Source organism: Molossus molossus, unplaced genomic scaffold (genome assembly GCF_014108415.1).
Source record: "Molossus molossus isolate mMolMol1 unplaced genomic scaffold, mMolMol1.p scaffold_m16_p_6, whole genome shotgun sequence".
Lineage (NCBI taxonomy): Eukaryota > Metazoa > Chordata > Mammalia > Chiroptera > Molossidae > Molossus > Molossus molossus.
In genome coordinates this window covers 73070806-73142894 of record NW_023425399.1, presented here as the reverse complement: position 1 = coordinate 73142894, position 72089 = coordinate 73070806, and the positions used below count along the sequence as shown (strand labels likewise).

At 40.5% G+C, this 72089-nt stretch overlaps 1 protein-coding gene across 6 annotated transcripts; it reads left to right on the top strand.

Annotated features, from left to right (window-relative positions):
- Positions 1 to 20799: 20799 nt before the first annotated feature.
- On the top strand, positions 20800 to 68971 carry CLUL1 (clusterin like 1). Of its 6 annotated transcripts, XR_004957112.1 has the most exons (10): positions 20824 to 20892; positions 22121 to 22239; positions 23393 to 23541; positions 35084 to 35251; positions 37639 to 38071; positions 43506 to 43643; positions 46557 to 46771; positions 49957 to 50141; positions 55718 to 55830; positions 57254 to 57451. XR_004957112.1 is itself a non-coding variant. In XM_036245488.1 (9 exons), exons 2-9 carry the CDS (start codon positions 22134 to 22136, stop codon positions 68824 to 68826), a joined length of 1434 nt encoding a protein of 477 aa, XP_036101381.1. In that variant the 5' UTR covers positions 20824 to 20892; positions 22121 to 22133; the 3' UTR covers positions 68827 to 68970. The 6 variants fall into 6 exon arrangements, 5 of the variants coding, with proteins under 5 accessions (XP_036101384.1, XP_036101381.1, XP_036101383.1 ...); XM_036245488.1 differs by lacking the exons at positions 55718 to 55830; positions 57254 to 57451 and adding an exon at positions 68787 to 68970; XM_036245490.1 differs by lacking the exon at positions 55718 to 55830.
- Positions 68972 to 72089: the final 3118 nt, after the last annotated feature.

The following is a 72089-nucleotide window of genomic DNA, read 5'->3' as shown; positions in this document are numbered from 1 at the left end:
AGCCACTCGATGTGTCCCTTCACGTCGATGTTTCTCTCTCTCCCTCTCCCTTCCTCTCTCTCCCTCCCACTCTATCTGTACAAAAAATGGAAAAATATCCTCAGGTGAGGATAAAAAAAAAAAAAGGAGAACTAAACTAGAATAAAAATAAACGTGCTCCCAGGGTACATCATAAAAGTACAATTCATTGAATGAGAAAGGAGATTTGTTTATATGACCTGGGGAACTGTGCTCACTTCTGGATATTACGTCTTAAAAGGAATTGGAGAAATTGAAGCCTGTTGAGGGCAATGAGATAAATAAGGTGAGGGAATACAAACCCACATCCTAAGACAAATGGTTTAAAATAACTAAGGCTATTTCTCCTGCAAAGAAAATACTCTGGAGTCATATAACCTACAAAATAATAGGACTCGTCCCATAGGGCTCCAAGGGGTTTCAATAAGAGGGAATAATAAGGGAAAGAGATTTCAGTTCTGTATCAGGAAGACTTTTCAACAAACAAACCTGCCAAAAGATGAACTGCACAGCCTAAGGATTATGTTCCTGTCATAAATGTGCAGAGGTATGGATTGGATGAATATTTTTCCAAGATGCCACAGGTATTTCAGGCTTTGGATGTTGGAATGCCATATTTTCATATGGACTTCTTGGATATATAATAAAATGGAATGTATTTAGATGGAGAACCTTTAGACTTACAGATTTCATTTTGATATTAACAACCAAACAAAATTACTTTTCTTACATAAGAACATTTTATAACTACAGTTGATGATGACTACTTATAGAGAACATGCCTGCCTTATTATTGATCATGCCTAATATGTTTATAAATCAGGGTGATGATAAAAAATCATATGTGTACTTTTAATATATAGCCAACATTGCCCCAGCTGGCGTGGCTCAGTGGATTGAGCGTCAACCCATGGACTGAGAAGTCCCAGTTTGATTCCCAGTCAGGGCACATGCCAGGGTTGCGGGCTTGATCCCCCTATTCTATCTCTCTCTCCATTCCTCTCTCTCTCTAAAAAAATCAATAAAAAATAGTTAAAAATATATAATATAGCCAACATTTAAATATCACTTACTCCATACCACCCACTGTTCTAGGAGCTTCTATATATTTGATTTTTTTTTTTAATTCTCACCCAAGGCCATTTTTCCATTTATCTTCAGATAGAATGGAAAGGAGGGAAAAGGAGAGAAAGGAGGAAAAAGAGAGAGGACTTCCGGTCAAGAAGGCGGCGTAGGTAACTGTGGTATTGCGTCCTCCCACAACCACATCCAGTTGCAACTAAGCTACAGAACAACCATCATTCAAGACCACCTGAAATCAAGCTGAATGGAAGTCCTACAACTATGGAATTAAAGAAGCAGCCACATTGAGACTGGTAGGAGGGGTGGAAGCAGATGGGCTGGTCCCATACCCACATGTGGCGAATAAAAATCAGGAAGATACCTCGACTGGAAAGGTCCTCCCGGAGGACTGAGGGGTCCCGGCTCAGGGTTCCAGTGCCAGGAAAAGAAGTCCCCATAACTTCTGGCTGGAAGAGCCAGTGGGAACTGAGGCTCAGGGAGGCTGAGGTGGCTGGAGCCCTGGGAAGCTCCTCTTAAAAAGCCCACACACGGACTTATCAGACTCACTCCCTCTAAGCTTGGAGTGGAGGCAGCCTGAGGGGCGCCAGAGACATAGAGGGAAGAACTGAGCTGTTTGGCATTGGAGCAAGGGCTGGAAAGGCGGCTTTCTCCTGGATAGACGTGCTGTCAGAGGCCTTTGTTCCTTTGGTGAGCCCTTCCCTGGGGCGGCAGACAGCTGCCATATCTGGGACTCTAGCAACCTGGCTCACACTGGTTGCCCCAACCTGGTGATTCCCTGAGGCCCTACCCCACTTTCAGGCCCACCCAAGCTGTTGCCAATTGCTTAACCATAGGATTGACCTGTCTTGGATCCTGCTTCAGGTTTTCCTAAATTCTTTCAAAGCAGCATCCGGTCTCAGATAGCCCCATACCTCTCGTTAAGTAATACATAGAAACAAACACTGGGAGGCAGCGAAAATGAGGAGACAAAGAAACAGGTCTCAAATGAAAGAACAGAACAAAACTCCAGGAAAAGAACTAAGCGAAATGGAGATAAGCAACCTAACAGATGCTGAGTTCAAAATACTGCTTATAAGGATGCTCAATGAACTTAGTGAGAACCTCAGCGAACTTAGTGAGGGCCTCAAGAGCATAAAAAAGGACCAGTCAGAAATGAAGGAGGCACAGTCAGAAATGAAGGAGGCACTAACTGAAATAAAGAATAATTTACACAGATTCAATAGTAGAATAGGTAAAGTCAAGAAGCAAACCATCGATTTGGAATATAAGAAAGCAAAAAACACCCAATCAAAACAGCAAAAAGAAAGAAGAATCCAAAAAAATGAGGATAGTGTAAGGAGCCTCTGGGACCACTTCAAGCGTGCCAACATTTGCATCTTGGGGGTTCCAGAAGGAGGAGAGAGAGAACAAGAAATCGAAAACGTATTTGAAACAATAAAGGCAGAAAACTTCCCTAACTTGGTGAAGAAAACAGACATACAAGTCCAGGAAGCACAGAGAGTCCCAAACAAGATGAACCCCAAGATGCCCACACCAAGACACATCATCATCAAAATGCAAAAGTTTTGACAAAGAGAGAATCTTAAAAGCAGCAAGAGAAAAGCAGTTAGTTACCTACAAGGGACTTCCCATTAGACTGTCAGCTGATTTCTCAAAAGAAACTTGGCAGGCCAGAAGGGAGTGGCAAGAAATATTCAGAGTGATGAAAAGCAAGAACTTACAACCAAAATTACTCTATCCTGCAAAGCTGTCATTTAGAATCGATGACCATATAAAGAGTTTCCCAGACAAGAAAATGTTAAAGGAGTTCATCACCACAAAACTGTTATTATGTTGAAGGGTCTTCTTGAAGAGAAAGATAAAATATATGAACAAACAAAATGGCAATGAATACACATCTGTCGACAATGAAATCTACAAACAAAATGAACAGGCAGAACAGAAACATTCTCATAGATACAGAGAACATTTTATTGGTTGCCAGATGGGAGTAGAACTTGTGGGAATGGGTGAAAAAGGTGAAGGGATTAAGAAGAACAAATTGGTTGCTAGACTGACAAACCTCAAAGAGAAGGGGGTTGGGGGGTGGGAAGAAATGAACCAAAGAACTTATATGCATAACCAATGGACACAGACAACAGTGTGGGAAAAGGCAGGAGGGGAGCAGAAGTGGGGAGGAGGGGGTCAATGGGGGAAAAATGAGGAACATCTGTAATACATTCAACAATAAAGATAAAAAAGAAAAGAGAAAGAGAGAAACATCAATGTGAAGGATACATCAACTGGCTGCCTCCCGCATGACCCGGACCAGGACAAACTGCAACCGTGGCATGTGCCCTTAGCCGGAATTGAACCCATGACTCATTGGTCTGTGGACCGATGCTTTACTGCTGATTCAAACCAGCCCGGGCTACATATTTTATTTTTATCTCCATTTCTTTTTTTCTTTTTTTATCCTCACCCGAGGACACATTTCCATTTTTTTGTTCAGGTAGAGTTGGGGGGAGAGAGAGGAACAGAGAGAGAGAGAAACATCGATGTGAAAGGGACACATCGAGTGGCTGCCACCCGCATGACCCAACCAGGGCCGGGGGCAAACTACATCCGAGGTACATGCCCTTAGCGGGAACCGAACCCGGGTCTCTCAGGTCCGCAGGCCAATGCTCTGACCGCTGAGCCAAACCGGCCAGGGCTTATCTCCATTTTATAAAAGAGAAAACGGAGACATGGAGAGATTACATAATTTATACATGGCTACATAGCTAGTAAGTGGTAAAGGGAAAATTGGAACCCAATCTCTGGCTCTTGAGTCCAGACTCAAAATTTAAATACTCTATCACCCTAACTTTTTATTTAGTTTAATCAACTTGTCAAGGCCTGTCCAGTACAATGCATGTGTCCCCTTCAAAAGTCACACACTTAACTAATAGTGCTTCTGAACTCAGAATATTTTTGGAACTCATTTTTTGTAGAGCATTCTAAAAAACTCCAGCATAACAACAACAACAAAACTCCTTCAGCATATTATTCTGGAGGCAAATCTAACTTCATTGAGACTGGGCTTAATTTTTGAAAATAGCTTCAAGTTATTTGTACTCAAAGCTTATGAATAGAATGGCTGGAAAAGCTGGATATTATCATTTGAGGTTTCAGAAAGTAAATGACACTGAAATAATGAGCCTAATTTCTTTGAATGTCTTATAAATTGGCTATGAAGTCACCTCCAGAAGAGAAGCACTGGAAAGGTAGTAACTGACGACCTTTTAGTCAGCATTGTTGGAAGAAGTCTCTAATCACCAAGGCAACCCAATGTTATGAAGGAACAACACTCACTGGGATGTGTACATCTGGTGATGTTATTTTCAAAGTTATAACTGCACAGATGCATCCTTTGCTTTGTAGAAGAACTGTTCTTGCATTTACTAAGGAATAAGGGGGAAGAATAAGGCACCAAATAAAATATTTTCATTTATTAGAAAGAAAAGACAAAGCTTTGCCATCTCAGGTAGAAGTAACAGAATCATCATATCATCTTAGGGCAGCAACGGCTTCCTAGTGAGACAGACGTAGGTTTGAAGCCCAGCATAGAGCCATTTCCTAGCTGGTTTTGGGCGAAATTACTTCTCTGCACCTCAGAATTTTTATCTGCAAATAAGAGTTATATTACCTTGTCAGTATGTTGGCAGAATTAGAAAATTATTTTTAGTCCTCACCTGAGGATATATTTTTCATTGATTTTAGAGAGAGAAAGAAAAAAACATCAATCAGTTGCCTCCTGCACGTGCCCCAATGAGGGACTGAACCCATAACCTATGTATGTGCTGACTGAGAATCGAACTTGAAACCTTTTGGTGTATAAGACAATGTTCCAACCAACTGAGCCACCCGGCCAGGACAGAATTTGAAATAATTTATATAGTGATTTGATGCATAGACCAGTAAAGGTAAGCTTTTTAAAAAGTACATGAAGGGCCCTGGCCAGTTTGGCTCAGTGGTTAGAGTGTCGGCCTGCGGTCCAGAGAGACCCGGGTTCGGTTCCCGCTAAGGGCATGTACTTCGGTTGCAGTTTGTCCCCGGCCCTGGTCGGTTGTGCGGGTGGCAGCCACTCGATGTGTTCCTTCACGTCGATGTTTTTCTCTCTCTCTCTCTCCCTTCCTCTCTCTCCCTCCCACTCTATCTGTACAAAAAAATGGAAAAATATCCTCGGGTGAGGATAAAAAATAAATAAATAAAAAGTACATGAAGCATACCAAAATAGATAAAGTAGAAAAATAAGTAAATCCTTCTCACATATAAAATACAATAACCTCAGAAAAGTGCTGCCAAAAACTTGCCTACTGCTCCAATGTTCACCATCCAGGACTACTGAGAGGAGGTTTGGGGAGTGAGGGTGGGAATATTTTTAAATGTTATGGTCCCTTAGCAAGGGTAGACTTGCAATTTGTGTTGGCTTTTCTGCTCTCTAGCTACCTCTTCCATCATCCAAAGTTTGTGAATCTGAGGCCCAGGGGCAGAATCTGGCTTGTAGACTGGCGGCTACATGACTCACTTGGCAGCTACAGGAGAGCTGCCTGCCGCTGTGCAGGGTGTCCCTCCAGGAAGCGCCCAGCTAGCGAGCAAGTAGAGGCTGAAATCCAGCCAGGACTCATTAAGCCCAGCATCCGGCACATGCAGCAACTGCTCAGAGGTGCATTTTACTCCGCGCATAGGCACTGGCTGCCCGACCTGCACACCCCCCCCCCGCCCCGTCCCCCCCCCCCCCGCTTTATCTGCTCAGAGGTGTGCTTTTTCCTAATTTGCACAAGGAATTGTCCGCCACCACAATGTTTTCTGTTTCTTTTTCTTTAACTGCGCTAGGTTGCCAAGTTTGAAAAGTCAGGAATTTCACACAAGAGTCAATATTTCTAGCTTCCTTTATAAAACTGTATGTTTTTCCACAGGAGGCCCTCATTCCTTCCTGAGAATAATCAACTTTTACCTGGAGCCGAATGACCGCTGCTCCCTTCAGACCTGGACATGCTAGCTCGCCACAGGCCCCTGAAAGCCTGCTAGGTTTCCCTCCTCAGGTGGGGGCTGACGCCGGCGCTCACGGGTCTGACTTCCAGTCAGTGGAATAGGTGCCTCCAGAGGGCAGCACTCGAGCCCATATGAGTAGCAGGTGAGGGATGACACCCTTCAGGTGGGAGAATCTCTGTCCTCAGAGACAGCCGCTCTGGGGTCAGGCAGGGTGAACTCCGCGGGTGTGTAGCCTCTCTAGCATAGACAGAAGGAAGCCTCCCCACAACACCCGGTTTTTACAGGGTAACACAGAAACACTGATGCTACTTCAGAGGCTGCCGGCAAAACTCAGGGGACCTCCACATCTATTCCAAACTATTTCTTCTCTTTATCAAAACAGCCCGGAGGAAGAGGTAGGCGCAGGGAGACAACCCACCCCTACGAAACCATCGGCAAAACAAACCAAACCAAACCAAAACAAAACACAGTCGAAAAAGGAATCACTCTGACCCAGGTATCAATGCGGGGTAGCTCTTCACGTTCTCAGCAGAACTTGCTAAATTCAGCAGTGGAAGAAACCATGGAGGAGCCTGTAATTTCAATCCCATCCTGATGGGCCCTAGTTAATTGACAATGGTGAGACGAATAGCGGCATCCACTATTTATGGCTAGATTAAGCTGATTACCCTAGCTTAACCTACTTTCAGTGCGCAGGTCCACAATGCTCTGTTATCTGCTTTTCTCCCCCCGGTACTGGTGTCTGGACATTGAAAACAGAAATCCTAATAAGACTGTTGTTTTCACCTGTCTCGTTGGAAAGAACAGGATTTTCAAACTCCTCCCTCAACACTGATGAAACCCTTCAGTGCCTGACAGTGATTGGTGGAAGTTTCCAAAAATATGCAGCAGCACAATTACTGAGAAGAGATGACATGTTGTTACCTAGTAAAAATGCCATAACTATAGAATGATGAACTACCAGGGGAAATGAATTGATAGAGTAGGACACTTTGGAATGTGGGATAGTAAAAGTCACTTAAACTTGGTGTGACCTTGAAGAAAGTCATGGCGATATGTTTTGCCAGGTCCCTCAGCTGGCAGCACCAGACTGAGATAGGGCTATTTCCCAAGTCTTACTGTCCAGTGAGCTGAATGTAGACCTTTTCTGAACCTTCTTCCTTGGGCAGCCTGGAGTCTCTTGTGAGTCCAAAGAGTTGCCGGAGTTCCTCTCTACACTCAACATCCTTTAGGCAGGATCAACTAATGAGACAATTAATTCCATGGAAGCATCTTGTTTGTAGCAATGGAGACAGGAGTGCCTCTCTTTGATAATTTAGAACAGTGGTGAACAGAGGGTCAGATCTCCCTGGGGTGATGTCGCAAACTGAAAAAGTGGCTGTGGCACTGCGTTCCTCTACGGTTTTCTACAGCTGTTCCAGATTTTCCATGGGCTCACCTTTAAATTAAAAGAATTTCTGCACTTTCAAGAATTTGAAAACAAAGCCATGTGTGAGGATATGAGATCCACTCATATGCCCTTACAAGAAATAGGTTGCATTCCTTTTTCTGCGCTTAAAAAAAGCACCTCCCCCCTTTTTTTAGGATACCATATATGTAAATGACCCCAAATTAATCTTTAGCATGTGCCCATGTTGTTTTGATTTACTAAACTTTAAAAATATGCCCATTGTTCCCTTTTAACAGCTTTTGGCAACTTTTTCAGAAAATGAAATATATGACCCAATTAGCAAATGAGTAACATTAGCAAGTGCCATTCAACAAGCACCACCAGTACAGATACCTCTACAATACACAAAAAGCATCATTATAGATCTCATAACACTATATAAGATTTCTTAATAACTTTGCTCTTAATTAGAAAAATAAAACAAATTTATATAGAGAGAAGCAAAATAATACAGTTACCAGAATACTATTTTTACATGTCTTTAAGTAGTTTTGTTATTTTTTTAAGGTGATTATGTGATATAATGGAAAGAACAAAGAGATCTGGGTTAGATCGAATTCTAGTTCTCTTTGATAAAGAGAAGAAATGTTTTGTGACATTGGGAAATCATTTAACTTCTCTGATCTTCATTTTATTTATCTTTAAAATGGAGTTGGTAATACTCATATTACAGGGTTGAAAGGATTAAATGAGATTCTATGTAAAACGTCTAATGGGGTGCCTGACACAATAAAAAATGCTCAATAACAGTATCTCTCATTATTTGTAGTTTTCTCAGGTGATGGTAACTTAAGATGCTTAGGTAAATTTTCCAAAACTTTTAAAATAATTGGTTTTTCACATTATTTAAATAATTTTTTTAAACACCAGAAATGTCAGACTGTTATAATCATAGAAATTAATGATTTCTCATAGATATAGAGAACAAAATTGATGGTTGCCAGATGGGAGGGGGGTTGAGAGAAAGGGTGAAAAAGGGGAAGGGATTAAGATGACAAATAGCCAGTTATAAAAACAGTCACAGAGATGTAAAGTATAGCACAGGGAATATAGTCAGTAATATTGTAATAACTATGTATGGTGTCAGATAGGTACTAGACTTATGGGAGTGATCACTTCATAAGTTATATAAATGTCTAATCACACCCGGCCAGTGTGGCTCAGTGGTTCAGTGTTGACCCACGCACTGAGAGGTCACTGGTTCGATTCCCGGTCAGGCCACATGCCCAGGTGTGGGCCCAGTCCCCAGTGGGGGACATGTGGGAGGCAGTCAATCATTCTCTCTCATCAATGTTTCTATCTCTCTCTCCATTTCTTTCTCTCTAAAATCAATAAAGAGCCCTGGCCGGTTTTGCTCAGCAGTTAGAGCATGGGCCCATGGACCAGAGAGTCCCAGGTTCGGTTCCCACTAAGGGCATGTACCTCCGTTGCAGTTTGTCCCTGGCCCCGATTGGGGTCATGTGGGTGGCAATCACTCAATGCGTCTCTCTCACGTTGATGTTTCTCTCTCTCTTCCTCCCTCTCTTCCTTCCGCTCTATCTGAAGATAAATGCAAAAATGTCCTAGGGTGAGGATTAAAAAAAAAAAAAAAAATTAATAAAAAAAAATATATTTAAAAAATAAATGTCTAATCATTATTATATATCAATGGTAACTGAAACAATTTTAAATTAAAGAAATTAATAATTATTTTAGTCATAAGTATTAACTAAACTATTTCCATTAATATCATATCACATAGGCAAATCTTAATGTTGGTGATTGGTGTATCTATTCCTCTTATATGCAAACTGTTGTTTGGCCTATTATCACTTGCATATTGTTACTATACTCAGCAGTTAGATTTTTTAAAATTTGCTTCAGTAGCATTAGCCTTTCCTACAAGATTCAAAGCGATCCATTTGCCAGTTTTTTCTAAAATCTCTTATAAATTATAAATGCTATATACTGGCTAAATATTTCCTGTGCTTGCATAAAGGACACATAAATCAGTATCTATATGATGGTTCTCACTAATAAAAAGAGTTCATCTGGTTCAAGAACCAGGCAGTTTTATTGCATATCGAGTTTCTGTAGTTCAGCCAAAAGTTTGAGGCTAAAGACTTGCTGCAAAAGGTCTTAAATCGTTCGCAACCATTTTCTCACTTAACATATACAGTAGTCCTCCCTTATCCAGGGGGAGCACATTCCAAGACCCCCAGTGGACACCTGAACCCTATATATACTATGGTTTTTTTCTATACATATCTACCTATGATAAAGTTTAATATATAAATTAAGCACAATAAGAGATTAACAATAACTGATAAAATAGAACAATTATAACAACATACTGTAATAAAAGTTATATGAATGTGGTCTCTCTCTCAAAATTTATTATTGTTCTGTACTCACCCTTTTTCTTGTAATGCATTCCATTAAAAAGATGCCTGTCACCCTTGCTTCCTGGTTATGTTGCCAGAACCTGGGCAGATAATTTTTGTTTTTATTTTGAGAGTTCCTGTGTTCTCTCCTCTGTACACTATACCTGGCTTTATCATATGCCCTACAGCATTGCCACATGGAACCAGAGTTCACCTGTCCTTCCTTGTTCAAGGCCATGGTGCCTCTGTTGCACTTTTATGAATTTAAGTTCTATTGGGCATTTTGAGCCTGGTTTCATCACAATTGAAGACCTGCTTTGGGTGATATCTTTTCTCCTTAGTCCATTTCTTCAACTCTGGTGGAAACATGGAAGACACAGCCTCTCTGGTAATTTTCATATTTTTTGGTCCAATCCTATTCCTGAATCTGAGCAACCATCCCTTACTAGCAGTAAATGGCTTGGTGTCACTCTTTTCAGGGGATCTCTTGACAAAGTCTTCCTATAGGCTCAATGCTTTCTCGCAACTCAGTGCCATCAATCAAAACACATGTTCGTATCTTCCACCACAAATTTAATGCCTTTTCCATCTTAACTAAGCACTTATTGTGCACTGTGACCATAACTTTTGCAGTTTGAGATGTGACAGCAAAACTAGCATGAGTTTCTTTTTCCTTATTCACAATTTCATGGATAGAAAATTCTTTTTTACCGTACATGTTAGCAACCTTAGCATATGATTTTTTTTCTTTCCTTATTAAGTTGAGAACTTTCACCTTTTCACTTAAATAAAGCACTTTACAGCTCTCTTTGGCATATCTGATTTGCCAGCATCATTACTCTTGCACTTTGGGGCCATTATTAAGTAAAATAAAGGTTACTTGATACCGTGACAGTAGATCTGATAACCAAGATGGCAGCTACTAAGTGACTAACAGTCGGGAGTGTGCACAGCGAGGAGGCTGGACAAAGGGATGATTCACATCCTGGGCAGGACGGAGTAGGACATCACCAGATTTCATCACGCTGCTCAGAGTGGCATTCGATTTAAAACTTATACATTATTTATTTCTGGAATTTTCCATTTCATATTTGTGGACTGTGGCAGACTGCAGGTAACTGAAAACTTGGAAAGCAAAACTGTGGATAAGAGGAAAGGGACTATTATATAGGTTAGACGTGGCCACTGGTACAATAGTTGTGTGCACATACTTCTTTTGTAGAAAATTAGAACAAGGCACTTGCAGGTTTCAGAGGAGAAGGCTGGCAAAGCATGTGGAAATATATCTAGAAATCTGAAGAAATCAGTAGAAAGAAAAGGTTATTTCTATAAATATAGAATACATTTTGATTTTACACCTGAGGAAATAATTAGGTCCAGTTGTTTTATAAGGATTGGGGTTAAGAGAATACTGGCAGTGAAGGGTTTTTCTTAGGATTCCTTTTTTTTTTCTTTATTGAATTTAGAGAGAGGAAGGGAGAGGGAGAGAGAAATAGAAACATAAACGATAGAGAATGTCGATTGGCTGCCTCCCGCATGCCCCCCACTGGGGATTGAGCCCACAACCTGGACATGTGCCCTGATGGAGAATTGAACTGGTGACTTCTTGGTGCAAGGGTCGATGCTCAACCACTGAGCCACACTGGCCAGGTCTTCTTAGTATTTCTTAACTGTTTAATCAGTGAAGTCACCAGATCCCAATTAGATAATATTCTAAATTTTACAAAATTCAGGGTAACTGTTAGAAAACTATAATAGCTTAATCATCTTTGAATAATACCTCTTAATGAAGCTATATAATCAGGAATGTGTAGGGTAAACAACTGTTTCTCAGGCTTAGGGACTTCCAGTGCTAAAACCAGGACAGTCCCAGGCAAACTAGGACAATTGATCACCCTACCCAATGACCTCATCTGTATCATTAAGTAGAGTACCCGGATAACTTATACCTCAAAAAGCTACCTACCAGCTTGCCTGATTCTAGATATTCAACAAGCTTTTATGCATTGCCTCCTGGGTGCTAGGATCTGGAGATGATATTGTACAATTGGATAAGCATCAATAATGGAAATATTTTGTGGTTCTCTTGCTTTGTGTTTTATGCTGATAGCCTCACAATTACACTTCTATTTTCAGGTTCATGTGGCCTTTGAAGCTATGAGACAGAACTCAGCAAAGCAAGATGACCAAAATAACCTTTACAGGGGATTCTGCCTAGTTGTGCTGTTGTCATCTAACTTGTATATGATATCGAGAAATGTATTTAAAAAATTGTGTGAAAGTGAATAAAAATGGGCCAAAGATAATAAAAAGTTTGTTTGCCTCCCTGCCTATCTTTCTACGAATATTAAGTTAAATGTAGTATATGCCCTAACAGTGTAGTTCACATCCACTAAAAAAAAAAAATTATTGAATGATTGCTCTGGGCCAAGTCCTGTACTAGGTTCTGGGGCTGCAAGGATGAATGAGAAATAATTCCCCCAAAAAGGCTGAGGTCTGCTGTTGGCATCACCAGGCCTCTTGCCCACTGGATCCCTGTGGTTCCCCTTCAGGACCACCACTCTCCCTGGGCAGCCGTTCTGTTACCCCAGTTCTCAGGGGGCTCCAGAACCACTGCCTCCTCCCCTTACTCCTTCAGCTTTAGCAGTGGTAAAGGATTTCTGCTGTAGCTGTAAGTACCTGTCCTTAGAGTCTCTTCATCAGAATCATATGAGATTAATTCTATATGATTCCAGAACCCTGACAGACACATAGGCCAAAACAGGTGGTGCAAAAATCTATTAGGTATTATCTGATGTTGGTGATCAGGGAGATTGGTTGATTGTTTCTTTTTTAAAATCCTCACCCGAATATTTTTCCCTTTATCTGAGTGGGATGGAGGGAGAGAGGAAGGGAGAGAGAGGAAGAGAGAGAGAGACAGACAGACAGTGAAAGAGAGACACATTGACCGGTTGCCTCCCACACAACCTGACCAGGGCCAGGGATGAACAGCAACCGAGGTTACTTGCCCTTGACCATAATCAAACCTGCAGCTCATTGGTCTGTGGGCTGACTCTCTAACCACTGAGCAAAACCAGCCAGGGCTAGGCATGTTGTCTCTTATTCCAAAATTGTATAGTCAGTACGCAAGAGAATTTTTTTTTCCATATAGAAAAAATCTGGCCCTGGCAGGTTTGGCTCAGCGGTTAGAGTGTCGGCCCATGGACCACTGGGTTGTGGGTTCGATTCCAATCAAGGGCATGTTCCTTGGTTGCAATTTGTCCCCAGCCCTGGTTGGGTCGTGCAGGAGGCAACTGATGTGTCTCTCTCACATTGATGTTTCTCTCTCTTGCTGTCTCTCCCCCCCTCCCACTCTATCTGATGATAAGTGGAAAAATATCCTCAGGTGAGGATTAAAAAAAGAAAAAGTCTGATTTGCTGGGATAAATTCAACATCGCAAGTGATATATTCCGATATTATTTACTCCTGTTTGTATTTTATTATTTAATTTGGAATTGCAACTACTTAGCCAATACAGATCAGAAAGTGGGACTAAAATGTTGCTGTAAACTTATAGAATGATTTATTCCTCTATAGGTTATTGGGGTAGGCTACAGTTATCATCAAATATTTATGGTATTTTTCCATTCTGTTGTCATGGAGATCGAGAGCCAAATTAAGACATTGCCAGGGTCATGATAATGTAGCCATAATTTAAAGAAAAACTTGATTTTTAATTATGTATCACTTCAGTTATTTGCTATGATGGTCTATTGATTTCTACATACTTTAGCTTACTCAATAACAAAGCTCAGCACTTCTAAAGCCATTAATTCTCATGGGCCTTTACAGTTCATGCACTCAGATACAATACATCGTCTGGCAGTCTGTGTTCGCCACTGGATTGAAAGAGCGAAGTCTGGGATGATTCCCAAATGCCTGAACCTGGTGACAGGGAGACTATGGCAGGGTGAGCTTGAGGAGAAAAAGCTGGATTAGGAACTGTTGAATGAAATCCCTGTGGGCCATATGGTCAGAGAGACAGCCAGTAGAAGGGTGGCTATGTGTCACATCACTCAAAGAGGGTGCCTTGGCATTGTCCCCAACAACAAAACCCTGGGGAATATAAACATGTAAGGAAGAAGGGTCAGGACAAGGATTGGGCAGCTGTCTACTGTCTGGTAAGTGCCTGGCACATAGCAAGCCCTCAGCAAATACTATTAAAGAAGTGTGCCCTGGCCCTGGCCGGTTTGGCTCAGTGGTTAGAGCGTCGGCCTGTGGTCCAGAGAGACCCAGGTTCGGTTCCCACTAAGGGCACATACCTCGGCTGCAGTTTGTCTCCGGCCCTGGTTGGTCGTAAGGGTGGAAGCCACTCGATGTGTCCCTTTCATGTCGATGTTTCTCTCTCTCTCTTCCTCCCACTCTACCTGAACAAAAAATGGAAAATGTCCTCGGGTGAGGCTAAAAAAAAGAAGTGTGCCCTGGCCAGTTTGGTTCAGCAGTTGGAGCATCAGCCCGCAGACCAGAGAGACCTGGGTTCGGTTCCTGCTAAGGGCATGTACCTGGGTTGCAGTTTGTCCCCGGCCCCAGTTGGGAGTCATGTGGGTGTGGCCAGTCAATGTGTCTCTCACATCATTGTTTCTCTCTCTCTCTCTCTTCCTTCCCCCCTCTCTCTTGCTCTTTTTGAAGATGAATGCAAAAATGTCCTCGGGTGAGGATAAAAAAAAAGTGGGCAGAGGACCTAAAGAGACCCCTCTCCAAACAGGACATACAAATGGCCAAGAGACATATAAAAAAATGCTTAGCCTCACTAATCATCAGAGAGATGTAAATTAAAACAACAATGAGGTATCACCTCACACCTGCTGGAATGGCTGTCATCAACAAATCATCAAACAACAAGTGTTGGCGAGGGTGTAGAGAAAAGGGGACTCTAGTACACTGCTGGTGGGAATGCAGACTGGTGCAGCCACTATGGAAAACACTATGGTGTTACCGCAAAAAATTAAAAATTGGATTGCCATTTGACCCAGTGATCCCTTTTCTAGGAATATACCCTAAGAAGGCTTAAACACCAATCAGAAAGAATATATGTACCCCTATGTTTGTAGCAGCACTATTGTTAAGATCTAGAAACAACCCAAGTGTCCATCAATAGATGACTGGTTTAAAAAGCTGTGGTACATATACACAATGGAATACTATGCAGCTGTAAAAAAGAAAGATCTCTTGTCTTTTGAGACAACATGAAGGGACCTGGAGAGTATTATCCTAAGTGAAACAAGCCAGGCAGAGAAAGACAAATATCACATGATCTCACTTATTTGTGGAATATAATGAACAAAATGAACTGATGAACAAAATAGACCCAGAGACATAGAAGTAGGATACAGACTGATAATCCTCAGAAGAGGGGTTGGGGGGAGGGAAGAGATAAACCACAGAACTTATACGCATGTATGCATAACCAATGGACATAGACAACAAAGCTGGGGACGGGGCGGCGGGGATCAGGAGGAGGGTTTCAATGGGGGGAAAAGGAGAAACATCTGTAACAAAAATAAATTAATAAAAATAATAATACAAAAAGAATGTGCCTGGAACCCAGAGGCTTTTTGCCTCCTCTTCTCAGACCACCTTTCGGTCAGTGCTGAGTCCAACTCACATGACTTGTCCTCTTCCTCCCTGATCTTCCTCATACTTTCCTCTTCTTTATTTCTCCAGGGTCCTGGCTCAATTCAGCTCAGCAGTCTATTCCCACCTACCTGCATTGTCACCCTCTTCAGCGTGGAGCACCTACAAGGTAAACCCCTTGCCACCAGTGTAGGTTGACTCTTAGGGCATAATTGTAGTTCATTATTTCCTAAAAGACCCTTGTCCTGCAGAGGGTTTGGGATGGATAAGACAAAGCAGATTTAGAGGATGGAGAACCCCAGTGAGAATGGGTGGAACTGAAATGATGAAAGGAAGGCAACCTGTCCTGCTACAAATAAAAGAAGCAGTCTGAGAGGTAGGAGGAGAACCCTGAGAGAATGGCCTCATCGGTACCAAAAGACTAGCTGCTTTTAGCAACAGTGGCTGGTTAACTATGCCAAATGTCACATGGAGGACAAGTAAGAGGGGATTAAATGTAAGCAGTGGATTTAGTCATCAGTAGCTCCTTGATGCCTTTAGCAATAAAAGTTCCCACTGGCCGTGAGAGTGAAGTCCAGGCTGCATTGGGTGGGGAGACTGTGGGAGGTGAGTAAGGGCAAAATGCCCCAGCCTTTCTCATCTTGGAGAACAGCATCACCATCCACCTGTAGCTTGGGCAAACACTCATCAGTCATACTTAACTCTGCTCTTTACTTCACAGTTCAGTCTTACCTCCAAAAGAAACCTCAAATCTGACTACTTCTCACTCTGCCCAAAGAGCCACCATTGTCTCCTTCTGGCAATAAAAGCAGGTCCTTCCTACCTTACTGTCCTATAATCCGTTGTTCACACAGTAGCCACCTTGTCTTTCAAAGCCATTCAGATCAGATCATTGCCCTTTGGAAGATCCTTCACAATGATCTCATCTCACTTTTTAAAAAATTGTTTATTCCTTACCCTGCTACGCTGCTCGACCTGTCCTGCCTCGTCACCTAATATACTTCTCCTTCCTCTCACTACACTCTACCACATTGGCCTCTTTTCTGTTCCTTAAATAGGTCAAGTTTGTTCCTGCTCTTGCACTTGGCTCTTCTGTCTCTCACCAAGGGCTGGCTTCATGCATGTGTGACCTGTGCCCATGCTCCCGCCAGCGATTGGTTTAGTGCTCTGCTATTGTTGTCTTGAAATTCTTAATAATTTTTTAACAAGGGGCTTTGCCTTTTCGTTTTGTACTGGGCCCTACAAATTAAAAAAGCCAGACCTACTTTCCGGAATGGTATTAACTAGAGGTCCCCCCTCCTCAGAGAGGCCTTCCCTGGCTGCCCAACCTTCCAAAGTAGTACCTCTCGTTCCAAATTACTCCCCTCCCACTGGAGTGCAACAAGAGCTCCGAGAGAGCAAAGAGCCTGTTTTGCTCCTGCCATATCCTCAGTGTGTGGAACACAATAGGTGCCCAACATACATTTGGTGAATATGCTATTGGAAGCAAGAGAAGTAGTGTGTTAGGTGGAATGGGAATTCTAGAACTTATTTGGTATTTATATGCATTCTGATCAATAATTAAATTTATGTGGTACATGTCTGTACAGATAAATTCCAATTTTATAATGAGGTTAAGTGGGATATAACTTCCTCATATTGTATTCAAGCTTGATCTCTTTCATGAAAGATTTTGAAGTCTGGATTTGATGCCTATTTTTGCTGTTATATGAGCCTAAAATAATTTAGTTTAGTCTGAATTTTTTAAAGAGGTGTTGATCTACCTTCCGATTACATTGTGCTCTATGGCTTAGTAAAACATTTTGATTTGCATTAACTAAATTGATCTGTTCAGCAACTCTGTAAAAGAAGTAAGGTAGCTGTAATGTTTTATTTTACAAATTGATTCAACTCATTTATTACACTCAATCTATGATGAAGCTTGGTGAGAATAAGCAAGTGACAACCACAGAACTTTAGAGCTGGGAGTAACAGTTGAGATTATTTCTTCCAATCATTTTTCATTTTTAGATGAGGACATAGAGTACCAAATGCACAGCATGGCAGGGATTCTGATGGAACCTGACCTTTTAAATCAGTGATCTTTATATTTCATCATTGGTCCTCTTTCTATCAGTAAATTAGCCAAATTTACTGCATGCAAAGGGAACAATTTTTAAAAGAGAATTGACACTCCACTTCTAAAATTTTGTTTTTTAATGTGAATCATGTCCTTTAAGTGGATGGCTGAATGAGAAAAGGAAGGAAGGACGACAGATCCAATGAAATCAATTACTATTAAAATCTACATAAATAATTTATTTGGATTTTTAAGCTTTTGTCTTTGCTTCTTCTTTTTTTATTGATTTTAGAGAGAGGAAGTGAAACAGAGAGAGATAGAAACATCCATGAAAGAGAACATCTATTGGCCACCTCCTGCAGGCCCCACACTGGGGATTTGGCCCACAACCTGGGCATGTGTCCTGACCAGGAATTGAACCAGCGACTTCTTGGTGCAGGGGTCAACGCTCAACCACTGAGCCACACCAGCTGGAGTAAGCTTTTGCCTTTTATTTTACTTCTCTTATGTGTTCCCTCCTTGATTTTTGTTTCTTAATGGCGGGGTGTGGGGTGCTGCCTCCTGTTTGTGGAGGGACTTCTACCAGGTGGCATTCCTTTTTCTCACCCTCCCATGAAGTAGTAAATTATTTGACTCATGGGAGAAATCACTAGTCCATGGATCTCATTTGTTGTGGAGAATTTATTTGAGATTCACTCTTTTTCCTCCCCTTTCCAACCTTACTGGTGCAAGACAGAAAACACCAGCTTGTCCATAGGACACATGCAGGGCTTCCAGGCTGCACGACTTCTGGGACATGGACGTTGTGTGCTGGAGTTAGGCTCGTAGGAAAAGACACAGATGGTACAAGCTTCCTGGTCTGCTCTCTGCCAAGGAAGTGTTCTAGTGGGAAGACCAGAGGTTGTCTGGCTAGGCCTGTGGCAAAAGGAGAGGGGTAAATCTAATCAGGGGTGACTTATTAGCAAGTCCATTATGCCACTCTGGTCAAGCCTGAACTTAGCAACTTAGCCTGACATTTTCAAATCCATCTGTCTGACTCTTCTATTTCTCAGTTGATACCACATGCCTCTCCCTGCTGCCTTTTTTAACTACGATGACCTTGCTTCTAGGTCTCCTTAGTTACCAACTAGATACTTATAATATTTTATAATCCACTTAAATCTTGAACGTGATGATGTCATAATTATGAAAGTAACTGGATTTGTATAAAGTATTGCTTAATCTTAAGAACAAAATGGCAGCTGTGAAAACAGATGAAATAATTAGAGGAAGAAATTATTTCTTTTTGGAAGCTTCAAGATATTTTAAAAAGTAATTAGTACCGGTTAGCAATAAAGTTCTGTTCTCAGAAATTACACTTAATGAGGGAACATGGATTACACAAAATGTCTGCCTACCACTAGAGGATGGGCCACTGAACTGCCTGCATAACTGGTTCCATTTTCAACAAAATTTGGGTTTGTTGAAAAAGAGTATGCAGATGCCAGCCGTGAATGACCTCAAACAAGCTCAGACTCGGGCAACAGCAAACTACTGAGCAAGAGTTCTCAGGGTCAGAGAAGCGCTGGATAATGTCTTGACTTTTTCAGAACAATGTTCTCTCTTCCTGAGAAAAATACCTACAGTGCTGTTTCCTCCATTGGCCATCAGTCACCTCTCAGGATAGGACACATCTGTTTACAGGTGAGAATTGAAGTTGCTCAAAACTGATAGTAAGCTACTTAAAATAATAGTTCAAGTTTTGCTCTGGGCTGATATGTTTTCTAACAGCATTAAGAAGCTTCCAGCTAAATCAGCCCTGGCCGGTTTGGCTCAGCGGTTAGAGCGTCGGCCTGCGGTCCAGAGAGACCTGGGTTCGGTTCCCGCTAAGGGCATGTACCTCGGTTGCAGTTTGTCCCCGGCCCTGGTCAGTCATGTGGGTGGCAGCCACTCGATGTGTTCCTTTCACATCGATGTTTCTCTCTCTCTCTCTGTTCCTCTCTCTCCCTCCCACTCTACCTGAACAAAAAATGGAAAAATGTCCTCGGGTGAGGATTAAAAAAAAAAAAAGAAGAAGCTTCCAGCTAAATTAGAGAATTAGTGGGTGATCAAAACACCTGAAATGGGGTGTGAGCTGGACTTGGAATGTGTCCTGTAATTGCCCATCCCAGCGCCCAAGTGCAGTGGACATAAACTCCAGACTACAAGTTGCTCAAACACAAGGACCAACTTCCAAGGTCCCTGGAAAAGCAGGTGGACCAGTTCAAAACTGTCCACCTAACCCGCTTAGAAAGTACTGAGCACATAATAAGTATGGATTGGTTAATCCCTCAAAACCTTCAAAGGGGGCCCAAGACAATCTTTAGATTTCAAAAGCCAGAGAGACCTATCACTGTAGGTTCTAGACCTGGCTATGGTGACTAACTAAGTTGTTTTTAATTTTTTTTTTATTTTATTTTTTTATTTTTCATCCTCACCCGAGGATATTTTTCCATTTTTTGTACAGATAGAGCGGGAGGGAGAGAGAGGAAGGGAGAGAGAGAGAGAAACATCGACGTGAAGGGACACATCGAGTGGCTGCCACCCGCACGACCAACCAGGGCCGGGGACAAACTGCAACCGAGGTACATGCCCTTAGCGGGAACCGAACCCGGGTCTCTCCGGACCGCAGGCCGACGCTCTAACCGCTGAGCCAAACTAGCCAGGGCAACTAAGTTGTTTTTAAATGAATTACTAAGGGGCCACACTATCAGTTCAGCTAATCAATTACAAAATTGTAGTGAGCCTGAAATACTCATCTATTGCATTTTTATGTGCCAAATTTCATCACTTTATGTAGTTAAAATGTATTTGCATATAGTCAAAAAATACCAAACAACTATGTAAATAATCTTCAAAGTGTCTTATCTAACAGTAAATTCTCTTTCATATTGTTGCTTATACTTCCGATAAAATTAATTTGTTTGTATATATTGGAATATACATATCATAAATTTTAAGTAAAAAAAATATGTTTAAGGCTTTAATGAATCCTATCAAAACATTTGTGTGAAATAAAATAACTCGAGGTCATTTTACCTGATCATGTGCATAGCCCGCCCTCTAGCGTTTCTTTCTAAATCCTACCAAATTTTAAACCTTTAAATACTCTTAATCTCAAACTGTCTGGTTAATAGGATTAAGGTATGTGTCATCAAATTATTAGAACAAGGCTAAATCCCTGACACCGATGAAAATTTAATCAGAGAAAAGTGAAGGTCCTTCCAGGAGCTGGTGGTAACCTCACTGGAAAAATACTGCAAAGTTAGTAGTAAGTATATTTAAAAGTTCCATTTACTAAATAGGGTCATAATAGAAAGAGAAGAGTTAAAGTAATAAATGTATATGCATGTAAAATGTGATAACTTTGTAACTATTAGTACTAATGTTATTTTATTATTATATTGAAAAAACAGGCCTGGCCAGTTTAGCTCAGTGGTTAGAGTGTGGGCCCAGGGACTGAAGGGTCACCAATTTGATTCCCAGTCAAAGGCACATACCGGGGTTGCAGGTTCAATCCCTGGCCAGCTTGGGGTCGTGTGGGAGGCAACATATCGATGTGTCTCTCTCACATTGATCTCTCTCTCTCTCTCTCTCTCTCTCTCTCTCTCTCTCCCTCCTTCCCTTACACTCTATCTAAAAATCAGTGAAAAGATATCCTTGGATGAGGATTAACAACAACAAAAAGACATGCCAAAATGTTGATTAAAATTCCAAATGTTGTTTAAATAATGGAAGGTATTGTTTTTTGTTTCTTTTTCCAAAATAGCAAATATACACAAAGTAGATAAATATTCCCTTTGGGAAGAGCTAAGATAATCTAACATTTTATGGATTTAACTTTGTTAAAGCATACAGTTGTTTTAATTTATTTAACTTTCCTTTGTGAAGTTCTAAACATTTGCATTTTAAATGTTTATAATTAATGTATATGAAATTAAACCTAAAAGGAAATTTATTATGTGAGAAGAAAACCATTTAATTGTGAACTATTTATATATATTGATGGTTTTTATAAGTATAAAAAAATGTGTGAGGCTGCTTTGCTTCCATAAAAAAAGAAATGTCGGGAAGAAAAAGTATTTAACCATCTAGGTGAAACTCACTTGAGGATTCAAAATTGTAGGGGGGAAATCCCTCTGATATATTAACCAAGTCTGTGTTTGGGAATGTTTACTGTTGACAAGGAAATAAAATGAAATTTGGATTCTATGGGGTTGTGAGCCATACTATCTGTTACCTTAAATTTTAAGTACTTTGGATGATGATCTTATTTAACTGTCATAAAAAATGTAAACAAACTAGAGACTTGGGTTGCCTTTTTTTTTTTTTTTTTTTTTTGTATTCTAGCTTTCCTATGTCTCAGGCTAATGAATTGTCTAAAGTCATAAAGAAAAATTGACCGAAAAATGCTTTGAGTCACCATGTGTTTTCAATTGATGCCAACAGAAACTAACCTAATGGCAGGCATTTGATGCAGGTTTATTTTTCCTTTGCAGTAACAGCGGGAACATGAAGCTGCCACTCTTGGTGTTTATTGTGTATCTGCTCTGGTTGAAAGACTGTCACTGTGCACCTACTTGGAAGGACAAAACTGCAATCCATGAAAACCTGAAGGGTGTGTTTAGTTTCTTTATCTGTGCCTTGTCCTGTGTGCATGTTTGCATGTCCTGCTGGCACTTACAGTGATTTACGGTGGAGAGATAACTGTGTTCCTTACGGCCCTCTGGTTTCTCAGTGAGACATTCTCTGGGCACTTAGACCAAGTAGATGTGACGCCAAACATCTGGATAAAAATAGAAAATTCCAATTGAGTATCTGAGAACATTCCTATATCCAGATGTTTGCTATCACAGAGATAAAACTTGCCAACTTTTTTACTGCATTTCTTGGTATCATCCAGATGTTTGGTGTCCTCTAAGCACAGTTTTAATGAACAGTGAAATTCTTTTCTAGCATTTGAAAAATTTAAACAATTAAAGTAATCTGTGCAGTTATTCTTGAGATAGAGAGAGAATGGATTATAATGACATTGAATCTGGTTGGTCTGTGCCCATTAACTTCTGACTTTTGCTTGATAATAAATGTTTTGGGTACTTAACACTTAGAAAAATAAGTTAGTTAAATGCTTTTTTGGGAGATATCTATAGTTAAATTTGAAGGCAAGAATAGCTCTATAGGAAGCCACATTAGCTATTGTGGAGAGAATGACAAGGAATTTATACTCACTAAAGGGTTATTAAAGGTGTGCAAGAGATGTTCAGTAGGTTATTAAAGAATCTGGCACTATATGTGATACTTTCTAGGTTTGATGCCTCCTGGGAAGATAATTGAAGCTGAGAGAAAGGGAAGTGGTTTACTGGGTTTGAAGTTCCCAGTTGGGTATTTAATATAAATTGTGAAGAAACTTTCAAATTTTCTATAATACAAACACACTTGAGCTTTAAGTGAAAGAAAAAAAAAATGGATAAATGAAAACAGGCCGCAAGGAAAATGGCAAGAATGAGGTTAAATTAACTCTGACTTGTCTAGGAGCTCAGCAGTGAGGAACAGAAGGTATTATCCATGTGGCAGCTGGGTCCATGTGGCAGCTGACAGCTAATTTATTATGATCTGCTTTCAGAGTTTGATGCTATAAAAGAACAATTAAGCCTCTATTTAGGAGACACACACACACACACAAATGGTGAATTCATTGCATTTCGATGCAGATTCAGATACATTATAATCTGATCAGATCTCAAAACAAAAAACTGCAACATATCTTTTAGGATTTTCTGAGGCTGGGGAGATAGATGTTGATGAAGAAGTGAAGAAGGCTCTGATTGGTATGAAACAGATGAAAATCATGATGAAAAGGAGAGAGGAGGAACATACTCATATAATGAAAACCCTCAAGAAATGCAGAGAAGAAAAACAGGTACAGTAATTGAAAATAATATCTGTTCTTAAACATATCTAGACTATAAATATTGCACTTATAAGGGTAATTAATGAGCCCTGGAGGGTTTGGCTCAGCAGTTAGAGTGTCGGCCCATGAACCGAAGAGTCTTGAGTTTGATTCTAGTCAAGGGCATGTACCTCGGTTGCAATTCAAACCCCAGCACTGGTTGGGTTTGATGTTTCTCTCTCTCTCCCTCTCTCCCACTCTATCTGAAAATCAATGGGAAATATCCTTGGGCGAAGATTAAAAAGAAAATTTATTTAAAAAAATAAAATAAAAAATAAGGGTAATTAATGAATTACTTATTTTCCCTAGTAATAGATATTTTGGAGGTCAGCCCTTATTAAAGGAAAAGTTTGAAGGAAATTTTTAATTTCTTCCAAGAACATATTCCTTATAGAATAGGCCTTTGCAGGGCTCCAAGTCCAGAAATTTGAGGGATTCATCTTTGAATGCTGCTTTCTTAAAAATGCTTTATCCTTAGTTCCTTCTGAGTTAGGATACTGAGTCAGAAGTGTGCGGGGAATTTTTGGCTAGATCAGTAGTCTACAAAGTTTTTTGATCTCCTATACTTATGACTACAATATTTGTTAGCCTCCTAAACATATGTATATTAATGTACTTATAAATTAAAAACATGACTTACTATCAATAGTAGCTCAAGGCACAAAATACACTTAGGATAAGGTTTTTGGTTAGCTAGGGCAGATGTTAAGTTCATATTTAAAATAATCTAGATAGATTCCAAAATGGCTGCAGAGTGAATGGAAGCTACACAGACCATCTCCCAGGACCAAACTGGGATTACAACAAAAATAAAGACAATCGTCAGGAAAAGGCAACAGAAAAGCAGCTTGGAGGACCACATAACCAGGGACACTGACTCAATCCTGGTAGGCTTGTGGAGACGCGAGTAGGGGGCTGGGAACCCACGGTCTGGCAGCGGCCTTGGCTGTGAGTGGCGCCCTCGGGTTAAACTCCCAAGCAGCTCCACAGCACAGATCCAGGACAGAGGCTAAAATAGCAGCAGCCACTTACCTTGAACTCTGGCAGAGGAAAGGCAGACTGGACTGGAACTGAGTGGGGAAATTCAGGATTTGAAGGGTGCTCAGAGCATTTGCTGAGTTGCAGCCACACGGGACTGTGGTCATCTTACTCCTTCCCAGGGCCCTGAGGAGAGGCAGCGGCCCCTCCCCAGGAGATTCAACCCCACCAGGTGGCCATTTATTTTTTTATTTTTTTTTATCCTCACCTGAGGACATTTTTCCATTTTTTGTTCAGGTAGAGTGGGAGGGAGAGAGAGGAAGAGAGAGAGAGAGAGAGAGAAACATCGATGCGAAAGAAACACATCGAGTGGCTGCCACCCACACGACTGACTGACCAGAGGACCAGGGCCGGGGACAAACTGCAACTGAGGCACATGCCCTTAGAGGGAACCGAACCCAGGTCTCTCAGGACCGCAGGCTGACGCTCCAACCTCTGAGCCAAACCGGCCAGGGCCCAGGTGGCCATTGAAATGCTAATTGAGGCCTATTAACACCAGCATCTGCCCCACCCTCGGGAAATCCTGTTATACTGAGCATATGAGGGAGTTTTTCATTCAACTGAGAAGCCAAGGTTCTTCAGGTAACCACTACTGATAGCCTCCAGGCAAAAAGCTAGAGAATAACTGTACCATTCCCTGGGCTAGCAACATTAACCAGAAAAGTAAAACTTGACAGTGGTGTGTAACGTAGATCCTCCCTGGCTCATCCAAACCCAGAAGAAGGAGCCACAAACAGCAGAATACCAATACTCACAGGGAAAATTTGGCAGGCTCCAAAGCCCACTGTGATAGCCAAAATGGTGAAACACAGAAACAAAAGCCAAATGAAAGAACAAGAGACCTCTGCTGAAGGTGCAGATAAATGAGGTGCAGTTAAGCAAGTTAACAGAACTAGAATTCAGAGCCATGATCTTGGGGGAGCTCAACAGCATGTGTAAGGACATGAGTAAAGATATAGAAATGTTGAAAATCAACCAGTTGGAAATTAAAATCACCAAGAAGAAATGAAGAATGACAAATCAGAAATAAAGAACACATTGGAAGGTCTAAATAGCAGAGTAGAAGAAGCTGAGGACCGGATCAGTGAAATAGAAGACAGGGTAGAAAAAAATCAACCAATCAGAAAACCAAACGGAAAAAAACGTTAAAAAACAGGAAGACAGCTTCAGAGAACTGTGGGACAACTGGAAACGAAATAACATTCGCATCATAGGAGTCCCCGAAGAAGAAGAAAATTAGCAAGGGTTAGAGAATATATTTGAAGAAATAGTGACAGCAAACTTTCCTAATTTGGTGAAGGAAGAAGGCATTGAAGTTCAAGAGGCAGAGAGAGCCCCAAGTAAGAAGAAGCCAAACAGGCCCACACCAAGACACATAGTAATCAAAATGCTAAATATTAAAAACAAAGAGAGAATCCTAAAAGCAGCAAGAGAAAAGCAACAGGTTACCTACAAAGGAAACCCCATAAGGCTCTCAGCTGACTTCTCACAAGAAACACTACAGGCCAGAAGGGAATGGCATGAGGTAATGAAGGTCATGAAAAACAAGGATCTGAATCCAGGACTGCTCTACCCAGCAAGGCTATCATTCAAAATAGAAAGTAAAATAAAGAGCTTCCCAGACCCAAAAAAAGGCTAAGGGAATATATTAGCACCAAACCAGCACTGCAAGAAATGTTAAAAGGACTGCTGTATTTACCAGGAGAAATAGGTAGAAAAATATAACCACACTAAACAAAAATGGCAATAAATAACTAAATATTAATAATCACCTTAAATGTAAATGGATTGAATGCTCCGAATAAAAGATACAGAGTAGCTGATTGGATAAGGAAGCATGACTCATCTATATGTTGTTTATAAGAGACCCACCTCTCAACAAAAGACTCACATAGGTTGAAAGTGAACGGATGGAAAAAAATCTTCCAAGCAAACAGAAAGGAAAAAAAAAGCTGGGGTAGCAATACTCATATCTGATAAAATAGATTTCAAAATGAAGGCCATAACTAGAGACAAAGAAGGCCACTACATAACATTGAAAGGATCTATCCAACAGCAAGATATAACCTTGATAAACATATATGCACCCAATATAGGAGCACCAAAATATATTAAAAATCTTCTGGAAGACTTCAAAGAAGAAATCAATAGCAATACAATTATAGCAGGGGACTTCAAAACCCTGCTGACATCACTGGATAGATCCTCTAGACAAAAAATTAGCAAGGAAACAGAGACTCTAAATGAAGCACTAGACCAAATGAATTTAATAGATATCTACAGAGAATTACACCCCAAAACTACAGAATTCACATTCCCAGGTGCACATGGGATATTCTCAAAGATAGACCACATGTTAGGACACAAACTAAGTTTTGACAAGTTCAAGAAGACTGAAATCATATCAAGCATCTTCTCAGATCACAATGGCATGAAACTAGAAATCAATTGCAACAAGAACATGCAAAGACATTTGAACACATGGAAGCTAAATAGCATGTTATTAAACAATGAATGAGTCAATGAGGAGATCAAGGAGGAAATTAAAAACTTCCTGAAATCCAATGAAAAGGAACACACAACACAAAACCTATGGGATAGAGTGAAAGCACTTCTGAGAGGGAAGTTCATAGCACTACAGGCCTACCTCAAAAAAGAAGAAAAATCTCTAATAGACTACCTAACCTCAAACTTAAAGAACTAGAAAGCAAACAAAAAGAAAACCCCAGAGCAAGTAGAAGGAAGGAAATAGTAAGGATCAGAGCAGAAATAAATAACATAGAGACCAAAAAAACAATTCAAAGGATCAATGAAACAAAGAGCTGGTTTTTCAAAAAGATAAACAAGATTGATGGACCCTTAGCTAGACTCACCAAGAAACAAAGAGAGAGAACCCAAATGAACAAAATCAGAAATGAAAGAGTAGAAGTAACAACTGATACCACAGAAATACAGAAGATCATTAACAACTACTATGAAAAATGATATGGCAACAAATTCGACAATCTAAGCAAAATGGAAAAATTTCTAGAAACACATAGTCTCCCAAAACTGGACCGGGAAGAGATAGAAAATTTGAACAAACCAACTAAGAAAATTGAAGATGTATTCAAGACTCTCCCAGCAAACAAAAGCCCAGGCCCGGATGGCTTCATGAGGGAGTTTTACCGAACATTCAAAAAAGAACTAACACCCATTCTCCTCAAACTATTTCAAAAAATACAAGAAGAAGGAAGACTTCCAAACTCGTTCTATGAGGCCAGCATAATTCTAATTCCAAAACCAGAAAAATACATTACAAAGAAAGAAAACTACAGGCCAATATCCCTGATGAACCTAGATGCCAAAATCCTGAACAAAATACTAGCAAATCAAATCCAGCAACACATCAAAAAAATTATTGACCATGACCGAGTGGGATTCACCCCAGGGATGCAAGGCTGGTACAATATTCACAAATCAATAAATGTGATACACCATATAAAATAAATGAAGAATAAAAACCACATGATCATATCAATAGATGCTGATAAAGCATTCAACAAAATTCAGCATCCATTTCTGATAAAAACGCTCAGCAGTGTGGGAATAGAGGGATCATATCTCAACATAATAAAGGCCATATATGAAAGACCTACAGCCAACATCATACTCAATGGGCAGAAACTAAAAGCATTTTCCTTAAGAACAGGAACAAGACAGGGATGCCCACTTTCACCAATCTTATTTAACATAGTACTGGAAGTCTTAGCCACAGCAATCAGGCAGGAAGAAAAAATAAAAGGGATTCAAATTGGAAAGGAGGAAGTGAAACTATCATTATTCGCAGATGACATGATACTATACGTAGAAAACCCCAAAGACTCCATCAAAAATTTACTAGACTTAATAAATGAATTTGGCAAAGTATCAGGATACAAAATTAACGTCAAGAAATCGATGGCATTCTTCTACACCAATGATGTATAACAAACAGAAAGAGAAACTAAGAAAACAATCCCATTTACCATTGCAGCAAAAAAATTAAGATACCTAGGAATAAACTTAACCAAAGACATAAAGGACCTATTTGCAGAAAACTACAGGTCATTGAAAAAAGAAATAGCCCTGGCCGGTTTGGCTCAGCGGTTAGAGCGTTGGCCTGCGGTCGGGAGAGACCGGGTTCGGTTCCCGCTAAGGGCATGTACCTCGGTTGCAGTTTGTCCCAGGCCCTGGTTGGTCGTGCGGGTGGCAGCCACTCGATGGCCTTTCACATCGATGTTTCTCTCTCTCTCTCTCTCTCTCTCTCTCTCTCTCTCTCTCTCTCTCTTCCTCTCTCTCCCTCCCACTCTATCTGTACAAAAAATAGAAAAATATCCTCGGGTAAGGATGAAAAGAAAAGAAATAGAGGAAGATATAAAAAAGTGGAAGCACATACCTTGTTCATGAATTGGAAGAATTAAAATCATTAAAATGTCCATACTACTCAAAGCAATCTATAGATTCAATGCAATCCCCATCAAAATACCAACGACATACTTCACAGAACTAGAACAAATACTTCAAAAGTTCATATGGAACCAAAAAAGGCCTCGAATAGTTACAGCAATCTTGAAAAAGAAGAACAAAGTAGGAGAGATCACATTACTAGATTTCAGGTTATACCACAAAGCCACTGTAATCAAAACAGCCTGGTACTGGCACAAGAACAGGCACATAGACCAGTGGAACAGAACAGAGAACCCAGAAATGAACCCAAGGCAATATGCTCAATTAATATTTGACAAAGGGGGCAAGAGCGTACAGTGGAGTAAAGACAGCCTCTTTAATAAATGGTGTTGGGAAAATTGGACAGCTACATGCAAAAATGTAAAACTAGACCATGAACTTACACCATACACAAGAATAAACTCACAATGGATAAAAGACTTAAATGTGACTCTTGAATCCATAAAAATCCTAGAAGAAACTGTAGGCAACAAAATTTCAGACATCATATGCAGCAGAATTTTCACTGACACCTCACCTAAGGCAACAGAAACAAAGGAGAAAATGAACACATGGGACTACATCAAACTCAAAAGCTTCTGCACAGCAAAAGATACAATCATGAAGATGGAAAGGCTACCCACTGTCTGGGAGAGCATAATTGCCAATGATATATCAGATTAGGGGTTAATTTCCAAAATATATAGAGTGCTCATACAGCTCAACAAAAGGAAAACAAAGAACCCAATTAAAAATTGGGCAGAGGAACTGAATAGACACCTCTCCAAACAGGACATACAAATGGTTAAGAGACATATAAAGAAATGCTCAACATCACTAATCATCAGAGAGATGCCAATTAAAACAACAGTGAAGTATCATCTCACACCTGTCAGAATGGCCGCCATCAACAAATTATCAAACAACAAGTGTTGGCGAGGGTGTGGAGAAAAGGGGACTCTAGTACACTGCTGGTGGGAATGCAGACTGGTGCAGCCACTATGGAAAACAATATGGTGTTACCTCAAAAAATTAAAAATTGAACTTCCATTTGACCCAGTGATCCCACTTCTAGGAATATACCCTTAGAAGCCTGAAACACCAATCAGAAAGAATATATGTACCCCCATTTTCATAGCAGCACTATTTGTAATAGCTAAGATCTGGAAACAGCCCAAGTGTCCATCAGTAGACGAATGGATAAAAAAGCAGTGGTACATATACACAATGGAGTACTGTGCAACTATAAGAAAGAAAGATGGGAAATCAGTGGCGGAAAAAGGAGAAACATCTGTAACAAAAATTAATTAATTAATTAAATAAAAAAATAAAATAAAATAAAAATAATCTAGATAGCCCAGCTGGTGTGGCTCAGTGGTTGAGTGTCGACCCATGCACCAGTAGGTCATCATTTGATTCCTAGTCAGGGCATATGCCCTGGTCGTGAGCCAAATCCCCAGTGGGAGGCATGCAGGAGGCAGCCAATCGATGTTTCTCTCTCTCCCTCTCCCTTCCTCTCTCTCTAAAATTAATTTAAAAAAATTGTTTAATAATCTAGATATTTTGAATTAGTCCATTTGCCAGATCTGATTAGATCATCATATTCTTACTGTCACTTGGCCAATAAAGAGCTCAGAACAAAGAAGTGTCAGCTCTGCTATTTGCTTCTTGTTTTTCTGAACTAAAATTATTCATAATCTGCTGGGGGAGGGGGTTGGCCTCCTATTTACTCAGTGAGGGCTAGTTTAGTTAAAACTAGTCAATAAAAACTATCTTTTCACTGAATCCCCAGAAATACGATTCATTGCAATTGGCTGCAAGTGGACAGAGAGGAAGCCAGTGTCAGTGCTTCTGGAATGTGAGGCCTCCCTTCCCCAGGGTCCTCTCACACCGTCGGCCTCATGCAATGGCTGACATAAGCACCACAATAGAGCACCAGTGTATATGAAATAGTACATCAGCCTATCATTTTTTTTTTAATTCAGTTACTTTTACCTGACAGCTGTGGTTCAAACTATGTATCTTACCAATAGAGAATACACATTAAATTCAAATGTCCATGAAAGATGCCAAAAGTTATTCACATGTTACAATTATAAAAGCTAATACATTTCTTTTTTTTTTTTAATTTATTTTTTTAGAGAGACAGAAAATGAGAGAGAGATAGAAACATCGATGTGAGAAACACCGATTGGCTCCCTCCTGCACGCCCCCTACTGGGGATCAAGCCCAAAACCCAGGCATGTTTCCTGACCTTGAATCCAGCTGGGACCTCTCAGTGCATGAGATGATGCTCAATCCACTGAGCCACACCAGCCAGGCTGCTAATACATTTCTAAATTATGGACATTGCATGGCTCATAGTTTAAAGCATTAACCATTAACATAATACTCAAACAATTGAAAAATGTTAAAATATTGTTTTCCAATAATTTAAATCAAAGAGGAAATCAAAACTTTAACAAACAGAGATAGGAAAATATTTTAAATTTTAACATTGAGAGTGAATTACTTTTAAATGTTGTTCTCATTAAATAATTTTAAAATTGGGGTAAAATACACATAATATAAAATTTACCATCTTAATTACTTTTATTTTATTTTATTTTATTTATTTTTTATCCTCACCCGAGGATATTTTTCCATTTTTTGTACAGATAGAGTGGGAGGGAGAGAGAGGAAGGGAGAGAGAGAGAGAAACATCGACGTGAAGGGACACATCGAGTGGCTGCCACCCGCACGACCAACCAAGGCCGGGGACAAACTGCAACCGAAGTACATGACCTTAGCGGGAACCGAACCCGGGTCTCTCCGGACCGCAGGCCGACGCTCTAACCACTGAGCCAAACTGGCCAGGGCTCTTAATTACTTTTAAATGTACAGTTCAGTAGTTTTAAGTACGTTCACAGGATTGGGCAACCAATCTCCAGAATTCTTTCCATCTTGCAAAACTGAAACTCTATACCCATTAAACAACTTCCTGTTTTCCTCCCCAGAGTCAATTTTTAAATTTAAAAATACAAATAGAAGTTCTAATATTTCCGTCATATACCTTTAAAGTTGGAGGCCACCGAGTTTCAGATAGCTGCTGGAATTGTCTTCACTTCCGAGCACTGTGGCCTCTGGGTGTCCAGTAAGCAGTTGGAGCAGAATTGTGTGACAGGCTGACCACAAACATGTGGTCAGCCTGTCACCACACTGCTTGATGTTTTGGCCACATCTACACCCTGCATCCTGCAGGGTCCGTAGCAAGGAAAGGAGATTGCCTGACCAGCAGCTGAAAGCCCGCCTTCCTTTTGGCAGCAATCAAAAGATTTTTAGAAAATTAAAAAAAACTTTTCACGAGGAACATGTGGAAGCTTCTTGAGCTGCATTCTTCCCTGGTGGGCTTGTGAGCCTGGCCACTGGCACTAATGACACCAGATATCATTCCCAGGCCGTTTATAAAACATTATCACATGTGATCCTTCCAACACCTGAGTAAACCATTCTTTCATTTATAGATAAGGAAACTGAGGCACGAGTTGTTAATGAACAGGTTAATTCAACACTGTCATGAATGACCGGGGAGATGGTCAGCTGGTGCTTTGTCTGTGGGACCCAGTGACTTTCTGTTTTTCTTCCTTTCCCCAGCCTCCAGGCAAGCCGAGGGTGTAGTGCTATGAAAAGAATGTTTCATTTAGGGGTGGGTCAAATAAGCAAGTGTTGGTTTCAGTTCTGGCCCTAAAGAATCCTAGGACTCATCGAATTTTAATTTTTCTTAAAATCCTACTTATTGTATAAAAATTCATTGAATCACACTCTTAAGATCTGGACACTCAATTAAAAAGTTAATTTTTAAAAAGAAAAACCTGTTTAACCTTAAGTCTCCCTAAAATTACTTTGAACCTAGACTAGGGGATACTTTAGACAAACGATGAATTGGCAAATATAGGGTTGCTGCCCCCAGTCTCCCAGTACAGAGCACCACCCATCCTCAGCTGACCCAGCATCATTGAGGCCCCCTCCTCAGTCCCTTCCTATTAACATGTAATGAGAGCATTGGAAACTTACTAAACTGGAAAAACCCTAGAGTGACTTAAAGTAATTTCCCCCCACTCCAGGTTTATATGGGACTTTGATAAGCTGTAAACCACAAGAATTGATATGGACTCTATCAGTGGGTGAGACATTTAGGGGGGAAATAGAAGGAATGTGCAGGGTATTCTTAAACTAGAGATCTACTTCCTCCATGTCAACATTTCACTAACAAAACTTGGGACATGTGATTTGGTAATGGTTTTTTGTTATGCTCTTGGGGGCTAGTGGAAGAACATCAGGAAATACTACAAATAACTTGCTAGATGCCTTGCTTGCTTATCTCGCTTAATACAAAACCTTAAGAGGTAGATCCTATTTTTATTCTTATTTGCCCAAGGGTACACAGTGAGTGTAGTTTGGAATTAGAAATATTGGGATTTAGGTTTTGATGACCATGAGCAGAATATTTAAAACTGGAACTTGAGCCCTGGCCGGTTTGGCTCAGCGGTTGTAGGGTCGGCCGGTGGACTGGAGAGCCTTGGGTATGGTTCCCGCTGGGGGCATGTACTTCAGTTGCGGTTTGTCCCTGCCCTGGTTGGGGTTGTGTGGGTGGCGACCACTCGATGTGTCTTTCTCCTGTCAATGTTTCTCTCTCTCTCTCTCTCTCTCTCTCTCTCCCTCCCATTCTATCTGAAGATAAATGAAAAAAAAAAAAAAAAAAGTCCTCAGGTGAGGATAAAAAACAAAAAAACTGGGACTTGAGAAAATGTGGGTGGTATTGTTGCCTGCCAAGATAAGGCAACCTTTCTTGAGAAGATGTAGGGTTCCAGAACTGTTCTACAAAGCCCAAGGAGACAAGGAAATCCTGTCTGGGTCACAAGGTACATTGAGTAGGCTGGGGCCCTGCCAGTTTTTTATGTGGGACACAGCAAATGCCACCTGGCTCAGCCTCAGGATTCTGCACTGGCAGCTGAACAATGCGAGCCCAGCAAAGGAGATGCAGACGATTGTCAGTGCCCAGGTGTTTTTTGGGGTTTGATATGCCAGAAAAGGGTCAGTTATTTTTTTCACTAGGTGAAGACACACACTTAATTGGTTTTAAGTACGGAAACTGCTTCCTCGTGCAGCTTTCACTTAAGGGAGTGGCCATTAGCTCTGAGGTTGTCTTGCAATGGGTGAGTCAATTATACCCTGTAATTCCCCTGAACTACATCTCGGGCATGGAGGGAGCCTGTCTTCAGAAGTCCACACTTGTAGGGAGGTCAGGGGTCTAGACGGGGTGCCAGCCTGAGAGGAGCTCAAGGAGCTCAAGGGCTGAGGTTCTTAGGGACAATGTCACTTCTGCTGGGCTCCTTACCCCACAGTGGTACCTGGCCAAATACAGCAAGTCACCACAAGGGGGAGTGCTTGGAATATGGTAAATAAGAATGAAGATGCTCAGCGTACAGCAAGCATCTTGGCAACTAGAATTATCAATAGGAAGATTTGATTTGATATGCAAGAATTGAACTTTCTTTCGATATTAAAACATACAAAAATTCAAGGAAGCATAACGTAAATAAATTAATGTGTCAGCTTTCTAAGCCTTAAAATTACTTTCTACATCCCTCAAGGATTAGAAGTAAAGACAAATAAGTAAATAGGTTAATTACAGTCGTTCCCCAGAGTAGGGATTGTGTCTTCCTTGTTGGTTCACCCACATCTAGTAATGTCTGTCCTGTCCCATAGCAAGCACTCAATGAATATCTAGTGAATGAATAAATGAACAGATGAATAAGATTTTCACAGTCTTCAACAGGAATCAGTAAGTGCTTTTTTCTTAATCAAAGAGAAAGCTTTCTTTGGGGTAGATCTGTCAGTTACTTGAGACCTGAAGGAGGAATGAATAAGTAGTTTAGAATATCCCTATTTTAAAGAATGAGATAAACTAAGGTATACATAGAGTTATAAAATGCAAATAGGATGTTTGTTTCTATTTCTTAATTAGGAAGCCCTGAAACTTATGAATGAAGTTCAAGAACATCTGGAAGAGGAAGAAAGGCGATGCCAGGAGTCTCTGACAGATTCCTGGGATGAATGCAAGTCTTGCCTGGAAAGTGACTGCATGAGACTTTATACAACCTGCCAACCTAGTCGGTCCTCTACAGAAAATATGGTAAGGGAATAAGAGAGCTTAAGATTTCAAAGTTTTTAAGGTACCAACTTTAGCTTATTTTTCTGATTAATTTATATTAATATTTAGAATAAAGATGCCTGATCTGATATTGGCCTTTTGCAATCTAGAATCTAACATTCATGCTTAGCTCTGATTTGGCTGGTATATATAATTTATAAATTAGAATAGCCATTCAGTATTTGTCCCTCCCTTTAATGACACTGTATGTATCTCTTAGAAATACTCTGATGCTTTCTGCCTTGTATTTATTTTTATTTTATTTTTATTTTTTTAAATCCTCAGTTGAGGATATTTTTTCATTTATTTTCTGACAGTGTGGGAGGGAGGGAGAGAGGGAGAGAGAGAAACATTGATGTGAAAGAGACACATTGATTGCTTCCTGCACGACTCTGGCCAGGGATGGGGACAGAACCGCAACCAAGGTACATACCCTTGCCTGGAATGGAACTCACAACTGTTTGGTCCATGGGCCGATGCTCTGTTGAGCCAAACTGGCCAGGGCTGGCTTGTATTCATTATTTGTGAACACATTCCCACTAGATTGTAAGCTCTTTAAAGGCAGGGACTATATCTCATTTATCTTCATTGAAGCATTATAGATATCCAATAAATATTTGCTGAATTGCATTCTGAATAATAGTATTATGGTCTCTGATTTCAACCTCCTTTAACTTTTTTCCCTGGAGGCCAAACATTTGAAGACATTCTCTGCCTCCTGAATCTCTTCTTCAATGGGCTTGCCCTCTCTGGCAGCACACATATACATGTGCGCGCGCACACACAGACTCATGCCCCCTGTAGGCCTATCCATGCATGTCTAATAGGACCGGCATGTTTTCTTTTTTGTCCCCTTTGGCTATTTGGCAGAGGGAATCACAGAGGGAGGTGACCTGAATAGGATGAGTTCTGTCCCACAATAGTCTCCTACTCTATCGGCCTGAATTTCCCTTCCCCTTCAAGAAGTGAGCTGGATATGAAATGGAGTGAAATTTCCCTCTCCATTTCAGAGCATGCACTAATTAGAGTATGTTCCTGGCTTGGCAGTGCCGTGTCCAATTATAGAGGGAACAACCCTTAGGATGATTCATATGCCAAGGTAATTGGCCTCCACTGTTCATTGCATCTGCTCCATTTTTATTGCCACTCTCCAATACACTGGAATATAGTGGAATAAGCCGTGGCTGGAAGTCAGGAGGTTTGGAGCCCATTCCTATCTGTGTCAGTTGTGTGGCCTTGTGAAAATGTCTTGGTGCTTTAAAGCTTTGTTTTTGTAAATGGATTCGGGTAAACAGAAACTGGAAGAGGGAGAGGCAGATGATCCACCCAGATTACTTTCTGAGAAAGGCATGAGTTTTCTAAGAATTTCTGGAGAATTCTTTGAACAGCACTGGGATGCTACAGCAGTGATGTTTGGTAGTTGATATGTTCCATAACACTCAGCATAGCAATATCACTAACATATAAGGACAACTATGCTCTGGCACAAACTCAGGAGTCACATAGATGAAGTAGAACATGGTATGACTGCTGGAAAAATCTCCCAGTAAGTCAGGAATCCTATAATTAGAGTTTCGTTCCTTTCACTACAGCCAGGAGGGGCTTTGATCACTGCAAATGAGTAACCATCCTAAGTAACCTATTTAGCTCTATTTGGCATCTATAGTTCATTGTGAAAGTTTTGATGAGATGAAAAAGAGGAGAATGTAAATACATTAATGATATTATACTGCAGGGGAAAAAGAGAAGAACTAAGATACTAAGACAGAGGTGAAAGACAAGAGTCTTCCTTATAGTTTTCAGGCAATTTACACAGTGCCCTTTGGACCATGGCACACCAACCACCACCAGTACATCAGCCCGTGGTTTGTCAATAATATTGAAAATTTGGCCTTTTTAGGCCTTTGATAGGCAAACATAAACCAGAAGGAATTTCAGATCCTATTTCCTTGTCAAAGTCAAAGCCAGTACAAGAGTGTTAACACATTATCTTTTTTTATCTTTATTGATTTAAAGAGAGAGAGAGGAAGGGACAGGGAGAGAGAGATAGAAACATTGATGAGAGAGAACATCAATTGGCCGCCTCCTGCATGCCCTCTACTAGGGACTGGGCCCACAACCTGGGATGGGCATGTGCCCTGACCGGGAATCGAACCGGCAACCTCTTGGTGCATGGGTTGATGCTCAACCACTGAGCCACACCTGCTGGGCAATACATTATCTTAAGTTGAATTACCTTTTCCTGATTTGCCCAGAATTGTTCTTGATTTGGAATGACTACTATAAGTTCACTTTTAAACTTACAATAAAAAAAAAATAGTTCAGAAAGCAAATAAATTTCTATTCCATTTTTGTCCCCCACCCCACAGATTGAACAGTTTTTTAGGAAGATATATCAATTTCTATTTCCTTTCCATGAAGATAATAGAAAAGATCTCCCCGTCGGTGAGAAGGTCATGGAGGAAGATGCGCAAGTGACCCAAATAGAGCACATGTTCAACCACCTGACTGTGGATGTGAGATTTCTCTTTAACAGGAGTTTTAACGTCTTCAAACAGATGCAGCAAGAATTTGATGAGGCTTTTCAGTCATATTTCATGTCAGATACAGACTTAATTGAGCCTTATGTTTTTCCAGCGTTATTCAAAGAGCCAACAAAAAAAGCAGATGTTGTGCAGAGTTGGGACCTTCCCAGCTTCTTCCAGCTGTTTTGTAATTTCAGTCTCTCCATTTATCAAAGTGTCAGTACAGCAATTACTGAGATGCTGAATGCAATGGTGGACTTACCAAAACAACACGAAGGCGAGTATTAAAAGTTATTTTCACTTAGATGTTCATACTAAAGTCAAGTTTTATTTGGCTTTGGAAATGGTAGACATTTCTAAGTCTTTGCACAATGTTTCTGAGTGTGACAATTTCTGGATAATCAAAGTTTCAGAGCCTTTTAGAAGCTTTGAAGTCTGCCAAACACCATCCCTCTTCCATCATTGTCAAGAGCTCTGTGGGGCTGTTCTGTCAGTAAAGCAAAGTATCAAAGTTGAAAAATGCTAGCAGGGTGAGAAATTTGGTATGTGTGTGGGGGGGAGGGGGGTTGCTCCTTTATTAAAACTCACATAGATGCTCAGTTCTATTCTGCTGGAACATTGTGGAGTTTCCTTAAAATCAGTCTAGGCTCCTCAACTCCCAGTTTGAGAAGAAGCCTAATGTCATGTAAAACCAGGTCACATTCTGTGGCCTCCTCTGCATCACTACAGTAATTCCTTAAGTCATAACATATATGCACAAAATCATAGAAAATGCTCATAGATAAACCCCAAACTGCAGAAATAGGAATTTCTATAAAAGATAAGAATTGCCTTCTACTGATATCACTCATGCCCATGTCTCATTATTTCATGTTGAAAAAAACAATTCTGCTTTATATTTCAAGGGGGAAAAAATATTTGGGCTCCTATGGAGTGGCTGGAACGCAGCATCTCAGAATGAGAGTGACCGTGTAGGCCAACTGTAGGATCTGCGTTTCCTTGGACTTACTTCCTATTGACCACTAGGCCAAGTAAAAGGCTGCTCCCCTCTGACATGAAAAATAGAATGGGCTTCCTCTAAAATTCTATCATATTTGACAATGTGGATGAGTCTGGAGGACATTATGCTAAGTGAAATGAGCCAAACCCAGAAGAACAAATACAGCATGCTCTCACTTCTATGAGGAACCTAAAATAGTCAGACTCACAGAAGCAGAGAGTGGAATGCTTGTTGCCAGGTGCAGAAGAGAAGGGGGAATGGGGAGGTGTTGGTCCAAGGGGACAAAGTTTTAGTTACATAAGATGAATAAGTCCTAGAGATCTATTGCCTAGCATAGTGCCCATAGTTAACAATATTCTATTGGATACTTAAACAATTGCTAAAATGGTAGATTTTATGAGTTCTTGGCAATAATAATAATAAAGTAAGAGGGTAGGAAGACATTTTTGGAGGTGATGGATAATTTTATGGCATAGCTTGTGAGGCTGATTTCATGGATGTATCCTTATTTTCAAACTAATCACGTTGTATATATTAATTACATACAGATTTTGTGTGTAGGAAATAAAGGGCTCCTTCTAGCTGACTATTTTCCATTTATAGTAGCTGTAGTTGACAACATTTGAATCAAATTCATAAAATTGCGATGACATTGCATAACAGGCCTCTATATAGGAGGGGCTTACCTCACACTGTCAGAAACTGAAGCCAGGAAAAAATGCATTACATCCTTCCTGTCCCATTGTTCCACGAGTAGAACACTCAGCGTTACTGGAATTGTCGTTAGGTTCTATTTCAGGGTCTGGTGGACTTTTCTGGTAAGTCAAGTGTTTGGTCTGGTATTCTGATATTCCAAGTTCACCAAGTATTCAGGAAAAGCATAAAGGCAATAAACTAAATATATCAATGTGGGGATGATATTGGATCGTTTTTGCCTTACATTTTAAATAGATATCAATTGTCCTGGAATAATATTCCAGTAATAAAGAATGTGTTCATTAAAACAAAATTATGCCCCCCTCCTGCCCTATCTTTTACATTGTGTAGCAATCTTACACATGAGTTGCTACATTCAAATGTGCACAGGAGTACTAGTAACTCGGCCAGTTGAAATCTAAACAATTCCTCAATCACTGCAACTCCCTCCTCCACCACCAACTCAAAATGTGGGTTTCCACCAGTCTGTCCTCCCTGTTCACACACTCTGGGACCAGCTCTTACCTAGGCTAGCTCATGGGCCCCCCTCTGCCTGTCCCTCATACCACCTTCACCTTGGTGATAACTTGGAGATCCAGGGTACCCTATAAATGCAAAAATTAAAACAACAACAACAACAACAACAACAAAATAACAAACAAAAAGAGCCTATGTTACACCTTTATACTCTTCTTTCTCCAGTACACCTACCCTAACCAGATGGTATGCAGCAAATTCAACAAAAGAGACGTTCTCTTCCCAGGTGAACACATGAGGACTATTCATCAAAAATAGGCAGGCAGCCCTGGCCAATTTGGCTCAGTGGTTGAGTGTCAGCCTGTGGAACAGAGAGTCCTGGGTTCGTTTCCTGCTAGGGGTACATACCACCAAAAAAAAAAAAAAAAAAAAAATTGGCAGGCAGGGGCTGGAGGAAGTTTACATGTGGTTTTCATCACTATAATGGACAGGTGGTAAGTGAAAAATAAACCTATTGCCCCTAGAAAAATCCATCTAATGAGAAGACATTTTAAACTTTGCTCTTGTGGTAGGCAGAATAACAGCTTCCTAAAGATGTTCCAGTCCTAATCCCTACAACTTGTGATTATAAGTTACATGGCAAGGGGAAAGTAAGGTTGCAGAACGGAATTGAGTTGCTAATCAGTTGACCTTAAAATAGAGAGATTATTCTGGATTATCCAAGGGGCTCCAAGGGTCCTTAAAAGTGGGAAAAGGAGCCAGAAAGGAATCAATGGAAATGGCAGCAGGAGGACTTGGCCCTGCTTGGCCGGCTTTGAGCTAGAGGAGAGGCCACGAGCCAAGGAATACAGGTGGCCTCCAGAAACTGGAAAAGCATGGACATGGATTCTCTCCTAGAGTCTCTAGGCAAAAATAGCCCTGCCAACACCTTGATTATAGCCCAGTGAGACCCATTTCAGACTTCAGACCTATAGAAATGTGAGATAAAGAGTCGCTTCAAGCCACTACATGTGCGGTAATTTGTTACAATAGTGATAGGAAAATATTACACATCTCTTGTTAAGTATAGCGGTCAACATTTACTGAGTGAGTACTGTGTATTGTCATGATCGTCTTAAAAACCAAAATTAGAAAAATAGCTAAAATTGAATAATGAATCCTATTAAAAGGAGATAGGCGATAATAAATACATGAAATATCTTGTTTAATACTATTTTTTATTTTATTGAGTGTTCTTTCATCTCCATATGGAAGAATTTTTTTTTCTACTTCAGTCTTTCAGGACCTCAATTCCTGAATGTGTTGAAAGAGAATAAAATAGCTTTTCAATTGTTCTCACTTGCCTTATAAATCCCTAGAAAGAATAGATGAGATTCTAGTCAATAAAACTGTGTGGTGTAGTAGCTTGACATAGTGCTGGGTGCTAGGAGATCTGGGTTCTAATCCTACCTTAGAGAGTGTTTGCTGACCTTAATTTTCCCTTAGGGTGGGGATACAGAGGCAGGTAGGATAGAAGGTGGTTTATATTAGGAATGGTGCTGGACAGAAGTAGCTGCCCAGAAGGGTCCTGAGGCTCTGTTATGGTCTGACTGAAGTGAGGTGATGGGTTTCTGCTGTGGGTACAGATTGAGGAATTAATGTCATAGGGACCTGAAGTTTGCCATCCCTGATCTATATACCAGGTATTAATCTAGATGTTGGAAATAAGACAATGATTATGACACAGCCCTGCCTTTTAGGAGCTCCGTCCTGAGAAAGGAAAACAGACAGATCAGTGGATAATTACATTACCACATCGTCAGTGAAATGACGATTTCATATGGAAGAATACAAAGATTAAAATGACAAGATCAAATCCCTTCTCTCAAGGGGGTCAGAATATAATAGAGAAGGTAAAAAAGTGAACAGTACATTAAGCAGAAACAAGTTCTATAGTAGAACTCCTCATAGAGGTCCTGGGGTGGGGATGGGGGACAAGAGGAGATACCACTAAATCTAGAGCCAGGATCTGGGAGAAAATGACTTTCTATCCAATGAAGGAGATGGTTGCCTCACACAGCATATAATCTAACAAATGCCTCACAAGTTTCTAAGCAGTAGACTGCACAATTTATCTCAAAATGAAATGTTTCATTTTTATCTATTTATTTATTATTCTTATTTTTCTATCCTCACCAGAGGACATCTTTGCATGTATCTTTGGATAGAGCAGGAGGGAGAGGGGGAGGAAGAGAGAGAGAGAAACATCGATGTGAGAAAGACACTTTAAGTGGTTGCCAACCACACGACCCCAGCTGGGGCCATGACAAACTGCAACCGAGGTATGTGCCCTTAGTGGGAACCGAACCTGAGACTCTCCAGTTCACAGGCCGACGCTCTAACCGTTGAGCCAAACCGGCCAAGGTGAAATGTTTTATTTCTAAATGTTGAGGATTAAAGATAACAAAAGCATCAGGTTATAATTTAATAATTAATTTTTTCTAGTGTGAAATACTCAATTGGGAACTTTTCTGTTGGATAGACTTCTCTTTTACATCGTCATTTTTATATGAATAATTAATTCTTCCAGAAAAAAAGTTTTCTCAAAAACTGATCTGTTTTAGATGTTTTCCCAAATTTTCAACCCACTGTTCATAACACTATATATAAAATGTAAAAAGATAGTAATAAAGTAAATCCCTAGCACTTAGTTTAAGAAACAGACATTTTAAATATCTTTGACACTTTAATGTACTTCCCAATTATAGCTTTAAAAAATTAAAATAGTTATTAGAAAAATTTAATACAAATCCAAAGAGAAAAGTGGCTTACTATCCCCTATTCAGTTGACCTTGTTGGCATAAAAAATAATAGTAATAAAAGTAAGACACACTAGCCCTGGCTCATGTGGATCAGCAGTTAGAGCGTTGGTCTGCACACCGAAGGTTCTCAGGTTTGATTCCCAGTCAAGGGCATGTACCTGGGTTGCAGGTTCAATTCCCAACCCCAGGGCCATGCAGTAGGCAACCAATTGATGTGTCTTTTTCACATCAATGTTTCTCTCTCCCTCTTCCTCTCTCCCTCCCTCCCTTCCGCTTTCTCTGAAAATCAATGGAAAAAATATCCTTAGGTGAGGATTAGTAAAACAAAACAAAAATGTACACTGAATTTAAAATAATTCATATATACAGAGGAACAAAATTAATGAAACCTGCCCTCTCCTACCCCATCAAGACTCTCTCTGAAAGATAGTTACCATTAATAATTCCTCATGATTCCTTTCAGAAAATAAAATTCTTTCTGGGTGTGGGGCAACAGGAGTGTTCTAATAATGATGAGTAATAATAATAGTAATGAGATTGCTGAATTAAATGATATATGCAACTTTTAATAGATGTCAAATTGTCTTAGCATATTGTTGTACCAACATGTACCCCTCTGATTAAATATAGGAAGAAGATTTTGAAGGCACTGGTATAAAAAAGAAATGGCATTATATCCACACCCTTAAAGTACAAACTCTAATGACACTAATGTCTAAATGCTGTGTTACCTGCAGATGCTGACCCCGGAGGCCTGAGTTCAAAGACAATGTCTGGGCAGGACAGAGGACTGTGTGAAGAACTTGGCCAGAATCTGTCAGAATGTTTCCAAGTTCATGCAAGATGCCAAAAATGTCAGGATTATCTATCGGAAGGTAAATAAATATGTTCTCTGGATTTCAATAGTATTCTGGTCAGAGGTCAAACATCTCACTTTTACAAGTGGATTTATTCGCTTCCCTTCAAGCAATTTTTATTTATTTATTTTTTTTCAATATTTTATTTTATTTTATTATTATTTTTTTTTATCCTCACCCGAGGACATTTTTCCATTTTTTGTACAGATAGAGAGGGAGGGAGAGAGAGGAAGAGACAGAGAGGGAGAAACATCGACGTGAAGGGACACATCGAGTGGCTGCCACCGCACGACCAACCAGGGCCGGGGACAAACTGCAACCGAAGTACGTGCCCTTAGCGGGAACCGAACCCGGGTCTCTCCGGACCGCAGGCCGATGCTCTAACCGCTGAGCCAAACTGGCCAGGGCAAGCAATTTTTAAATGAGCTGATTTCCAACTGGAGGTGCTCAGTGTAGTTTATAAACTTCTATTATTGGAAAGTAGGTAAAATCACTTTTTCTCATGTTCCTGTGAAAGTTTTTATGGTTGAAGACCAAACACAAATGTGTGCAAAAGAGAACTACGAACAAATTAGGACAGCTCCTTCCTTCTTGCTGTGAAGAAAAAGGAAACCCACCAAGAAAGGCAAGCTTCCCCTTAGGAAAGCTAATTTTTAGCCAAGTGACAAGAAAACTTTTTTTTTTTTTTTTAATTTAAAATGGAAAGTATTTTAAAATGGAAAGTGGTTGCTCCTTATAAGCCCCAAGCAGACTTTGCCCTCCCAGAACTGGCCGTGGCCTTTGTTCCATCCCCAGGAAAGAAATCCTTTCCTGCGTGGCTCCTCCCACCCTCCCTCCTTCCTTCTGCCTGCCCTCATCTCCCCTGCACTTCCTTAACTAGAGTTGCTCCTCCCACCTGCTAGAGCCTGAACACAAAGTTTCTTACCAAAGCCAAGAAGAGCTTTTGATTCTGGTGTTTCTGGTTTTTGCCTTGCCAAAGCCCTAAAGGAAGGAAATTCTAAAAAGTGTGGCCAAGGGGTTGGACCAGGAGGTTGAATATAAACTGGACCTTTTTGTTAGAACCAGGAGGGTCTTATTTTTTCTGAGTTGCTAACTGGGTGACCCTCAGCACATATACTTCATCATTTGGAAAATGGGACTAATATAGCTACTTCATACCAGTATTTTGAGGATTAAATTAAATGTCTGAAGTATTAATGATGCTCATTATTGAGTGTTTGTTTTTTAAGTAACAGTTGTGAGACTGCATACAGAAACAGAAGTTTTCATAAGAGAAAAATATACACTAATATACTAACCACTTATAAAAATAGCCCCACTCAAACATCTCATCATTAACTTCCTTTCATCCAGTTAGAAGCTTTTGTGAAGAATCTCTTACTGATTATCATAAGATAATACAGAAGGTCAGGGAAGGGGATAGGAGGAAGGTGGTCAAAACGTACAAACGTCCCGTTATACTATAGATAAGTACTGAGAATGTAATGTACAACATGATGACTACCTAACACTGCTGTATAGCATATATGAAAGTTGTTAAGAGAGTAGATTCTAAGAGTTCTTACCACAAGGAAAATTTTCTTTTCTCTTATTATTGTATCTCTATGAGATGATGGATATTAACTAAACCTAAAGCAGGAATCGTTTTGCAATATATGTACAACAAACCATCATGCTGTACACCTTAAACTTATTCAGTGATATATGTCAATTATTTCTTAATAAAATGAGAAAAAGATAATACAGAAGAAATTACATAACACAGTATAAACATAATCAGTATAGACCGGCCGGTGTGGCTCAGTGGTTGAGCATCGACCCATGTACCAAGAGGTCGCCAGTCCGATTCCCGGTCAGGGCACATGCCTGGATTGTGGGCCCATCCCCAGTTGGGGGCACGCAGGAAGCGGCCAATCAATGTTCTCTCTCATCAATGTTTCTATCTCTCTCTCTCTCTTCTTCTCTCTCTAAAATTCAATAAAGAAAAAAATTTTTTAAAACACATAATCAGTATATAGCATCGGATAATCAGTATACATCAGATAATGCATCAGATACAGTATATAGCAGATAACACATTATACAGGCAATGTAAATTGATTGCTGCAAAGGTAACACATAAAGGAAAGGATGTCCTAATGTGCTCCCATACAATTTAAAACTTTTATTATAAAATGCATTTTATTGTGAATATATGAAGAATAAAATAATAAAAACTCATATGTTGCCCTGGCCAGAGAGCTCAGTTGATTAGAGCATTGTCCTGATATGCCAAGGTTTGGGGTTTGATTCCAGGTGAGGGCACACATAAGAATCAACCAATCATAAGATAATACAGAAGGTCAGGAAGGGGATAGGAGGAAGGTGGTCAAAATGTACATAATGAATACATAAATAAGTGGAACAACTAATCAATGTTTCTCTCTCCTTTCTTTCTCTCAAAAAAAAAAACAACAAAACCCCCCCCCCAAAAAAACGTATGTGTCTACCACCTAGATTAAGAAATAAAACATTACCAAAACAGATGAAGTCCCCACTGTGCCCCTTAACACCCTCTTTATCCCCTAAAAAAACTGCCATTTTGAATTATTTTCATGTATTCTTTCTGTTTGTTTGTTTTTTAAGTACTCACCCGAGGACATTCCTTCATTTTTTGTTCAGAGAGAGTGGGAGGGAGAGAGAGAGAGAAACATCGACGTGAAAGGGACACATCAACTGGCCGCCTCCTGCATGCCCCCCACTGGGGATCAGGCCCACAACCTGGGCATGTGCTCTGACCAGGAATCGAACCGGTGACCTCTCGGGGCATGCATCGATGCTCAACCATTGAGCCACACTGGCTGGGGTAAAGAGCTAAGATTTAAATCTATATCACCCAACTCCAAATTTCATGGACCTTTTCCTTTATCATATTACTTTCTTCTTTGCTAGACTGTCCTGACATACCTGAACTATACACAAAAGTAGATGAGGCTCTTAAATTGGTCAACATATCTGATCAGCAGTATGTCCAGATTCTCCAAGTGATGCAGTATCATTTGGAAGACACTACATATTTGATGGAGAAGATGAGAGAGGAATTTGGCTGGGTGACTGAACTGGAAAACCAGACTCCAGGAACTGAGAACACCTTCAATTCCATAAAGGTAATGGAAGATCCAAGAACAGATATAGAGATTACATGTGCACACATTTATTTTTCTGTTAACTTCTGTATTTGAAAAAAGCTACAGAAGGATATTCATATTTATTTATTTTAATATGTTTTTATTGATTTTTTAGAGAGAGAGGAAGGGAGAGAGATAGAAACATCGATTGCTACCTCCTGCACACCCCCTACTGGGGATCAAGCCTGAAACTCAAGCACATGCCTTGACCAGGAATCAAACCAGGACCTCTCAGTCCATGGGATGATGCTCAATCCACTGAGCCAAACTGGCTGGGCAGATGTTCATATTTCCATTGTTATTGTATTCAGGCTGACTTGAATGTAGTGCATGGTCTTTAGAAAAGAAAATAACTCTGTAAAGAAAACCAGTTTAAAACACAAAATACTTAATCTAGAGATAGCTAATTCTGCTTAGAGCTATAGTGCTATAACTGATACAGATAACCCTGAGGAAGCGTGGCCAATATGGACTTGAAGAGAGAAGACTTTCAGGTTAAGCAACTTGAGTTCAAAGGCTAACTCTGAAACTTGCTGGCTGAGTAAGTTTGGCAAAGTTCCACAACCTCTCTCTAGATCTGTTTTTCCACTTGGAAAATGGGACTAATAATAGCTACTTTTAAATGTGTATCTGTAAAGTGATTAATATAGGTTCCCTATACAAAGCAAGAACTCTGTAAAGCATAGCTCTTATTAGTTTTTGACACAATAAGCTGCTAAATCACCTTGAAAATTAAACATATTTATACACCAACCTTCACATAAAAACATATTGCCATGGATTTACATTATGTCTCACATTCAACCAATAACTCCTTTTGTATAACATTTAATAGTGACTGAATTTCTTTCCTAAGAACCCCCACCCCTACACACATTACATTAATAAACAAATGAACCATGCTAACAATTCCTGAAGAGGTCAGTATTGATGGGGTTCCTAAAAAGACATGGATACAAAAACCAATAGAAAGAGCAATTAAAGATGCAATATTTTGGGCAGCATGAATGTCGGTGGCTATGCCAATCACTGGGGATCCAGCTACCATCTCTAGATGGTGCTGCTGCTAACTTCTCAGCCCTGCAACATTCTACAAAGGTTTATCCGTGGGGCTTTTATGCTCAGGAACTCCCTGCGGGATCAGGCTGAGGCTAGAGGTCACCTGAGGCCACATCCTTGACTGGCTTCCCTGTCTTCTCATTTTGCTTGCCTTAAAAGCTTCACCTGAAGGCACCCTTAAGAAATCATGTGTCAGCTTCTCAGGCTCTGCTTCTAGGGAATCCGACCTATTGACTCTGTAATCTAGTGTTTCACTCTCTTTCAAACTGCAAGGTTGTGACTCGTGTTGTTTAGCAAATAACTTTAGAGAGTCATAACTAGCACATTAAAACAACAACAAACAGAATTGTCTAGACTACAAGAGAATATATTAGAGCATATTACATTTAATATCATATGCATATGTCACAAAATATTCATTTCCATTATGAGTGCATTTGTATATGTATATATGTGTGTGTTTTGAGTCATAAAGTAAAATGTATTTGTTACTGTAGACCACAGTCAAAAGATTTTGAAAACCACAGCTCCAATCCCTACTTACTCTCTGATCCTATTACTCCATTAGATTATTTCCTAGGAGGGCAAAATAACTCAATATATTTGCTCATCCTCATACATATAGACTATTAGTTTAATGAGAAAAAGTTTTGTCTTAAAGAATAAAAATTTAAGAAAAAGTTTAGCAGTGCTTTCAATCTTGACAAAGGTATAGCCAATATTTAACTGTTTTTATCATAGTATTTTCCATTTTATGCTACAATTTACTTTCATTCTAGTGTCTCTGAGTAACACTAACAAATTTGTCTAAAATTCTTTATATTGATAACAAAGACACTTCAGTATAAAAACCTCCCTATAAAATAAAATTAAGGCTTTCAATGACACATTTTTATAATAATTATCACTGAAGAGCACTTACTATGTGTCAGACAATGTTCTAAGAACTTCTCCATATATCAGATCATTAAATGCCCCCAATGATCCCATAAAGTAAGTATTATTCTTTTCCAAATTTTTAAGATGAAGCACAGGGAAGTTGAACAATTTGTCTGAGGTCACAGAGCTAGTAAATGGTAAAATGGGGATTCAAACCCAAGCAGCATTTTTCCAGAATCAGTAAATTACTCACTTTGCTGAACTGCCTATAAAAGTTATTTTCCTCCAAACAGCTCTTAATACATCATGTAAAGAAAAAGTGCAAAGCCATAAAATAGCAAGTACTAAAGAGGAGTTTTGTGTAAAAAACATACAAATTCTAGCAGGTGAAAAAGTTTATGCCCCTTGGATTGTAGTTACATGGGTATTAGCTATATAATTATTTATTAAACTAGACATAAATGCTTTATGCAGTTTTTATGTATTATATTTGCCAAGAGTGAAAACTATGTTAGCTATTCATTTATTAACTAAAATTAAGAAATTACATTTTTAATTCGTCTTCTTAATATTTTGCTTTAATTTTGTTATAAATTTCTTTATTTGAAAACATCTTCAAAATAGTTCTCCTAAAGTTACATCAAGTTGCATGTCAGAACAATTTTATTTAAAGTATTAATATCAAAGTATGTGCACTTGAGAATTCATTAAGAGAACAACTATCATGCATTTCAAATGACTGGTTCTTACAAAAATCACGCACACAACCATAAATTGTAAATTTCTTAGAAAAATTCAGTATAAAACTTGGCGCATCACGTTAATATTTGTGGCATAGACAGTAGCACTCATGAAATATTCCATTTTCTCACTCACGTTTTTCAGCTCCTCTTACAGTTAAGTAGTGAGATATGTTGACAAGTCTGTGTGGTTATCCATTCTCTTTCTCTATTGAGGCCACAGAGAAAGCCGTGTGTTCTACATACAGCTAGGAGATGACCTGCCTCTGTCAATGAGGGTCCTGAGTGTCTAGATGGTACAGAGCCCTTTAAAGACATATGTTGTATTAGTGACAAAAAAATTTTTGTCCGATGAAACCACTGAAATGTTGGGGCAAATTTTTTACCCTGACACAACCTAGCCTATCCTGATTAATGTGGTATTAAATTAATCCTGAATGTGCACTGGGATTTAGTAAAATTTTACTGTTTAATCCTTTTTCTCAGGTAGTTCCACCTGTTCACCACGGAAATGTTTCCAAACAAGATGATACGATGATAGGCTTAAGCATTCTGCCTTCCCCTAATTTCACACTCAAGATCCCTCTTGAAGAAAGTTCTGAGAGTTCTAACTTCATTAGCTACATGCTGGAAAAAGCTATACAGCATTTTAAGGAACATTTTAAAACTTGGTAAGCAGAGTGCCTCATTAGCAACGCTTTGTTGACAGACATAGATGATTCATAAAAGGAAAAACAAAACTTGTTTTAACATACCTGGAAACACTTGCTGGTTTGGCTCACTGGTTAGAGCTTGGGCCCACAGACCAGAGAGTCCTGGGTTCGGTTCCCGCTAAGGGCACATACCTCAGTTGCAGTTTGTCCCCAGCCCGGCTGGGGTCGTGTGGGTGGCAACCACTCAATGTGTCTCTCACATCAATGTTTCTCTCTCTCTTTCTCCCTCTCTCCCTCCCGCTCTATCTGAAGATAAATGCAAAAATGTCCTTGCGTGAGGATAAAAAAAAAAAACCTGGAAAATATGTTCAACCTCATTAATAATCAAATATATTGAAACTAAGACAAAATAGCTTTTTTTTGTCTACAAAATTTGCAAATTTGAAAAAAATACAAAATTTTAATAGGAGTGTGATGAAGTGGGAATTCTTATGTTTTTGGTGGGAATATAAATGTTTTGCCTTTTTATTGATTTTTTTAATCCTCACCTGAGGATATCTTTCCATTTATTTTCAGACAGAGTGGGAGGGATAGATAGATAGATAGATAGATAGAGAGAGAGAGAGAGAAACATCAATGTGAGAGAGACACATGGATTGGTTGCCTCCCACATGACCCCAACCAGGACCAGGGATGAACTGCAACCAAGGTACATGTCCTTGATGTAGAAATCAAACCCGAGACTCTTTGGTTCGCGGGCTGATGCTTCCTCCAACTGCTGAGCCAAACCAGCCACGGCGCATTTTACCTTTTTTAAAAAGCTACATAATTATGCATGTCAAGAACCTTAAATTTTCTTTTGGATACAATAATTTCACTTCTGGAATCAACCTAAAGAACAAATCTACAGCCCTTGCCGGTTTGGCTCAGCGGTTAGAGCGTCGGCCTGCGGTCCAGAGAGACCCGGGTTCGGTTCCCGCTAAGGGCACGTACTTCGGTTGTACTTTGTCCCCGGCCCTGGTTGGTCGTGCAGGTGGCAGCCAGTCGATGTGTCCCTTCACGTCGATGTTTCTCTCTCTCTCTCCCTTCCTCTCTCTCCCTCCCACTCTATCTGTACAAAAAATGGAAAAATATCCTCGGGTGAGGATAAAAAAAAAAAAAAAAAAAAAAAGAACAAATCTACATTTGATTAAATAAAAACCCCAACCCTGGCTGGGTGGCTCACTCATTTGGAGCATCATCTTGTACAACAAAAGTTTGCGGGTTCGATTCCCAGTCCAAGCACATGCCTAGGATGCAGGTTTGATCCCCAGCTGATGCAGGAGGCAACTGATCGATGTTGCTGTCTTACATCAATGTTTTTCTCTCTAAATAAACTTAAAATATATATATATATATGTATATATATATATATATATATGTATGTATACACACACACACACACACACACACACACACTCAGGTAAGGATTTTTAAAAATGCTCCCCCACCCCAAGATCTATATTTGCAAAATCATTTAAGATAGTAAAATATTAAAAACAATCGGGATCAAAGTTACAACTAAACTAGTGAACAACCATCATTCAAAACCACCTGAAATCATGCTGAATGAAGTTCTACAACTATGGAATTAAAGCAGCTGCTGCATCAAGACTGGTAGGAGGGATGGAGGCAGACAGGCTGGTCCCACACTCATGTGTGGTGGATAAAAATCAGGAGGATACCTCAGCTGGGAAGGTCCTCCCTGAGGATTGAGGTGTCCCCGTCCCATACCAGGCACCCCGGTCAGGGTTCCAGTGCCAGGAAGAGAATCCCCATAACTTCTGGCTGGAAAAACCAGCGGGAACTGAGACTCAGGGAAGCTGAGGCAGCTGGAGCCCCAGGCAGCTCCTTTTAAAGGGGCTGCGCATGGACTTATCGGACTCACTCCCTCTAAGCTTGGAGGGGAAGCAGCTTGAGGGGCGGCAGAGACATACAGGGAAGAACTGAGCTGTTTGGCATTGGAGTGAGGGCTGGAGAGGGGGCTTTCTCCTGGACAACCATGCTGTCAGAGGCCTCTGTTCCTTTGGTGAGCCCTTCCCTGGGGCGGCACATAGCCGCCATATCTGGGACTGCAGCACTGGTAGCCCCACCCTGGTGACTCCCTGAGGCCCCGCCCCACCCAATTTTCAGGCCCACCCAAGCTGTTGCCACTTGTTTAACCATAGGATTGGCTTGTCTTGGATCCTGCTTCAGGTTTTCCTAAATTCTTTCAAACAAGCAGCATCTGGTCTCAGATAGCCCCATACCTCTCGTTAAGTAATACATAGAAACAAACAAAGGGAGGCGGCCAAAATGAGGAGACAAAGAAACAGGTCCCAAATGAAAGAACAGAATAAAACCCCAGGAAAAGAACTAAGCGAAATGGAGATAAGCAACCTAACAGATGCTGAGTTCAAAATACTGCTTATAAGGATGCTCAATGAACTTAGTGAGAACCTCAGTGAATCTAGTGAGGGCCTCAAGAGCATAAAAAAGGACCACTCAGAAATGAAGGAGGCACTAACTGAAATAAAGAATAATTTACACAGATTCAATAGTAGAGTAGGTAAAGCCAAGAAGCAAAATATCAATTTGGAATCTAAAGAAGCAGAAAACACTCCATCAGAACAGTTAAAAAAAAAAAAAAAAAAAGAATCCAAAAACAGTGTAAGGAGCCTCTGGGACAACTTCAAGCATGCCAACATTCACATCTTGGGAGTGCCAGAAGGAGAAGAGAGAGAACAAGAAATCGAAAACCTATTTGAAATAATAGCAGAAAACTTCCCTAACTTGGTGAAGGAAACAGACATACAAGTCCAGGAAGCACAGAGAGTCCCAAACAAGAGGAACCCCAAGAAGCCCACACCAAGACACATCATCATCAAAATGCAAAAGTTTCAAGACAAAGAGAGAATCTTAAAAGCAGCAAGAGAAAAGCAGTTAGTTACCGACAAGAGAGTTCCCATATCACTATCAACTGATTTCTCAAAAAAAAAAAAAAAAACTTTGCAGGCCAGAAGGGAGTGGCAAGAAATATTTAGAGTGTTGAAAAGCAAGAACCTATAACCAAGATTACTCTATCCTGCAAAACTGCCATTTAGAATCGATGGCCATATAAAGAGTTTCCCAGACAAGAAAATGTTAAAGGAGTTCATCACCACAAAACTGTTATTATGTTGAAGGGTCCTCTTGAAGAGAAAGATAAAATATATGAACAAATAAAATGGCAATGAATACATATCTATCGGCAATGAAATCTACAAACAAAATGAACAGGCAGAACAGAAACATTCTCATAGATACAGAGAACATTTTGTTGGTTGCCAGATGGGAGAGGGGTTGGGAGAATGGGTGAAAAAGGTGAAGGGATTAAGAAATACAGATTGGTTGCTAGACTGACAAACCTCAAAGGGAAGGGGGTGGGGGGGGGGGGGAATAAACCAAAAACTTATATGTAACCAATGGACACAGACAACAGTGTGGGAAAAGGCAGGAGGAGGGTGGGCGTGGGGAGGAGAGGGTCAATGGGGAAAAAATGAGGAACGTCTGTAATACATTCAACAATAAAGATCAAAATAAAATAAATTTAAAAAAACAATCTGAAGGTCTAAAATCAAGAGAATACTTGAGTAGGTTATGGCTAAATATCTTCTAAATTAGTGGTGCAATTAAAACTATATAATACTCTCCTTTGGTAATATGACCAAACTTAAAGCATAATTAAATTTTAATTCTCAATTATTATTCATAAGGGACCTTGTTAGTAGGTCAACATCAATGTATAATTAAGCTAGATATTACTGGATTTGCTGCCTCTGTTGGTGATGGGGAGAACCACACCAGGTGTTAGACCAGTGGGGTCAGACCAGACCTTGGTTCAGCAACCCCCCCAGTTCTTGAGTTCTGGCTAGGAAAGAATTTGGAGCCAAAACTCACCCGAGGACACTTTTTCCACTTTTTGTTCAGGTAGAGTGGGAGGGAAAGAGAGGAACAGAGAGAGAAACATTGACATGAAAGGGACACATTGAGTGGCTGCTACCTGCACAACCCACCAGGGCCAGGGACAAACTGCAACTGAGGTACGTGCCCTTAGCGGGACCCGAACCCGGGCCTCTCTGGACCGCAGGCCAACGCTCTAACAGCTGAACCAAACCGGCCAGGGCGCCAATACTCAAACTGTAAGAGAAAGTTTATTTAGAAAGTCACTGAGGTAGAGGAAGTGAGTGGTAGAAGAAATGGGCTCAGAAAACAAGTTAAACAGGAGGAAAAAAAAGGGCCCTTATAGCTTAGGAGAGAGAAAGATAAAGGTATTGCTTGATGGGGAGGAGGAAAGGGATAGCAGAGACCCAAGCAAGTTTCCAGAAGGGAGAGCCTGCCAGGTCCTTGTGTTAAGGGTGTTTATCTGGAGGTCTCAAGGGGAGAATCCCAATAGGATATTCATCAGCTATCCAGGTGTGTCCTTTCAGAGTCATAGTCTCTACTGATTGGTGGGTGCCAGGGCAGGGAGTCATTAGTCACTGTAGCTAGTCCTGATGTCAGCCATGGTGTCCTTTGTCTGGTTTTGCTGCTTTTCTGGGCCTGGAGCTGAAACACAACTGAGGCCTAGATGTATCTCATAGGGGTCAGAACTTTATTGTCCTGGGGCTTAATGCTTAAGGGCTATTCTCTGACCCCCTTGTTTGTTCCCCTCTAAGGGGTCTAACTCACATGACTAGCAACATGTCAGGGAAGAAATGGTCAGGGGAGACCACATGACCAGCAATATGAAAGGTTAGGGGGTCTAAATCACATGACCAACAATATTGTAAAGGAGGAAAGGTTACCTTGGGGGTGAGATCTTGTTTTCCCAGTTTTTCCCATTGCTAGGCACCCAGGGCTTCTGCCTTGGTGACCTTTTGTACCTGGCCTATTGTCCTTGCTCTGCTCATGTCTGTCTAACTGTCTACCACACCTCCATCTTTACCTCTGAGTTTTAGAGAACTGTTTTCCATTTATATCAGTCAAACAACCAATATCTTTTTAGCAGCTACTAAGTTAAGACACAGGATGTAGGCACTGTGGAGGAGAAAGAAATGAATTCACAACATCCTTTCCCAAGTACACTTTCTATCCAGGAAGCGGGGGCAGGGAGAGTCGGGGAGTGAGGTGGGGGTGTAAAAGATACATGCAAAGCATTCAGTGAGTGTCCAAGGGTGGAGGCCTCCAGAAGTTGAGGGGAGGGCCATTCACTTTCCAGAAGAGGACAATTCTCAGTTAAATATATTTCCTTTTTTCTCTTCCTTTCCCACTGGCCTTCTTTCTCCTCTTTTTTGTTCTTTTCTTCCCTTCCTGTCCCACCCTTTCTTTAAAAAAAAATTATATACATATGAAATTAAAATGTGGAGGTGGGAGGGGAGAACATTCCAAAAAGGGGAAAGTGTGGGGAAAGTGTGAGCAAACAGGGCAAGAAGGAGGGGAGTGTTTCTGTACTAGAGATGCTGAGAATCTTACTATACCCATCTCGCCCAGTAGGACCTTCATGCTTCCTATGTCCAGAAACCTCCCACCTATATGAGTTTGGGTTCTTTCTTTAGTTGTAGCAACCAAGACCAACACAGCTAAAAGAAATGGAAGAATACTGTCTCACTCACAAAATCAAAGGGGAAGCCAGACAATCATACCTGGGGCTCAAACTCTATAGACCACGGTAAGACACTATAGGTTTTTGAGAAGAAAACAATGTACTAGTGCTCAAATAAGTATTGACTATATATTGATATCCAAGTAAAAATATTTTCAATACAATCATCTGTTCACAGATTTTGTAATGATGAAGGTGCAATGACAATGGAAAATAAGATATCGAGAAATTGAGATTCTGCACCTATTATTTAGTAAGGTGATCTTTCGCAAAGACAGTCTTAATTTGTTGATTGGTTACCTACATGATCATCATGAAAGGTATACATAAAAAACCATTGAATAAAGTAATATGTAGTGTCAACAAAAGGTCATTGACACCAATCCAATGAAAACACGTGTCTCTAGTCTCAAGCACAATAAAAGGAGAAACTTTATGCAGGTGAACAGTTTTCAAACCAGACAAATGCAGTCTCAGGTGGAAACTGAAAGTGTACTCTTCAGACAAAAAGAGCCTGCTTATATAGGGAAAGTGCCTACCCTGGTTCCTAATTGGTCCTTTTTATGCAAATAAGGAATTTAAATTTATAGAGTTGATTGGTTCAGATTGCACTGCCATGATTGGTTGAAATTGTGCATCCTGATTGGTTGTAATGGAGCTGCTCTAATTGGTCAGTAAAGATGCAACTAAAGATACAGCTGCTCAGCTTCAACTGGACAGGGCAAGTCTCAGCCCATTGGCTGAAATAAGATTCCAGGAACTCCTTTATAAGTGTCTGCTCAGACTTCAGGAACACAGTGCAGGAGCCTTGGCTACTCAGTCTATGGCTTTTCCTGAATATGTAATATTCCCGAGAGGTCTCTGTCAGCAATGACTGTTATACTCTGGTTAGGATTTTGGGCCCAATTATTCACAGGGAGTCCTTCTTGGCAGATATATTCCTTCTCAGGGTTAACAGTCACATGCAACAGAAGTTTAATGAGCAAACACCCTGTATATGTAGAGTGCCGAATAAACACTTTAGTTTCACATCAGAACCAGGGTCCATCATAGAAGTTCATCAAACCAGGGAAACTGTGACAATCCCTTCAAATAGTGCTATTAAAAATACATATGGGTTCCATACATATGGGTTTTCTATGATTTTGCTATGTGCTAATTTTTTTTCAAACACCAAAAGTATTCTATTACTCACTCTGCACTTTTCTAAAAAATGTTTTTATTGAGTTTTTGGAGGGAGAGGAAGGGTGAGAGAGAGCGAGATCCATCAGTCGGCTGCCTCCTGCACACCCCCTACTGGGGATGAAGCCTGCAACCTGGGCATGTGCCCTGACTGGGTATCAAACCCAGACCTCTCCGTCCATGGGAAGATGCTCAATCCACTGAGCCACACTGGCCGGGCTCTGAACTTTTGTTCCAAGAAAAAATATACTCATTCTATAAGTAACTTATTAATGTTTTGATTATTGCTTTTTTTTTTTAATAAAAGGTACGAAGATCTGATGCATTCTATACCCAACAAGTAGAATTATCTCTTCAGTTGAGACCTGAAAATCCTGAAATACAGTAAACAAAGCTGCAGGAATGTACATCAGTTAAATATTATGAAGTACTCTTAATCTCTTATGTTGAATGGCAGTTTAATAGCTATGCAAATTGAGTTACAATAAAAATTCAAAACATCAAATGTTTTGATGTTTTTCAAAAACATCAAATGTACATATTACTCTATTCTATGGTACATTAATAGTTCTCTCTATATATTTATATATTAAACATTAAATCACCAAGGGGTCTGTGTTCTATCATTTCTACTATGCATATCCCACTTTCTAATTAACAAAGCATTTTTCTTTCAATTTGCTTTTGAATTTAATGTACAATAATTGACTTTTTGAAAAAAAATCTGTAATTCATGCTTTTGTTTAGTAAAGACCTATAGCTCCCACACAGGCTTTTTTGTGCGTGTGTGGTGACACATACATAACAAAATTTACTATTTCAACTTTTTTTTTTTTTTTGTCAATCCTCATCCGAGGATATATATATATTTTTTATTGATTTTTAGACACAGTGAAAGGGAGGTGGGGGGGGGTGGAAACAGAGAGAGGAATTTCAATGTGAGAGAGACACATTGATTAGCTGCCTCTCACACGAGCCCTGACTAGGATCTGGGATCAAACCTGAAACCAAGGCATGCGCCCTTGAACGGGAATTGAGTCCTCGACCCTTCAGTTTGAGGGCCAAAACTCCAACCACTGAACCATACTGGCCAAGACTACTTTAACCATTTTTAAGTGTATAGTTCAGTGACATTAAGTACATTCACGGTGTTGTACAGCCATTACCACCATCCATTTTCACAACTTTTTCATTTTCCTAAACTGAAACTCTGTACCCATTAAAGAAAAACTCCCCATTTCTCCCTTCTTCCAGCCCTTTGCAACCATTTTACTTTCTGTTTCTGTACATTTGACTACCCTAGGTACCTCATATAAATGGAATCATACAGTATTTGTCACTTTGTGACTGGCTTATTTCACTTAGCATGTCCTCAAGGTTTATTCATGTGGTCACATATGTCAGAATTCCCTTCTTTTTATTTTTAAATTTTTTTTCTTTATTGATTTTAGAGAGAGAGTAAGTGAGAGGGAGAGAAGGAGAGAGAAACGTTGATGTGAAAAGGACACATCAAGTTGCTGCCTCCTGTACGACACCAACCAGGGCCAGGAACGAATCACAATTGAGGTATGTGCCCTTGACCAGAACTGAACCCATGACTCATTGGTCCGTGGGCCAACACTAACTGCTGAGCCAAACCAGCCAGGGCTAAATTTACTTTTTTTAAAGGCTAAATACTATTCAAGCCCGGCCAGTGTGTCTTAGTGGTTGAGTGTCAACCCATGCACCAAGAGGTCGCCGGTTCAATTCCTGGTCAGGGCACAAACCCAGGTTATGGGCCAAGTCCCCAGTAGGGAGCATGCAGGAGGCGACCAATCGATGTTCTCTCTCATCAATGTTTCTATCTCTCTCTCCGTCACCCTTCCTCTCTATCCAAAATCAATAAAGAAAAAGAAATTAAATTTAAAAAAAATAAAGGCTGAATGTTATTCCACTGTATGTATATATCACATTTTGTTTGGCCGTTTATATGTTGATAGACACTAGGGTTGCTTCCAGGTTTTGGCCACTGTGAATACTGCTGCTATGAACATGGGTGTATTGCATAGTTTCTTTTTAAAATTAACACAGCAGTGCTCTCTTTTATCTACAATATGTCATACATATTTTATGAAAAACACAAGATGTTTTTGACTGACACTTGTATAACCTCATAATTAGGACCTTGGTTCAATACAACAGGAGAGTCATTTGCCAGTATATGTCACTAAGTATTACATGGGAGATATATTTATAACTGGTCTTTCAAATGATAAAAAGAAATATAATTAAAGAGTGGATTAAAAACCTTGAAAGCACTTTTCAACCAATCTGGCGCTATTTGATAAAAAGGCTTATAAAAGAATTGAGTGGGGCTTCCGGTCCAGATGGCGGCATAGGTAAACGAGTCTCGCCTCCTCCCAAAACAACATCAAAATTACAACTAAACTACTGAACAACCATTATTCAGAAATGCCTGACAAAGAGCTGAATGGAAGTCCTACAACTATGAAATTAAAGAAGTCACATGAAGACTGGTAGGAAGGATGGGGGCGGGGATGGGCTGGTCCCACACCCAAGTGTGGCAGATAAAAATCAGGAGGGATACCGTGGCTATGAAGTCCTCCCTGAGGAGTGAGGAGTCCCCCTCCACACCAGGCTTCCAGCTCAGGGTTCCAGTGCCAGGAAGAGAAGTCCCCATAACTTCTGGCTGTAAAAAAAGAGGGAACAGAGGCTGAGGGAAGCTGAGGTTTCTGGAGCCCCAGGCAGTTCCTCCTAAAGGGCCTGCTCACAAATTACTTGGACTCACTCCTTCTGGGCTACAGTATCGGCGAGGCGCTTGAAAGATACCAGAAACATACAGTGAAGTACTGAATTGTCTGGCATTGGGACAAGAGCTGGAGGGGCAGCTTTCTTCTGGACAGACTTGCTGTGGAGGCCTTTGTTCCTTTGGTGAGTCCTTCCCTGGGGCAGCAGACAGCATTTATACCTGGGATTCCAGCAACTTGGCTCACCCTGTTTATCCTACCTTGATGATTCCCTGAAGCCCTGCCCCATCCAACCTTTGGTCTCACCCAAGTTGTTTCCAAAGGCTTTACCATAGGATTGGCCTGTCTTGGCTCCTGCTTCAGATTTTCCTAAAATCTCTCAAATAAATAGCATTTGGTCCCAGAGAGCCCCATACCTCTCATTAAGTGGTCCCAGGCCTAGCACTAAAGCAGCCAGCCATGGTTCACAACTTGGCTTTTTCTGGGTATCTCCAAGCCCAGCACAAGAAGCAGCCATCTGCAGATCACTTTGTAGCTTATGCTGGGTGGCCCCGGGCAGAACAAGCAGGGGCTGACCTTGCCCCAGGGCCAGCACACCCACTGCACAGCTTCAGACCACATTGAAGCACCACTACCCAACCACCTCCACAAGTGACACATTCAATGAGTGGACACAGTGGGTACCAGAGCCTTGACGAAGTAGGTCTTACACTGTGTGTTGGGCCCCTACACTGCTGATCCTCCAAAGTAGTCAGAGGCCAGTGGTCAGTGGACACAGCCAGTCTTTGCAGCTGATCAGCCTGAGTAACCCCCTTCCATTGATGTGTCAACAGCAATCAAGACTCAATTACAACAGAAGGGTGTACAGTCCACAGTAGGGGTACACCTTGAGGGTCCAGTTGGGCTGATCAGGGAGGCTGTGCCACTGGATCCTACAGGACACCTACAACAATAGGCCACCCTAAGAAGCCTAGGAGACATAGAAACTCTACCTAATACATAGAAATAAACACAGGAAAGCAGCCAAAATGAGGAGACAAAAAAAACGTGTTCTAAATAAAAGAACAAAATTCCAGGAAAAGAACTAAACAAAATGGAGATCAACACTCAATCAGATGCAGAGTTCAAACCACTGGTTATAAGGATACTCAAGAAACTTAGTGAGATCTTCAAGAAACTTAAGGAGAACTCCAAGGAACTTATAAGAACATCAACAACATGAAAAAGGACCAGTCATAAATGAAGGATGCTTTAATTGAAATAAAGAATAATTTACAGAGTAGAATAATTTATATATCTATCAATAGTAAAGTAGGTGAAGCCAAGAAGCAAACCATAAAATTGGAATATAAGGAAGCAAAAAATACCAAATCAGAACAACAAAAAGATAAAAGAATCCAAAAAAGTGAGGACAGTGTAAGGAGCCCATGGGTTAACTTCAAGCATACCAACATTTGCATCATGGGAGTACCAGAAGAAGAGAGCAAAACATTGAAAACCTATTTGAAACAATAATGACAGAAAACTTCCCTAACGTGGTGAAGGAAACAGACGTGCAAGTCCAGGAAGCACAGAGTGTCCCAAACAACACAACCCTGAAGAGGTCCACACCAAGATATACCATAATCAAAATGCCAAAGGTTAAAGACAAAGAGAGAATCATAAAAGATTCAGCAAGAGAAAAGCAGTTAGTTACCTACAAAGGCGCTCCCATAAGACTGTCAGCCGATTTCTCAAAAGAAACTTTGCAGGCCAGAAAGGAGTGGCAAGAGATATTCAAAGTGATGAAAAGCAATGACCTACAACCAAGATTACTCTATCCTGCAAGCTGTCATTTAGAATTGATGGGCATATAAAGAGTTTCCCAGACAAGAAAAAGCAAAAGGAGTTCATCACCACCAAACCAGTATTAAATGAAATGTTGAAGGGTCTTCTTGAAAGAGAAAAAAAATATGAAGAATAAAATGTCAATAAATATATATCTATCAACATAAAATACATATCTATCAAAAATTGAATATACAAACAAAATGAGCAAGCAGAACGGAAACAGACGCATAGATACAGGAACTTTTTGTTGCTTGCCAAATGGAAGGGGATTGGGGGGATGGGTAAAGAAGATGAAGGGACTTCCGGTCAAGATGGCAGCGTAGGTAAACGTGGTATCGTGTCCTCCCACAACCACATCAAAGTTACAACTAAACTACAGAACAACCATCATTCAAAACCACCTGAAATCAAGCTGAATGGAAGTCCTACAGCTACATAATTAAAGCAGCAGCCACATCCAGACTGGTAGGAGGGAGGAGGCAGACGGGCTAGTCCCACACCCATGTGTAGCGGATAAAAATCAGAGGATACCTTGGCTGGGAAGGTCCTCCCTGAGGACTAAGGGGTCCCCATCCCACACCAGACGCCCTGCTCAGGGTTCCAGTGCCAGGAAGAGAGGTCCCCATAACTTCTGGCTGGAAAAACCAGCGGGAACTGAAGCTCAGGGAAGCTAAGGCAGCTGGAGCCGCAGGCAGCTCCTTAAAGGGCCCGCACACAGACTTATCAGACTCACTCCCTCTAAACTTGGAGAGGAGGCAGCTTGAGGGGCACCAGAGACATACAGGGAAGAACTGAACTGTTTGGCATTGGAGTGAGGGCTGGAGAGGGGGCTTTCTCCAGGACAAACATGCTGTCAGAGGCCTTAGTTCCTTTGGTGAGCCCTTCCCTGGGGCAGCAGACAGTCGCCATATCTGGGACTCCAGCAACCTGGCTCACACTGGTTGCCCTGCCCTGGTGATTCCCTGAGGCCCCGCCCCACCCAACTTTCAGGCCCACCCAAGCTGTTGCCACTTGTTTAACCATAGGATTGGCTTGTCTTGGATCCTGCTTCAGGTTTTCCTAAATTCTTTCAAACAAGCAGCATCTGGTCTCAGATAGCCCCATACCTCTCGTTAAGTAATACACAGAAACAAACACAGGGAGGTGGCCAAAATGAGGAGACAAAGAAACAGGTCCCAAATGAAAGAACAGAACAAAACCCCAAGAAAAGAACTAAGCAAAATGGAGATAAGCAACCTAACAGATGCTAAGTTCAAAATACTGCTTATAAGGATGCTCAGTGAACTTAGTGAGGGCCTCAAGAGCATAAAAAAGGACCAGTCATAAATGATGGATGTACAGTCAGAAATGAAAGAGGCACTAACTGAAATAAAGAATAATTTACACAGATTCAATAGTAGAGTATGTAAATCCAAGAAGCAAACCATCGATTTGGAATCTAAGGAAGCAAAAAACACCCAATCAGAACATCAAAAAGAAAAAAGAATTCAAAAAAATGAGGATAGTGTAAGGAGCGTCTGGGGCAACTTCAAGCATGCCAACATTTGCATCTTCGGGGTGCCAGAAGGAGAAGAGAGAGAACAAGAAATTGAAAACCTGTTTGAAACAATAATGGCAGAAAACTTTCCTAACTTGGTGAAGGAAACAGACATACAAGTCCAGGAAGCACAGAGAGTCCCAAACAAGATGAACCCCAAGAGGCCCACACCAAGACACGTCATCATCAAAATGCAAAAGGTTCAAGACAAAGAGAGAATCTTAAAAGCAGCAAGAAAAAGGCAGCTAGTTACCTACAAGGGAGTTCCCATAAGACTGTCAGCTGATTTCTCAAAAGAAACTTTGCAGGCCAGAAGGGAGTGGCAAGAAATATTCAGAGTGATGAAAAGCAAGAACCTACAACCAAGATCACTCTATCCTGCAAAGCTGTTGTTTAGAATTGATGGCCATATAAAGACTTTCCCAGACAAGAAAAAGTTAAAGGAGTTCATCACCACCAAACCATTATATGAAATGATGAAGGGTCTTTTTGAAGAAAAAGATAAAATATATGAACAAACAAAATGGCAATGAATATATATCTATCGACAATGGAATCTACAAACAAAATGATCAGGCAGAACAGAAACATTCTCATAGATACAGAGAACATTTTGTTGGTTGCCAGATGGGAGGGAGGTTGGGGGAATGGGTGAAAAGGTGAAGGAATTAAGAAGTACAAATTCATTGCTAGACTGACAAACCTCAAAGGGAAAGGGTTGGGGGGTGGGAAGAAATAAACCAAAGAACTTACATGCATAACCAATGGACATAGACAATAGTGTGGGAAAAGGCGGGAGGGGGGCGGGAGTGGGGAGGAGGGGGTCAATGGGGGAAAAATGAGGAACAGCTGTAATACATTCAACAATAAAGATTTAAGAAAAAAAAGGTGAAGGAATTAAGAAGTACAAATTAGTTGTTAGACTGATGAACCTCAAAGGGAAGCGGGGAGGGAGGGCAAGAAGAGATAAACCAAAGAACTTCTATCCCATATCCATAACCAATGGACACAAATAATAGGGTAGGGAAGGTAGAAAGGGGGTGGAATTGGGGAGGAGGGTTCAATCGGGGAGAAAAGATGGGACATCTGTAATACATTCAACAAAAAAGATAAGCTAAAAGAAAAGGCTTATAAGAGAAAAAGAGTTCAGAGGCAGTCCACTGAATATAATCAACTCCAAATAAAAATAAAGAAGACTTTCTGATCATAACCAAAGGCTAGTATACTATTGGTAGAATCCTGGATTTCTTTTTTTTTTTTATCCTCACCTGAGGACATTTTTGCATTTATGTTCAGATAGAGTGGGAGGGAGAGAGGGAGGAAGAGAGAGAGAGAAACATCGATGTGAGAGAGACACATGGACTGGCTGCCACTGGGGCTGGAGACAAACTGCAACGGAGATACGTGCCCTTAGCGGGAACTGAATTCGGGACTCTCTGGTCCTCAGGCTGACGCTCTAACAGCTGAAACCGGCCAGGGCCTGGATTTCTTTTTGTTTTGTTTTGTTTTTGTTTTTATTTTTAATTTTATTTTTGTTACAGATGTTTCTCCTTTTTTACTCCATTGACACTCTCCTCCCCCAACCCTCCTTGGATTTCTTAGTGTAAAATAAATCTCAAATAAATAGAGCCTATTCAGCCATACAGTTTATTTTATTTTATTTTATTTCTTTACTGATTTTTAGAGAGAAAGAAAGGGAGAGAGAGATAGAAACATCGATGAGAGAGAACATTGATTGGCCACCTCCCACATGCCCCCCCCCCCCAATGAGTATCGGGCCCACAACCTGGGCATGTGCCCTGACCGAGATTCGAACTGGCACCCTCTTGATGCATGAGTCGATGCTCAACCACTGAGCTACACTGGCTGCACATACAGTTTATAGATTTGTCAGAGAAGGAGCCAAAATTAAGTTATAAAACCTGACATTTTATAGCCAATGAGCTACCAAGAACTTGTACAGCGAAGAGAAAGGGCGAGATCAGACTCAGAGCAGCTAGGTGGTAAAAAGCTTTTGCATGCAGGCTGACCTGGATTTTAATCCTGACGGCTATTATTTTCTAGGTGTGTTACTGGGCAAGATCCTTAATCTCTCTAAACCTCAGTGTCTTTATAAAGTGGTGAAATTAAGAGTTTTTGTTTTATAGAGTACTGTGAGAACTACAGTTAATCATAATGATAATCATCAGTAAGTGGTAACTCTGACTACGTATATAAAGAATACTATTATCAAGTAGCTGACTCATAGTTGGCTCTCAAAAGTGTTAGTGTCTTGTGTTCCTTTACCTAATTTACCAAAATTTTTTAGTTTGTTGTGTAAAGAAAAGGGGAAGATTTCTCTGGAGCATAAATATTCAAATGTTTTTGCTCTGATACACCCTATAAGAAACCTGAAAAAGCCCTGGCCAGTTTGGCTCAGCGGTTAGAGCGTCGGCCTGCGGTCCGGAGAGACCCAGGTTCGGTTCCCGCTAAGGGCATGTACTTCGGTTGCAGTTTGTCCCCGGCCCTGGTTGGTCGTGCGGGTGGCAGCCACTCGATGTGTCCCTTCACATCGATGTTTCTCTCTCTCTCTCCCTTCCTCTCTCTCCCTCCCACTCTATCTGTACAAAAAAATGGAAAAAATATCCTGGGGTGAGGATAAAAAAAAAAAAAAAAAAAAAGAAACCTGAAAAAGCTATATATGCTTTTGTACATCATTTTTCTATATAAGTTGAAAAATTTTAATTTTCCCATGTATTATAAACATTAATATTTTTAAGGAAATTTTTTTGTCCCTCTTTAAAATGTACCCAGTGAGCCCTGGCCGGTTTGGCTCAGCGGTTAGAGTGTCGGCCTGCGGTCCAGAGAGACCTGGGTTCGGTTCCCTCTAAGGGCATGTATTTTGGTTGCAGTTTTTCCCCGGCCCTGGTTGGGTTGTGCGGGTGGCAGCCACTCGATGTGTCCCTTTCACGTCTATGTTTCTCTCTCTCTCTCCCTCCCTCCCTATCTGAATAGAAAATGAAAAAAAATGTCCTCAGATGAGGATAAAATAATAATAATAACAATAAAATGTACCCAATGAGCCCAGCTGGTGAGGATCAGTGGATTGAGCATCGTCCCATGAACTAAGAATTCCCAGTTTGATCCCCATCAGGGCACATGCCTGGGTTTTGGGCTCGATCCCCAGTAGAGGGCATGCAGGAGGAAGCCAATCGATGTTTCTATCTCTCCCTTCCTTTCTCTCTAAACAAAAAAATTAATAAAAACATATTTAAAAACAAATAAATAAATAAAACGTACCCAGTGGAATCTAAATATCATGGCAAATTGATACCCAGCATCATCCATGTAAACCAATATTCAAACAAATTTTTCTTTAACAGTAAGAAATTTTATCTCATTCCATTTTCTTTTTTTTTGTTTGTTTGTTTTTTTTTTTATCCTCACCCGAGGACATTTTTTTTGTTCAGATAGAGTGGGAGGGAGAGAGAGGAAGAGAGAGAGAGAGAGAAACATCGACGCGAAGGGACACGTCGAGTGGCTGCCACCCGCACGACCAACCAGGGCCAGGGACAAACTGCAACCGAGGTACGTGCCCTTAGCGGGAACCGAACCCGGGTCTCTCGGGACCGCAGGCCGACGCTCTAACCGCTGAGCCAAACCGGCCAGGGCTCTCTTTAAACTCTTATTTTCATTCTACATTTCTCAGAGAATTTTATCCTAATGTGATATATTTTTATGCTTTAACATCTTTTATTGATCGATAAAATGTAGATTTTTAAAATTTTCAAAATTAAAAATTTCCTGGGACAAAAATCTATCTATCAAATATTCATGCTGGATTGAGTTACCATTCTGATTACTATTTATACATAATTGATCAAAATAACATAGAGATTACAAATTTCTATAACTATTAAACATAAAAAGTAGAAATTTTAACAGAAATAGATCTCTCAGTGAGAAGAAAGAGCTTTTTTCCCCTCAATAATTTGATAATTATTATTTCTTCCTAGAATGATATAGCATCAATACCACCTTTATTTTTCATTTTTATTCTCCCAAGTGCTGAGAAATCTGCTTGCAAAGGTTGGAATGCTCTTTCTCCAAATCTTCCCCTGCTGGCTTCTCACTGTTCAGGTCTCAGCTTGAAGGTGACCTCCTCAGGAAGGTCTTGTCTGATGATGAGATCTCAAGTCGTCCCTCTGTACCCTCTGTAGCCCTTTGCACAGTTATGAAATCATCACAGCACTTGTCATTATCTGTAAGTGTCTTGTTTGGGTACTTATGCTTTGTTCCTCTCTGCTAGAATATCAGTTCTGTGAAACCAGGGACCTCATCTGCTCCTTGTTGACAGGTGGAAGGCATTTGATATAAATGTTTGTTGGATGAGAAGTTCACTCATTCTATCCTACATTTATGGAGCAGCTACTGGGAAAGGAACCATTCTCTATTATCTTTAAACCAAGATCCTCTAAGTACTATAGTAGAAGAGTAATCTCCATGTGAGCAGGGGAGCCTACACTTGTGTCTCAAGATTAACCTGCGGTACAACTGATGTTTCACTGGAACAAGTATACTCAGCTCAAAATAACAAAAGGAAAATAAACACAGAAGGTAATTTGTAACTAGGTAATCTGTGATATATTCAACCTAGGATTGGTAGGTGTAGGGTTGGGGGAGTACCTACATTTAGTTGACTTTCTGCCGGCATGTTGAAACCCTGCAATAACATGCAGGACAACCCCACCCACTGAAAAGCTCTGCAGTGCTTCGCCCACCAGGACTAGGCTTTCATGCAGCACTTTAGCTTCTTACTCTCGTGGGCACTCTCCAGCTAGTGCAGACAACATTCCCCTCTGAAGCTTGTTTTCTGACCAAGTGTGTCTCTTCACAAATGACCATTATAAAGAAAGCCTACACATGTAGAGACAGCCCAATGCCACCCACCTTATCCAAACAGTACAATACAACACAGGAGGGCCATCATTCCCAAAGGAGGATACAGGTGACTTTTAAAAACTTATGTGGGTGTGATGGGGAATGTGTGTGGGAGGGAAGGTGGGTAGAATGAATCTACGTTGATCTAGGAAAGGGCAACCTAGTATTGTGATGGGTTAAACAGACTGAAAATATCTGCAGTCCTGTAACTCGGTGCATTTCAGTGTACTGTTCCCTTTGTGAGCAGTCATACAACCAAAGAACAAAACATGGGCTTCCCAGTTATGAGGCTTAGGAAACGTCCCTGAAACTCATTACTCTGTTGTTAGGTTTTATTCTTTTTTCTTTTTTCTCTCCAATTAACCTAAATGACAGGTACTCTGTAAATTGTCTTTGGGATTTGATTTGTGTTGTACAGGCTTTGTGCCACATAAAGACATGCAGCATTGTTTTTGCTGAACAGATCAGAGCTACAGATGAAAGGTAGTACCTCCTCCCAGAATTTGTTTTTCTATTACAAACTGTTAGCCTTGAGTTTGAGAGGTGCACTTTAGCAGAAAGAATTCAGAAATTTGTGAGACAGTGTAGGTATAACAGTCTCTGGACTCCATCTTGACTGAAAGTACACCATATTAGAGGCCTCTGGCTCCTGGCTTTCAATAAAATTCCATAGTTAAAATTAACCTAACCACATTCTTAAAGGGAGGAATACGATGATAACATCTTTCTTAACATCATGTTCTGCAAAATAGTTGTTTTGTCAATTAAATGATAACCAGAATGTTTGCACAAGCATTATTTTATAGGTCCTGTGGTGGTCCACTAACCATAGAAAACATCTCGTGACTACCAGGGATCAACAGCTGTCCAATGATGATCATGGGAGAATTGACCTCATCCTCATTCACAAGCCCTGCACCCACCCTGAAGCCCCATACATTAGCCATCCACAAGAACCCCTCAGGGAGCTTAACTTCTCTTTTTGGTGGACTCCCTTGTGCTCAAGGTCTTTTTAATAAATTCTACCTGCTTGATTTTGTACTGAGTTCAATGCTCATTTCTATGACACTGAGACTCAAGAACCTGGCATTCAAGGTTCAGTAACACTTGCACAGACAATAAACATGAGATTACCAAAAAAAAAAAGACCAAAAAAACTCATTGACTATTGAATGGCAAGCAATAGTGTCTAATATGTTTCAGACAGAGCCCACATCTTACTCTTCATAACCTAGAGGTAGCAACAAATTATTGAGCATCTACTATGTACTCAATAAACACTGATTGATTCAAAAGACTGTTGCATGTACAATACATGTATTAGTACATTTTAAGCTCATTATCAAACAGTTCCCACCCACCAGTGTTTATATTATAAACATTTCACTAAAATTGAAATGTTGGATATTAAAAACTTGAAAACGGAAGAGAAAAAAAATGGCGGCAGAGTGAATGGAAGCTACACAGACCATCTCCCAGGACCAAACTGGAATTACAACAAAAATACAGACAAATCGTCAGGAAGGGGCAACCGAAAGACAGCTTGGAGGACCACATAACCAGGGACACTGACTCAATCCTGGTAGGCTTGCGAGGATGCGAGAGGGGGCCAGGAGCCCACGGTCCGCAGCGGCCTGGGCTGGGACCAGCACACTCGGCTCGGACCTGCAGCCCCTGCTGGGAGCTGCGCCCTCGGCTGGGTCCTGTGGCCTCGGCGGGGACCAGCAGCTGCCTCGGCTGGGACCTGTGACCTCCACTGGGTGCTACGACCTCGGCTGGGAGCTGCACCCTCGGGTTAAAGTCGTAGGCGGCTTAACAGCACAGAGCCCGGAAAGAGGATAAATTGTCAGCAGCCACTCACCTTGGGCTCTGGCAGAGGGAGGGCAGACTGGACTGGAACTGAGTGGGGACACTCGGGTTTTAAAGGGTGCTCAGAGCTTTTGCTGAGTGCAGACACACAGGACTGTGGTCATCTTACTGCTTCCCAAGGCCCTGGGGAGAGGCGGTGGCCCCTCCCTCAGAGATTAAACCCCACCTGGTGGCCATTAAAATGTTAATTGAGGCCTGTTAACAACCAGCATCTGCCCCACCCTCAGGAAATCCTCTTACACTGAGCACCTGAGGGAGTTTTTTAGTCAACTCAGAAACCAAGGTGCTTCAGGTGACCCCTACTAACAGCCTCCAGGCAAAAAAGCTAGGAGATAACTACCATTCCCTGGGCTAGCAACTCTAACCAGGAAAGTTAAGACTTTACAGTGGTGTTTAACGTGGGTCCTCCCTCACTCATCCAAACCCAGTAGAGGGAGCCACAAACAGCAGAATACCAACACCCACAGGGAAAATTTGGCAGGCTCTAAAGCCCACTGTGATAGCCAAAATGGTGAAACACAGAAACAAAAGCCAAATGAAAGAACAAGACACCTCTACCAAAGATAAGATAAATGAGGTGCAGTTAAGCAAGTTAACAGAACTAGAATTCAGAGCCATGTTCTTGAGGAAGCTCAACAGCATGTGTAAGGACATGAGCACCATGAGTAAAGACACAGAAATGTTGAAAATTAACCAGTTGGAAATTAAAAACCACCAAGAAGAAATGAAGAATGACATATTAGAAATAAAGAGCACATTGGAAAGTCTAAATAGCAGAGTAGAGGAAGCTGAGGACCGGATCAGTGAATTAGAAGGTAGGGTAGAAAAAATCAACCAATCAGAAAACCAAAAGGAAAAAACAAATAAAAAACAGGAAGACAGCTTAAAAGAACTATGGGACAACTGGAAACGTAATAACATTCGTATCATAGGAGTCCCCAAAGAAGAAGAAAATGAGCAAGGGTTAGAGAATATATTTGAAGAAATAGTAACAGAAAACTTCCATAATTTGGTGAAGGAAGAAGGCATTAAAGTTCAAGAATCACAGAGAGCCCCAACTAAGAAGAACCCAAACAAGCTCACACCAAGACACATAGTAATTAAAGTGCCAAAAATTCAAAACAAAGAGAGAATCCTAAAAGCAGCAAGAGATAAGCAATAGGTTACCTACAAAGGAAATCCCATAAGGCTCTCAGCTGACTTCTCAACAGAAATACTACAGGCCAGAAGGGAATGGCGTGAGGTAATCAAGGTCATGAAAAACAAGGATCTGAATCCAAGACTACTCTACCCAGCAAGGCTATGATTCAAAATAGAAGGTCAAATAAGGAGCTTCTAAGACAAATAAAGGCTAAGGGAATACATCAGCACCAAATCAACACTGCAAGAAATATTAAAAGGACTGCTGCAATTAGCAGGAGAAATAGGAAGAAAAATATAACCACACTAAACAAAAATGGCAATAAATAACTACATATCAATAATCACCTTAAATGTAAATGGATTGAATGCTCCCATAAAAAGACAGAGTAGCTGATTGGATAAGAAAGCATGACTCATCTATATGTTATTTACAAGAGACCCACCTCACAAAAAAAGACTCACATAGGTTGAAAGTGAAGTGATGGAAAAAATCTTCCAAGCAAACAGAAAGAAAAAAAAGCTGGGGTAGCAATACTCATATCTGATAAAATAGATTTCAAAATGAAGGCCATAACTAGAGACAAAGAAGGCCACTACATAATATTGAAAGGATCTATCCAACAGGATAAACATATATGCACCTAATATAGGAGCACCAAAATATATTAAAAATCTTATGGAGGACATCAAAGGAGAAATCGACAGCAATACAATCATAGCAGGGGACTTCAACACCCTGCTGACATCACTGGATAGATACTCTAGACAAAAAATTAGCAAGGAAACAGAGACTCTAAATTAAGCACTAGACCAAATGGATTTAATAGATATCTACAGAGAATTACATCCCAAAACTACAGAATTCACATTCTTCTCAAGTGCACATGGGACATTCTCAAAGATAAACCACAGGTTAGGGCACAAACTAAGTCTCTACAAGTTCAAGAAGACTGAAATCATATCAAGCATCTTCTCAGATCACAAAGGCATGAAACTAGAAATCAATTGCAAGAAGAACATACAAAGACATTTGAACACATGGAAGCTAAATAGCATATTATTAAACAATGAATGGGTTACTGAAGAGGTCAAGGAAG

Bases quoted from the DNA above. Each gene is read 5' to 3' on its own strand.
- CLUL1 (XM_036245489.1), top strand. From the start codon at position 22,134: ATGAAGCTGCCACTCTTGGTGTTTATTGTGTATCTGCTCTGGTTGAAA. The intron at 35,252-37,638 runs GTAAGGGAATAA...CCCACCCCACAG, and splicing joins GGTCCTCTACAGAAAATATG to ATTGAACAGTTTTTTAGGAA. The intron at 43,644-46,556 runs GTAAATAAATAT...CTTCTTTGCTAG, and splicing joins TCAGGATTATCTATCGGAAG to ACTGTCCTGACATACCTGAA.